The sequence below is a fragment of the Mycena indigotica genome (genome assembly GCF_014461135.1).
Source record: "Mycena indigotica strain 171206Taipei chromosome Unknown Mind.scaff0007, whole genome shotgun sequence".
Classification (NCBI taxonomy): domain Eukaryota; kingdom Fungi; phylum Basidiomycota; class Agaricomycetes; order Agaricales; family Mycenaceae; genus Mycena; species Mycena indigotica.
In genome coordinates this window covers 4,740,953-4,811,147 of record NW_023503006.1, presented here as the reverse complement: position 1 = coordinate 4,811,147, position 70,195 = coordinate 4,740,953, and the positions used below count along the sequence as shown (strand labels likewise).

General features: G+C 52.4%; 6 protein-coding genes across 6 annotated transcripts; 3 read left to right on the top strand and 3 right to left on the bottom strand.

Moving 5' to 3' along the window:
- Nucleotides 1–38,252: 38,252 nt before the first annotated feature.
- On the bottom strand, nt 38,253–38,992 carry MIND_00901900 (Metallo-beta-lactamase superfamily protein; the record flags this gene model as incomplete). Its single annotated transcript, XM_037365662.1, has 3 exons — nt 38,253–38,681; nt 38,728–38,839; nt 38,889–38,992. The coding sequence occupies 3 exons, from the start codon at nt 38,990–38,992 to the stop codon at nt 38,253–38,255; spliced, it is 645 nt and encodes a 214-aa protein (XP_037218904.1).
- A 7,345-nt stretch (nt 38,993–46,337) lies between these two features.
- Nucleotides 46,338–48,356, top strand: MIND_00901800 (uncharacterized protein; the record flags this gene model as incomplete). Its single annotated transcript, XM_037365661.1, has 10 exons — nt 46,338–46,372; nt 46,648–46,761; nt 46,817–46,855; nt 46,904–46,960; nt 47,020–47,053; nt 47,113–47,131; nt 47,337–47,354; nt 47,404–47,717; nt 47,766–47,864; nt 47,915–48,356. 10 exons carry the CDS (start codon nt 46,338–46,340, stop codon nt 47,939–47,941), a joined length of 756 nt encoding a protein of 251 aa, XP_037218903.1. The 3' UTR covers nt 47,942–48,356.
- Nucleotides 48,357–48,934: 578 nt separating this feature from the next.
- On the bottom strand, nt 48,935–49,967 carry MIND_00901700 (Metallo-beta-lactamase superfamily protein; the record flags this gene model as incomplete). The annotated part of the gene is made up of 5 exons (XM_037365660.1): nt 48,935–49,162; nt 49,209–49,320; nt 49,370–49,479; nt 49,529–49,550; nt 49,606–49,967. 5 exons carry the CDS (start codon nt 49,965–49,967, stop codon nt 48,935–48,937), a joined length of 834 nt encoding a protein of 277 aa, XP_037218902.1.
- Nucleotides 49,968–52,154: 2,187 nt separating this feature from the next.
- Nucleotides 52,155–53,602, top strand: MIND_00901600 (EHN domain-containing protein; the record flags this gene model as incomplete). The annotated part of the gene is made up of 6 exons (XM_037365659.1): nt 52,155–52,488; nt 52,531–52,731; nt 52,778–52,874; nt 52,920–53,176; nt 53,224–53,395; nt 53,440–53,602. The coding sequence occupies exons 1-6, from the start codon at nt 52,164–52,166 to the stop codon at nt 53,600–53,602; spliced, it is 1,215 nt and encodes a 404-aa protein (XP_037218901.1). The 5' UTR covers nt 52,155–52,163.
- An 8,052-nt stretch (nt 53,603–61,654) lies between these two features.
- MIND_00901500 (uncharacterized protein) lies at nt 61,655–62,962 on the top strand (the record flags this gene model as incomplete). The annotated part of the gene is made up of 4 exons (XM_037365658.1): nt 61,655–61,947; nt 61,996–62,052; nt 62,112–62,800; nt 62,835–62,962. 4 exons carry the CDS (start codon nt 61,655–61,657, stop codon nt 62,960–62,962), a joined length of 1,167 nt encoding a protein of 388 aa, XP_037218900.1.
- Nucleotides 62,963–67,263: 4,301 nt separating this feature from the next.
- On the bottom strand, nt 67,264–67,919 carry MIND_00901300 (uncharacterized protein; the record flags this gene model as incomplete). The annotated part of the gene is made up of 4 exons (XM_037365657.1): nt 67,264–67,493; nt 67,543–67,639; nt 67,691–67,765; nt 67,813–67,919. The coding sequence occupies 4 exons, from the start codon at nt 67,917–67,919 to the stop codon at nt 67,485–67,487; spliced, it is 288 nt and encodes a 95-aa protein (XP_037218899.1). The 3' UTR covers nt 67,264–67,484.
- Between the last annotated feature and the right edge of the window lie 2,276 nt (nt 67,920–70,195).

The window sequence follows — 70,195 nt, the reverse complement described above, 5'->3', positions numbered from 1 at the left end:
CCTGTGTAGGTAGGTTTTCTGGGTGATAAACCCACCTACGCCATGGGCCGGAAACTGACCTAAATCGGCCACTTCTCACCTCAGGTCTTGTCATCCATGGTGAGCTATAATATTACCTCTCAATTCACTCAAAAGATTCTTTTTGGGCACTGGCAGCTGACACCCAGTGAGAAGTCAGTGTCACCAAATGAGATGGAATGGGACCAAACTTGAAATGTGAAGTGCACGGTTGATCTCAATATGTCGCTTTCCATTACCAAAATGTCCTAAAATCCAGTGATTTAGTGAGATGAAACAGAATGAAACGAGATAAATGTCAAACATTCACTATTGGTCCCATTTGGTGCCGGCGGGTGAAATGTGATATTTGTAATAATGATTTGGTTAAATGGCACACGTTGGGATAGATGAATGGACAGAACATGATTATATTGTGAGCTATGTACTAAGAAAAGCTATATAACACCCATGAACCTCACAACACCTCCACCTCTCTAGCTCTCCGCTACCCTAAGCTTTGAGTCTAACCGTAGTGTTTCATGATGGCAGTGTCAGATGATGGCGATGTTGGTGGAGGAATGGAATGGGGCCAGGGAGCCTGAGTGTCGGTGAAGGGTAGAGGGAAGGGAAGCAGAGCACTGAACCAAAACAAAGTCGGTGAGGAGCGCTCGAGGAGCATTCAAGGACGCTAACAAATCACGCACCTATGGCAGAAGAACTCAGATTCACTAGGGTTCGGAGGCTTCAAGCTGGATGTTCTTGGTCAGCTATGGAATTGTAGGTTAATGTTAGCCTACCTATGCTGGTCAAAGTTGGCATTGGGAGGCTGAAGCGCTGAAGGAAGATGGGAGTGACTCGAGGGAGAGATGGTGGAAAGTGGAAGAGGGAGGGACGGAATGTGACAGCATTATATGGCGCCATTTTGAGGAATGGACAGATTGATGTTACTCAACTCGTCACAGGCATGCGGACTTGTCAAAAAATCTGGGTCAAACGACGCTCACAGTCGTGGGATGGCGCAAGGACAGGGAGTGACAAACTGGGACGAAATGTGAGTGCTGGCAAGTGAGCTGGAATCTGCTGGAATGCATCTCAAATGATCACATTGACTTGACAGGCTATCAAAACTGGGCCCGTTTGGTCCCATTTGGTCCGACCGACTTTTCACTGGGGCTGACAGCCTGACACACATTTTGTTAAAGCAGATGCGCGATGGCTGAAGGATGCGCGCGGATGGGCAGCGCAAAAGCTAATGGATGATTAGCTTCGTTCGACCGTCGAGGGCAGAACGAAGCGTTGCGCTGGCAGTGCAGATGTCCATATCCTCAATGTGGGATCAGACATCGTCATTTCTCCATCTCACCATCTCGCCCCCTTCGTCCCGACTTGCCTGGCTCAATCACACGCTAACACATTTATCATATCTCCTTCCCTCATGCCGTTCTGACACTCAATCTCAACAAGCCTACCACATTTGTCCTCACTGCAATTTGATCCTGCACCATACTGTAGTAATTTATTCAATTCGGCAGGCCAAAAGGGTGTGACATCAGCGCCAAAATCAAAATTTTGGCACCTCCTGTCAATGTGGGTGACTGCAGAAATATTTTAGTGGCCCGGAGGGCCACCAAAACCAAATTTTTCTGATCGTCTGATGGGTGTTTGACGTTCAGCATCCAGGCTGTGGGCATGTGACACGCCGAAATACTTTGGCATTGGAGGGCCGGTGTGACATGTGACCACCGAAATGAATAAATTACTACAGTAGTTCCAGAACCAAAATTGGATAATCTTGGGATTCACCGATATACAGGCTGTGGGGCACTGGACTTTGCAGATTTATCCTGTCTGCAGGGACTGGTTGGCAGGGTAGAGGATGACCATCGGCATTGGTGGATAATCGATCAATCAGGTAGTCTACTACGTAGGGTATGACGGGCCAGGCTGCCTGGTCCCAGCCTGATTTCGGGCCTGGCTTTGTCAGGCCCGAGCCCGAGCCTTTGACAGGCCCAGCCCAAGCCCTCAGGCTTTAAGCCTGGACCCGGCATAGCTACAATGGAAGCCCAAGGTTGGGCCTTGGGATTTCCCAGGCCCGAGCCCAGATCTGGGCTGCTCGACACCGGGCTGGTCCATCATAGGTAGTTCTATTACAAACCCAAAAGCCACCTATATCATAGGTTGAAAAAATTAATGATATAATGTTCATAGAAATAAGGCCTATTGAACTCACCTAATAGCTACCTAGTATAGTTGAAAAAGAGGGAAACCCTCCTAAGGTGGGTGACATTCCCGCCTAAGTTGGCCCTGTAGTGCTTTGTGATGCGGTACAATACAATGCAAAGTGGTGGGAGTCCAGCGTGAATGTCCAACGGTTGCCCGTGTGCATGTGTCGGACAGACAGGCGTCTGCCCCCAGGGCATAGTCTCAGCCCAGGGCAGGGCAGGTGGCCAAATGCAAAAAAAAAAAAAAATGTTGGCTAACAAACTCAATGATCATTCACCCCCAGGACTCAGAAGAAAACTTGAGAATTTTCTGTCAATTTTAACAAGGGTAATAATGGTGGCCTTTATTGATCGCAAGAGAAAGGTTTATAAAATGTCTACTAGATAGCTAAGAAATTTAAACAGACAAATGTTTCTTAGATTGTAGCATAAAAGGGTGCCTCTGTGGGGAAAATGAAGCATAGCCGGGCACACGAGGCTTTTTATATGTCAATGGGATTCCTTTTTCTCTCATAAGATTTTTGCTCTACTTATCATATCTTTATAAACAAAGGTGTCTCTTTTTTTTCTCTCTCTTTTAGCTCACTATTACCTTAATGAAAATTTAAAAAAATATCTTCCCTTTCTTTGTCAGTGGCCTGCCAGGTATTGAACCTGCACACATATCATTTGCCAGTGGGACTGTGTTCTGTTTTTCAAGGCTTTTTGCACTTTTGTGATGCCACACACGTGGCTACCAGTTATATCTGTCCTTTTCTAATGTTATTAATATCATGTCATTCCTCTTTCCTCTGAAGCTGACAACTCTGAGCAGTATGCCTATATATATTGAGTGGAAACCTTGTTGATAATTGTCCTGGGAATCAATTTGCAGCTACTAGTTCAGTGGGTGTCTGACCGGAATTGTCTCCAGGGGCCGAAAGGGATGTTCCCCGACAATTGAAAGGAAACTTCTAGTGTTACCTTGGACCACTATTATAAGTAAATTTACCTTGATAAATGTAATAAAACTATGTAGTGCTTGGCATCATTAGACTGCTTGGCCTGAAGTGTTTATAAAACCTGAAAACCAGTTTATAAACAGGATTTTGTTTTTACAAACTGTTTGTTAATGCCAAAACTTTTATCAAACCAAGCCCTAATATTACTTACAGCAAATATTACTGGAGTATAATCCTCTATATAGTTATAGAAATCACTATGGGGGAATCTAGGTTGGAATTCCAACCAGGCTAGGAGGCTTTATCTATTCTAACCTGTAGGATAGGTTGTTTTTCTTGGATCATATTGAATAGAATTTTTTGTTGACATCTTTAGTGTGAATTAATTGACAAATTCCAATAATGAGAGCAAAGAACCATAAATTTCAAAATTTTTATTACTTATTACCAACTTCAGTCCCCTATCCTATTTACATTGTTTCCAACTTGAAGAAGGGTGTAGCAATAGATATATGGGCCAGATTGGTACAACGCTCAGCCAACTCTGTGTGCAGGACTTGTACATCTGGGAGCAGTGAGAGGCTCTCACTCCATGAGTTCTCAGCATCCTCTGGGGCAATAAGTGCTCCCCATGAGAGAAACTTGACATACTCAACACTGAGATATGTCAGACTAACTGGAACCATGTTTAGGAGCGCAGCAAGGGTCATGCAAACCTAAGGAAAGAGAGAGAGATTAGCACAATGTTATAATATTGTATGATGTAAAACATACTTCATCCCAGGAAGTAACTCCAATCCCTGTAACAAATATAGTGCATTTGAGGATATGCAGAAATGGGAAGTAGGCCAGAATCTCCATCCAGGTGTCCTTGCTGCCATCCAAAAGGTCCAGGGTGAGGGTGATAATTGTAGAGGGGATGAACAGCCCTATGTGTTGCAAGGTTGACAGAAGATCTTCTGCACTGGAGTCATCAATATGCAGATTTGTGATATTGGGAGTGCTTGGCAGTGAAGTGTATCACAGATTGTATGAAGCTTTTTCAGAGTAGGGAAAGCCTGCTCAGATGCTGGCCACTCTGCTCTTCCCTCATCTACTATATTAATTTCGATATGCAGCTGCTCAATACTTGGAAAGATGTTCTGTATAAAGAGGTACTCCTTGCTGGTCAGCCTTGACAGCCTAGGTACCTGCAGTTTCATTGTATGGACCTGTGGAAATAGACCAGGTAGTGGCAATGTTCTGACACTTGGCAATACAAGCATAAGCATGCCAAATTGCCATTGTGTCAGGTCAAGAAGGCTCCAAGAAACTTCCTGCAATACAGCCGGATCTATGGCATGAAGCCAAGCCTCCATGTCATGCTCTGAATTCTGTTGTGTGAGCACTGAGCAAGGCAGAAACTGGGATGTTGAGTTTGTGACCAGCTTTAGGCCTGTCCATCACTTCAGATGGAAGGATGCAGTTGGAGAGCTTCATAATAAGTGGGCCTTGCAGGCCAGCCAATGCAGTGAGTGCAGGGATTGTAAAAGGTATTTGATCAGCTACAAGCTTCTTGAGAAGGCTGAACTTGGGGAGCAGAGAGAAGAGCAGGTTGCAGAGAGCATAATAGGTTCTCAGGTCCTGAGGCTGCACAGCCAGGCCAGAGATGTGGAGCACACGGATGTGGACAGCAATTGCTGGAGAAGTGAGGAACCCCAGCTTCTGCTAATATTGCAATTCATATAGGCTAGATTGAAGGCCACTTTGCGGTAAAGACTAGGATGGGCCAGGACCCGGAGGCGCTGGGAGGCAAGGGCAACAGGCTTGAGATCGGAGGGCGGGAGGAATTGGAGGACCTCCCCGATGAGTACGTTGGCTAACATGGAGATCAAACTCAGCGGATACCGGGGTAGCGGGGCGCGAGTTGTGGTGGGAGGTTGAGAGAGACAGGCGAGTGTGTCTACACGTGTAACCAGCGTCTGTTCCCAGTGTGTGTCATTTTGACGACGTGGAGCAGGGTCTGGGCCCGGGAAACTGTTGTCTGGGTTCGTGCGAGTAACACGTGCGGCACAGCATGGTCTGTGCGCGCTTGTCCACGACTCCACATCAATCGATATCACGCGACAACGGCTTCTTCCTGTCAGGGGATGAGGGTCCAGGTGCCTAGTTGATACCAAAGCCGGGGGAACAGCCCCACAGCCAACTACTTAAGTACAGTGCTATCTGCGCACGGACCGGTCACGTGATAAGTCACAGCTGTCACATCACATGCTCCCCTTACACCAACCCCTCCTCAAGATCCGTCGCCTCGACGGATAGGCGGAGTGTAGGGTTCTGCGAACTCGTATTCGGGATTGCCAGGGAAATAGAGGTTGTCGCCTATGACGCACGATGACTGCGCAGGTACGCCCCCTCGTCGGGCGGTCTGCCGGTTACGCGGCTGGGCGTGAGCTACGTCGATCTGCATAGGAGAGCCGATCGGGGTAGGTGACACGCTGGTCAGCGCCGACGGAGTGGCCATAACCACCGAGGGTGCGAAGGGAGTAGGGTAAGGCTGGGGGGTAGGAAGAGATGGTGCCGCGGCCTGCATAGGTTGGGTAGTGGCGGCAGCAGGTTGGCGGGGTAGGAAAGATGGGAAGAGGGGGGAAGACAGTCGCGAATGCCCAGCTGGCCCACCAGCGGCCGAGGCCCTTGGATGAGTGGCAGGTCGAACCGCAGTAGTGGCGCGGGGGCACCTGAGACTGGGCGTGGATCACGGTGGACGAGCAGTGCGGAGGGGCACGGTCAACATCCATCTTCGTGGCAGGTGGTACAGGCACAGACGCGGCAGGAGGATGGGGGGGGCAGGTCCCTCAGCAGACGGTGGCTGACGTTGCTTCTTCGCACGGACACGCTTGCGCATGAACCGTTTCCCAAGCGCAATAAGCGCTTCACCGATTTGCTGGTCGGTTCCCCGGATAGAGACCCGGCGCTCGCCAAGCGCAGCACGATCAGAGTACGCGCGCAACTGAGCACCGGAAGAGTCGTGAGCTTGGTGGAGACCCTTGCCGCCACGACCCACGATATGCCCGACAGCCGAGTCAGGCACCACAAGCGTACAAGAGAAGCGCGTGACAGTGTCAGGCGCAGTAGTAATACACTTAGAAAATGAGCAGTAGAGTAGATCAATGATCAATCAAACTCTAACTAAATCAAATCCTAACTTTTGTGTGTGTGTGTGTGTTCGGGGGTTCGAGTTGCAGGAAACAACTAACCAAATTCAGAGATGTTCAGGGATTGCACTAGAATTTGACTTAATTAGTGCTTTCAACAGATCAGATGGTTTGTGATTTAGAACACAAAAGAAGGAGCAATACTCTCAAATGTTCTGGATGAACAAGAGAATGTATTTGCACTTGACACAAAACACAAACTCAAACAAGTTATAAAACCTGTTTTTAGTAGCGCAATTCAAATAGCTTCCTTGCTTCCTTGCAACCTGCAATAAACCTGCACCTGCACCTGCAATAAACCTGTGACTTGCTTCCTAGCTGCCTAGTTGTGACACTAGCTGCCTAGCTGCCTTGCTTCCTTGCCAAATAAAGTAAGAGATGGGGTGTAATTTGTTAATTAGCTACTACATTTGAGCTCCTTATATACTGCTCAGACAAATAACTAATGATGTGACAATTAAACTAATGATGTGACCGAGAAGCGCCATTAGCACTGCTTTGAGTCACATTGAGTCATTTGGAGTCAGAGAGGCTGTGCCTTCAGAAGCAAGGTCCTGAGAAGCAAAACCCTATTTAGGTCTAGTACACACAGCCTTGAGAAGCATTCTCAAGCATAGCCCAGGTGTCAAACCAGCACTATGGTAACCTTCCCACACTAGTTCCGATGTTTTGACAGCTTGTCACATGATCAGAAAGCGCTGCAAAGCATTACAAACTTGGTCTTTTACACCAGTAGCAATGCTAAAGGCGGCCAGGGTATGACGGCCGGATGACAGGTTCACCGACAGTTTGGCTGGCAGCCCTTATGGCAGACCCAACGGCGGTTTAGCTGGGAGCTCGTTGAACAAAGAGAAAGTTCTTTGTCCTATGGAAAGCAACATTTCATCTTTCATTTACCTACTCTTAGCGCCGACACGGGCTGGAGAGAATATGCCTCATGTCTGTGGCTGCGGCCCGGGTGCTACCCACACGCCGCCGGAAGCGCCAGTGCACGTGCTTGCGGTGGTACATCCCTGGCAATAGGTACTATAACAAGCCCGCGGACCGACTCAGTGCCTGTGAAATGCCCCGCTGAACGGCCGCATGGCACCCCAGCTCTTTAGATCATTCAATGACGGACATCGCGGTCCAGGAAATTCGGCCGGTCTTCTGCGTGACCGGCGCTCCCGGATCGGCGACTTACGCCGGCCTGTCACACCCTTCCCATTCACCACCTCGAACGATGGCGCGCGCATAGAAGGGCAGTAATGTGGGAAGAAATGTTGGGGAAAGATGTGGGGGAGTGTAGAGGGTCAAAGACAGAGCTGGGGAGGGAAGGTGAGTGGTCAAAACCACCCAGTTTCAGCCAGCTCACCAGATACAGTCCCCGCCCTCTTACAGCCAATTCCTGGCCATTCCCCTCCATCTCTTGAGGAGCCCATGGGATGGACCTCCCCTTCCTACATCCCGAAGACCGAGACTGTTGAACGCGCCGTTGGCGCTCGTCGGCCGACACAGTGTCCGAAGTAGGCTCAAGATTACCTCTGCCACCCCGGGGGCGTTTCTCGGCCGAATCCCTCCAAACGCCGCCCTCATACTCAGTCACCCAGAGGCCTCCACCTCCGCGAAAACAGCCCCGCGCGTTCCCGCCCCGCCGACACTCACCATTTCCGACTTCCCCCGTTAACCTTGCGCTGAATCCTTAGCCGTTTTGCGCCAAACTACACACAGCCTGGCGGCCGGCCCGGCCCCGCCATCCACCGACCTTCGCCCCTGCGGCCAATATCTCGACCTCCCCGCTGACCGGCGGCTCTCCACTGTCCCGGGATTCCCCGCGCGGCATGGTCTCCACGCTTGCGCAGGACCCCGCCCTAGCCCCGGCCCCAGCGAGCATTCTGAGCGTCAACGGCCTACAAGTGCGCCGCGGGGTTCCTATTTGCGCCCGTGACCCTCGTCAAGCGGCTGCCAGGAGCTGTCGCGACTCGCCCTCATAGGGCCGTGGCACGTGCTCACACTGCTTGGCACGTTCATGCATGACCGTGTATCTCGCTACAGCTGTTTAAGCTGCGGAGAAATGGCACATGGGCGCGGGAGATTGCCACAGGCATTTCACATGCCGCTGGGGGATGATGGCGTGTTCCTGGTCCCCAGACCTACCTCCGCTGCGTGTGCACGCGGGAGAGAGGACGATGGCCCATAGGTGGTCGTGGCGGATACCCGGAAATGAACTGGCAGTCTGGCCCGTGGCATGCCATTCTCGGAGCCTAGAGCACGGGGTTGGCAGGACGGCCGATTTGGGCTCCTTACCGCAGAGCTCCCAAACGCGCCGAGAGGGTGTCAGACCCGTTGGACAGGTTCCTCGCGGCCTCCTAGACATGATCAATTAGCTGGGGAGGGCACATGCCCAATCCTGTACTTAGTTTCGTGCTGATCCATGATGCGAGTCGGGACGTGGGAAGCGCCTCAGTGCATTGGGCGGGTAGGTCTAGAGGTACTGAGTTGTCTCACGCTTGTATCGCGTATGTCGCTGTATGTCTATATAGAGTTTCACTGCTGTGTAATCATCTGGATTCGATCTTAGTCTTTGAAACAGTTCAGACAAGGAATTCAACAAAGAATTGAACAAAGAAAACTGGCCGCCATTGCAACTCCCGTTGGGTCTGCCATAATGACTGCCACATAGACTGTCAATCAGCCTGCCATCTGCAGGCTGCCATTGACATTGCGCCCAGTGTTATGCAACTATTTAAATAATAGTGGTTGTGAGTGTCATTGTGTGTTGTACATTGAAAATCAAGAAAATCCATAGATTTGAGACATTTCAGGCATAGTCAATTTCCATGCTTGTCAATAGGAGGGAAGGTTTCAGCGAGTGGTATGGAAGTGTGGGCAGCAGCAATGACAGCAGGGGTAGGGGCCGGGACTGTTGGAAGAACCCAGCAAGTGCCGTCCCAGACGCCATGGAATGTAGGACCAGGGGAAGGGGGAGCAGGGGGTGGAGCAGGCGTACCATACTCAAGGCGGTCTAGACGGTCGGTGAGGCGAGTAATTTCGCTCTGCAGGAGCAGGCAGTACAAATACAGGTCGACAGGGATGCCAGGAGTCGTCATTGGGGAAGAGCAGGCAAGCACAGTAGGGTGAGGACGAATATAGGAGATAGAGAGGATCAACTGGGGCTAGAAGAGTGCCAGAGTCGATATAGAGGCTTTGGTATGCTGTCAGGGGATGAGGGTCCAGGTGCCTAGTTGATACCAAAGCCGGGGGAACAGCCCCACAGCCAACTACTTAAGTACAGTGCTATCTGCGCACGGACCAGTCACGTGATCAGTCACAGCTGTCACATCACATGCTCCCCTTACACTTCCTTCCTATGGGAGACATACTGTAAAAAAAAAAAAATTAGAGACAACTTAGGTAAAATACAACAAAAAATATGGTACAACTTCATATTGACTACAACTACATGTTTGTCAAATATAACATTAGCAATGACATATACAACTTGTCTGAGTACAACTTTCCACCATGAGACGACTCTTTTGAGAGCATGTAGAACTTCAGGGGATGCAACTTTCTTGGAAGCATGTACAACTTTCAGAATCACAACTTTTCCAGAAACAACTTTTCATTTAGCCAAAGACAACTACAACTTCTGATAAGACATCTTTGGCCCTAATTCAGGTACAACGTTTTCCTGGGTGAGGCAACTTGAGTCTGGCTGTGACAACTCCAACTTGGGCAAAGACAACCTGTCATTGCATACAACTTTCCAAAGCACAACTTGTTCTGAGTACAACTTTTTTGGGGTACAACTAGCCAATTGGACAACTCTTTTAGTATACCTTTAATTCTGTATACAGCTTATTTGGATGCAACTTGGACCTTGTTGGCCAGCCATCACTGATATCATCAGCGGATCAGACAAAGATATTAAATATGCTTTACTTCACCACTGCCTTTATGATTGCCTTTAATGGCTGCTGATGGCAAGTCATGGAGTAACTGAAGTTGTACCTTGCCTGAAAAAAGTTGTATCTAGGCCCACAAAAGTTGTACCAGAGGCCTTGACAACATGTATCTTGGAAAGTTGTGATTTACAAAGTTGTTGCATTCTAAGTTGAAGTAGCTCTTAAGAAAGTTGTACCTTAGAAAGAAAGTTGTACTTGAAGAAAGTTGTACTCAAAATGAAAAACCCAGTTGTATCTAAGAAATTTGAAGATGACGAGCCTGCTCGTCACAAGTCACACTTTGTCACCCAGTTTGATTTCCTATTTTAGTTTCCACTTCCTTTTCTAGTTTCCATTTCCTACTTTAGTTTCCATTCCCTATCTTTCCTGACTTTGTTGCTCATTTTCCATTTGTTTTTAGTTTCTATTTCATTTAGCCCTTATTTATCTAGTCTATAAAAAGCCTGTCCATAGTTAGTAGTTATCATCATCCTCCCCAGTGCTTCCCCTCCCAGTCTTTCCCTTCTGAGTTTGAGTTCTCTTTTGAGTTCTTGAGTTCTTGGTGTTGAGTTTCCTGAGGAGTTTGTTAGCTCTGAAGGCACTTGCACACTTAGTCCTTGTTTGTCTTTTGGCAAGCAAGCACGTCATTTTGGAGCCCACTGCGAGGGTCTTCAAAACAGCTTCCGAAACTCCTCACTGTTCACCGCACCAACCAAGCATCCAAACTGTACATTGCGCCGACTACTACAAACTGTCCAAATACTCGTCATGTTCCTCAGCCTCAGCCCGACGTCCGCATTTCCCTCCTTCCTGCCACAATCTCCGTCGCGGCGCCCAGCACGCTCTCACCTGCCCGCGATACCATCCAGCTGCTATTTTGCATTCGTCCCGTGCCTGTCTCTCCGAAGCGACCTCGTTTGCGCTCCTGAGACAAGCCTGGCCCTGGAATAAAGTGCCACTTGATGACGACACACCTTGGTAGCTCCACCACGCCGCGCGCGGCTGTTTCCGATCCCGATCCCCTCCAACGCGGCATCCTCCTCGATTCTGGCACACAATTCCCGCCAGCTGCTGCACCCGCCGCGCAACATGAACCGCACACCCGTTGGAATCCCAGACCTCCACCCTACTTGTCCCGACGCTCTCGTTTCCGCCATAGGGTTTGCTGCACCAACAGCAAGTCAGTACAGCGACTAGCTGCAAAGAGCACTCACCAGTGTTTACCAACTCTCGAGAAACCCCATCCCGCATCCTCTTGCATCGGCCGTGCTTGCCCTTCCTGACTCAGCCGCCTGTTGCCGCTCTGTGGCAACTTTTACGCCGCCCTGCCGTTCTGGATTTATCGGGCTGCCGTTTGTGTCCCAAACTCGCGCCTCCACTCGTTGCGCTCGAGTTGCGTCCCAGCCATCGGCGCAACCACGACACGTGCGACGAGGAGTTGTCTGCGCCGCGCTGAGGCTGTCCAGCCCAGTCCACATTTCCACCCACCCAGAAAGCCGCCGCCACGGTCGCGTTGCCGTCCTAGGCGTCCAGAGAGCTGTCTGCCCTGACAACGAGTTATTTCAGCTGTTACCCGTGCGACGAGCACTCACCGGAGTTGCAAAACCCGCCCATACTTCATCTCCGCCCCTCTGAGCCCGTTCTAGCTCCCCTAGCACGGTTGCTGCCCTCCAGCCCTTGTATTGCTCCCCCACCGGTCGCCACATTCGCGTTTTTGTCCCTGCCACGTCCCAGCCGTCCAAACGAGTTGTCCTTGTTTGTCTTTTGGCAAGCAAGCACGTCAAAGATGCTGCTGGAAAAGTTGTCTGCTCATTATAAGTTGTCAATAGTCAGAAAAGTTGGACTTGGTGAAGTTGAACATGTCTTCGGGGGGGGTTGTCATCAAGTATAAACATCTTACCAGCCAGAGTAAAACATATTGCCAGAAAAGTTGTCTTTGGGGTTGACGTGTACATGTTCACAGGGTGAAAAGTTGTATCTAATTTTCAAAGTTGTATGTGAAAATTGTAAAAAAGGCAAGTTGTATCTCCAAAAAGTTGTATTCATTTCAAAACATGTATGAAATACTTTTTTTACAGTATGTCCCCCATACCTTCCCATCACCATCTGTTTTTTTCTCTACTTTCTGAACTTCCGCTCTCTCTCCTGGGCGTGTGTTCCCCTCGCATTGTCCGTCCTCTTGCACAGCGACTTCCTGGCCTGGGATCACACTGTCGAATTCTCGCCGACCCGAGTCACCCAAGTAAGTACCCGCAGTAAGGCTCCCGAGCAAACATTATTCAAGTACTTACTACTCGGGACGACGCGCAGAATAAGATGCTCATTCGAATAATAATTCGATTGAGCGGTCGCGACTGATGACTCACCGCACTACTATAGTCGGCCACATCCACCGAACTTGAATCCGACTCGGAGTTCCAATTCTAGTTGCGATGTCAAAGCTTCAAAGTGGCAATACTTCGCATGGGCAAGCGAAGAGAACTTTCGCGGGTGTTACGCGCGAGGCGGGGCAGTGGGCACTTGGCAAGACCCAGGCTCCCGTTCACCAAGGCGACTCTGACGACAACAGGCCCTAAGTAGTACTCAATAGCCGCAGACACTTGCGCTTGCAGGGTGGTTTCTGGTGCGTGGCAGTCGCAGCGCCCTGATTGCTTTCTGATAAAGTCAGCCACGTCCGCGGAACTTCGCAATTGGAGGAGATGGATGAGCCTTACGCGCTTCCGGAATTGCGATCTGCTCGCACGAAAGGACGACAGGCCGTAAGAGATGGTCTCGGACACTCGCACTTACATGGATTCATGACCTTTTTGAGCGGACCGTAACGCTACTCGCCACGGCCAATGCCCAGGTTTAGTCAGCCCGGGCGGGAGCGCGGCGACCAGTTGCGCGTCCATTCCCGGGAGCGTGCTGCGAGTGCCTCGTCGTCAGGGTAGTTGCTATCTCCACTTGCCGCGGCGACCTCAGGCTGCACACTCCACTGCTATAAAAGCCGTCTGCACAGTGCACCTCCATACCCGGTCCCCAGACCCGAGTCCAGCCATGCAGCTCACCGCCCTCTTCTCTTCCACGCTTATTGCCCTCGCCGTCTTGCCCAGCCTCACCACGGCTGCGTCGACTCCTATCAACACAACACTCGCAGCGACCGCGTGTCTTCTCTTCTGCCAAGCGAAGTAAGTATGTCCTCCTCTGTGCAGTGTGCTCCTGCTAATGTTGCACGCGACAGTGCCGGCGGCCGCGCGGCCGGCGTCGCGCGCAACTTCTTCAACCGGAAGCAAGAGGGAAACAGCGTCTTGACCTCGGCACCGCGGCACAGGCGACGGAGGTAATCGCGAGCCTGAGGACTCCGACCTTGGTGGGCAGTGCCTAGTGCCATTTCTGGTCAGGCCCGCCGGGTCCGCGCTGAGTTCTGACCCTTCCCAGATACCTGCTTCAAGTTCTCGGACAAGTCACAACAATGGGGCGCTTAGCTGCTAGAGATAGCCCTGGGCGCACAGGTGCTGAAAGTTGAATACAAACCAGAGTGTTGTTGCAATCGATGTTCCTGTGTAAGTATCCCGCGAGCGGCGGGGGCCGGCCCCGGAGCTAGCGCTGCAGGACCAAGAACCGCCTCCCGAGCCGGCCGGAGCCCGTGCCAGAACGGGACCCGCCGCCGGTGCCGGTCGTGGAGTGCCGGAGGTCGCCCTCAAAGAGTGGGAGGCGCGGGGAGGCAGACGAGGAGGCGCGGCAGCGGATCAAGGCGCAGGAGGCGGAGGACGGCGGTCCCGGTGTCGTCCCCGAAGAGGCGCCGGTCGGGCGGACGCCGGTCGGCGCCGAGCTCGGGCCGGAGGTCAGCAGCAACGGGACCAGCGACGGCGATGGCGATGGTGGGGATCCACACCTGTCCCACCCGGCCAAGCCGGCGGCGGCGAAGAGCGCGCTGAACATGGAGGTGTTCGAACTACTCGACTCCACCGCCCCGGCCCGGCGCGATTGCGGCCGTCCGTCATTAGTCCACGGATTCAGAATCCGTGGACTGTCTCTCTGATCCACTGTCGTGCTAGCTATCGATCGTGTCTCGCCTCCAACGTTACTCATTAGTATATCGCTCTTGACTCTCTCGCTGATGTCGTGATAAAATAAGGTCATGATATCTTCTGAGCCTGCCAGCCGATGCATCAAAAAATTATCATTTCACCTTGAATACTAATCATCCGTGGCCGGGTGGGCGTCGAACCCGCGCCAGGGCCGGGGCGGCCGCACTCTCGCTCGAGCGCTCTGATGTTACCAGTGTGGTGCAATTTGTACAAAGTACAAAGTACAAAGTACATTCCAGCGTGCCTCTTTACCGGCACCGCGACCGTGCCCGGACGCCCGGGGGCAGGCGGACAAAAAACAGGTACCGTGGGGGGTACTCCAGAACGTCCCATCGGCGCGCCGTGTGTCGATGGTGCTGCGCCGTCGATCGAACCCGGGCCGGCGCCAGGCGCTGCTGCACTCTCGCTCGAGGTGATGTTGTGGGTTGTGGTGCAATGAGTGCAAAGTACATCGTCATATTCCAGTGCGACCAGGGCAGACAGGCAAAAAACAGGTACCGGTACTACCGTGGAAAAGCCAGATTCCACAATGTCTAATCGGGACTCGGTGCAGCAGGTGTCGAACCCGCAACACGCTGTGTGTCCATGGTGCTGGGCCGAAAGTGCACGTCAAGTAGTCGTGCCTAGGCTCAATATCTGTGGTGTAAAATGATAATTCTGGGGCCCCAACTATGGCGGTCAAAGTGGGGAAGTATTAAATTTCCACACACTTTGTAAAAACTTCACTTTTCCGCAACGTTTTGAGCCAAAAACCATTTTCCGCAACTTTATTCTCTAAACTTGACAAATAGTTGCGGATCACAGCCATTTCTAAAATGCGCGAAACATTTTCAAAGAACTTTTTTTTTCCTGCAACATTTTTCGCTCACAACATTAATCAATTATCTTGAATACCAGTCATTCCGACTAAGTGTCTGCTTCAAGTTCCCGCCACCATACCCGGTGTCGTCAATGTCCTCCAAATTGGGCACTGGTCTGGGGCCCGGATATTACGCGCGAACTGCCTCTGCCGCTGGAAGGTTCACCGTCAAGTCGTCGTCCCTTCAAGAGCCACTACATACCAGGCCCATTCACAGCGTGCCCCACCGACCCCGCACATCGGAGGGGCGCCACCAAACACGATGTTCATGACGGAGCTCGCGCGGCCAGCGAGTCGGCAGGGCCATGGATTTGGACATGGTACCAGTTTCCCGCGAGTCGCCGACCCTACGCGGCACGAGGGCAACCATGACACAAAGTTTGTTGGCGGCTCTGGCCGAGTGCCAGCTTATACGTCAGAGGCCGAGACTGCAAATGTGGTCAGCTTCAAGGCAACACATGCACACACGATATCTTCTTGAATGCTTCCATGATGGTCGCTGCCTATGCGACCGTCACATGGGCATCCCAAATCTCCAGCTCTGCAAGGCTCGGGACGACCGCCGTTGGACCGCCGTTGCAGTGGAGGGAGCAGTGCCAAATAGTTGTTGAAGAGACTGCTCTTGTGGTCAGTGATTGCATTTGGCAAGATTAACACAAGCTTAATTCAGATGTTTATTATGTCGACTCAGAGCAGCTGGGGTAGTTGGCTGAGTTGGCACAAAGCCACCATTCATTGCCAGCGGGTCGGAGCTGACCAGACAGCGCCACCCAAGTCGCCGGCGGAGTTCCCGGAGGAAAATGTTGTGTCGAGGTAAAGTCGCAAAAAGTGTTGCAAGAAATAAATGTTGCAGAAAATATGTACTTTAGAAAATGTTTCGCAGATTTTGGGAATGGGTGTGATTCGCAACTTCCTGACAGTTTTGGGAAATAAAGCTGGTAAAAAACAGTTTTTTGTTCAAAATGTTGTGGAAAACTAAAATTTTCCCAAAGTGTGTTTAAAATTAATACTTTGACCGCCATACCCCAACTATTAAAATAGAAACAGAAACATAAACAGTAGTAAATGTTTAAAAATATCTATAAACAATTCTGGTAATCAGACACAAATCTGTTGTCAAGCTGTTCCACGACCTAGTTGTCAGGGGAACCTCCTCCGATTCCGGTTCCGGTTCCGGTTCCGGTTCCGACTCTGGTCTGGGCCTGCGACGCCGCCCAGGCCTTCTGTGCCTGACAGTGGCAGCTACGGACAAGTAGTATATAGTCAGCTCCCTAGCAGGCGGACCCTTACAGTTTCTTCTCTTTGGATCCTCCCCTGCTAGGACCTTGATCTCAGGCCTCCGGGGTTGCCTTTCCAGGAAACATTATCATTTGAGACTCTAATAGGCTTTTCAATCCAATACCAACATCAAAATAAAAAAAATTCTGTTGATTATCTTACTAAATCAGGAAAAATAATTTTGTCAAATTGTAAGAAGATATAATTTGAACTTTGGAGACATAAAATATGACTTTCAAACTTTCAATATAGTGTCACAGTGTTTATAAAGCTCAGCAATACACTGTTAATATTGATTTCAATCTGGTACAAGTAGAAACCATTTGACCTGTTTATTCTTACAAATAGAAAAGGTTGGAGCCCAAGGTGCATCCTTTGTCTACGTGGTTTGGCCATACCTGTTGGTAGTTGAACAGCCCTGCTAGGTTGAGCACAGCAGTGCAATGGAGTCCCGGCGTTGGCGTCAATGCCGCAACTGGGGGATTGACAAAAAGGTTTTTCAATTCTATCTCGCCAAATCAGCCGCGCCAGCATTGGGTACCGGTGTCGGTCAGGGTTGTGGTTGCAGTTGGAATCAAACTCACTGCTGGGGCCACAGCCATACACTCTTAGGCTGAGCATTCCAGGTCATGGGGGTCAGACCAGAATTGTCTCCAGGGGGTTGAACGGGAGGTTCCCCAGACAATTGAAGGGCAACTTCTGGGTGTTACCTGGGACCACTATTATAAGTAATTCACTTGAATAAATATAATAAAACCATGTGGCACTCGGCACCATTAGACTGCTTGGCCTGAAGTGTTTATAAAACCTAAAAACTGGTTTATAAACAGGGTTTTAGGGAGATTTTTTGCTTTACAAGATGTTTGTTCATGCCAAAATCTTTATCAAACCAAGCCCTAATATTACTCACAGCAAATATTACTGTAGTATAATCCTCTATATTGTCATGGAAATCACTATGGGGTAATCTAGGTTGGAATTCCAATCAGGCTAGGAGGCTTTATCTATTCTAACCTACCATAGGTCGCTATTAGGTGCCTTTAGTATGCCCTATCTTTGTGAAGATTATATGGTCATTTTTTTCAACCTTTCGAATAGGTTGCTTTTCTTCGATAAGTTGAACCTTTATTAACTCCATTTTATTCACTGTCCTTGAACACCTTAGGGAGAAATGTCATTATATCCAAAGCTGGAAGATCTTTAGACTTGAGTTTTTCATATCTGATTTCCAACATCTTATAGAATTCATAAGGGATTCCATCTAAACCGGATGTCTTATTATTATTGGAAAGTTTGAGAGCTTGTTGTATATCAACTTTATTAAATTCTATATTCATTTTGCTATACTCATCCTTAGAAAGATGAACCTTGCAATCTTCCAAAGCTATATCTGTGTTCATAAGCTTGCCATAACCTCTATCATCTAGGTCAATGTCTTTAGTTTGGATAGAATCATGGTAATCTCTTGCCATTTCACTCATAAGTTTAAGATCAGTTGAATTTCCTTGAGTATTTAATTCTCTGAACTCATATATCTCATCTATCTGCTGGTATCCTTTTAAGCACTTAGTCCAGCTGGAATTTAGTATGTAGCCTCTCTCTGTGATTTCTTTATTTCTGCTTCCTCTAGTAAATAAAGTTTGTTGGAGGACCACAGCTAATAAAGATTTGTCCTCTTGGCTTAGGGATTCATCAAGTAATATTGAATCAATTTGAACTTGTAAGTGTCTCATTTTTTTTTTTCTGTTGCATTTATTCCCACCACCATAACAGACGGACGTGTGACACTGCATGCCAGACAGATTTTCCAAAAGCCCCCAGTGGGAGTACCTCCCTGAGCAACCCGGGCGGAATATCAAGCATAAACGCGCAGCCTGCAAGGCATGTGTCAAGCACTACATGGAGAACCCGCTGCCAGATTGGGAGGACATATTGACGCCACTTGATGAGCTGGATATGGCTGCAAGGAATGCATGGTTTGAATTAGGTGTGTTATACGCAGTCCTTGCAAGGCACCATCTTACCAGAAACAGCATGTGCCATTCCGCAAGGTAACGTGAATGGTGCCCCACCATCCTTGGCTACCCCCATCTTTGGGTATAACAGGGTGCCCACATGCCCACATATACTGGCAGATGCAATTTGGCTCGCGGAGGAGTATCGCGAGGGACGTAATGTGACCAAGGAGGCGCGTGGACAGAAGGAAGGCCCCGGTGATGAGGGTGGATGACGGGTGGGGAGGCCGGAGATGAGACCGACACTACACAACTAAAACCCAACAACAAAACAACAAATAGTCGTTCTGTCTGAGCAATAACCGTATAACACCGTTCCAAACGTCCAACAACCACCAATGACCGTCTCCTAATACGCGTGCAGAACCCTAGGAACAGAGCCTGTACACGGGTGTGCAAGGTTGTAGGGTAGATCGAATGAAATCTTGTTAAAGATTCGTTTTGTGGTCGTCCTTAAGCGTACTATCGACGAAATCCCGCAATAGGAAAGCGCCAATACGATGCCCAGAACCGTTTATACTCGTTTGGATCAGGAACTAACTGCCTTAAACCCAAGGAGTCGTTCAAGTCAGGAACTAACTGCCTTAAACTCTCGACCGCCAACCGAAACCAAGTGTACGCCAACCGAAACTCTTTTATACAGCAACCGGAACCCTCAACTCTTGGATCACAACGCCTTTTTACTTGAATGAAAGAGCTAGCAGGATGATATTGACAAGCTAGATCCCCAGATGCACCTAGTAACGCAGGGCAATCCGTGAATCGCTCAAATACAGGACAGAGATATAAATACTAAAACAGAAAATGATAAGATCAGGTAAATCGCCATAACAGAATGATGGTCCATGTGCATAATTTGTAAGGTATCGTTTCGCTATAAGGCCCAGAGTCGAAAATCCAGGTCTAGATGACCGGTAGCGCGCGTGTTTGGTGTCAATGACCTTTGTAAATCCTCCTTTATTGCGACCGTCTATGCGTTTTTGTGAACGGTCTGCTAACCGTTGTTGTTATCGTCGTGTTGCTCCACTTCATAGCTCTCCATCGATACCCATAACTTGAGGCTAACCGCCAGACACCGTTAGGCAATTCTCTTAACGAGATAATCACAATCTATTGTCGAGTTGTTCGGTTGGACGGTTGCGGGTTAAGGTCGCTGCGATTTGCAGCCAAGCCCTCGTTTCCACTGAGTCATGTTTCCCGTTTAACCGCACCTCCACATGTCCTTGTCCTTGCGTAAGTTCCGAAACCGTGTTCCAATACTGTCAGGGACTGATCCGTTCGAAGCCTGGTTGAACCTTCATCGGAGCTTTCTGAGTTCGAGTCCCAGCGCGTGCCAGACCGAATATGCCTTTTAGTTTACACTCCCTTTTGGTATATATAAAGGATTGGATGGATCCTCTATGTTGGTTGGGCTCTGCTGTTGTTTTTGGTTGTTGTAAGAGTCGTTCTGAACGGCCAGTTGCTATCAACAACGGTCGAGTCGAAACGCCTCCTCGCAGATATCTCCCTAACTGGCCATTCGGGACTCATGCCAGTTCCTAGACGTGCGCTGTACCCATGAAACGAACAAAAACAGTGGTTTTCTATATGTGTTCCAAAATGCGGCTTATCACCGGGACAGGCATGGGTAGATGGCCGACCAAGCGGCCGGCAACTGCAGAACCTGCAACCCACTCCCATTCATCCACAACTACCCTACCCAGCAAGAAGCTGAGAGTGGAGTCTGCACAAGCAAAGCAGGGCATATTCCAGGTTGTGTCAGTGAAGGAATCATGCTTTTTGATAGCGGAGATCTATGTGATTGCACGCCAGGCACTGTGTGCTATTGTTTCGAGTGGGAGCACGTTTGAGCTGTTCCAGAACGAGGAATTGAAGAAGCTCTTTCAGCTAATTTGGCCTGGGACGGCAGGAATACTTCCGATGGGCAAGGTTGTTGGCGAGCAGTTGCTCAAGACTGCAGCAGAGGAGGTTGAGGAGGAGACAAAGAAGGCTTTCGATAGGAAAGAGGTCGGGCTTTAGTATGTGCTTGTATTTCTTTCCCTCCACCTTTTACTAACATATTTCCGCAGTGTGGACCGGTGGAAGTCACATAAGGGCGAGTCGGTGAATGGGCTGTGTGGGAATGTTAGCGGAAAGGCATACCTGCTAGACCTCATTGAAGCGACTGCATTGGCAAAGGACGGCCCTGGTCTTTGCGTGCAGTTTGTTAATATCATCGACTGCATTGAGAAGATATGCGGTGCATCGTCACCCACGTCATCACCAATGCTGATGGTGGCAGCCTCAAAGCCCGCAAGCTGCTGGCCAAATTACGGCCATATCTCTTCACAGTCTTCTGTACTGCTCATCAGGTGTGTTATCATCCTCTCCACTACTCCCTTGTCACATATTAGAGTTCCAGCTCATCCTTGGTGATTACTTCAAGTCGTGGGAGCTGGCGCAATCGACAGCAGAGCGAGTAACATCACTTATTAGCTGGATTCACAACCACAGCAAAGTGTGCATCATTTTTGATCATTCACAGCGTGCGCTGGGCAAGGAGGGCAAGGGTGTCGTGTTGGCATACCTGGTTGGGTGCATCACCTGCTGGACGACACACTTCACTGCATTTGTGCAGTTGCTGAAGCTTAAGAAGCCGCTGAAGAGGGCCATAGGCTGGGAATGGGAGGAGATTGTAGCAGCGGAGTTTAGGGGCGGCAAAACCATGGATCATTAACCTGCAGTTCTGGAATGCATTGGAGCAGCTTGTCAGGGACATCGAGCCTATTGTGTGCGCGACAAATCTTGCGCAAGCTGTCAGGGGAACCTCCCTTTCGGCCCGGAGATGCGTCCGATTCCGGTTCCGACTCCGGTCCGGCCCTCCATCTTGCCCGCACAATCACCGATCCATCAACGCCCTTCCAACGGTCGCCCTGGGACCTTGCCTGCGACGCCGCCCAAGCCTTCTGTGCCCGACAGCGGCAGCTACAGACAAGCAGCAGTATATAGTCAGCTCCCTAGCAGGCGGACCCTTAGAGTTTCTTCTCTTTGGATCCTCCCCTGCTAGGTCAGCTTCATTTGTATTCGCTTACCAATGTTCACGCTTTGGATCCTCCCCTGCTAGGACCTTGATATCAGGCCTCCGGGGTTGCCCTTACACAAGCAGACTCAACACATGTAGACCAGGTTCTTCGCTGCCTTGCTGCTATTGTGACACGTTTCTCAGAGCATCCAGAGGAGGAGGAGGAGGAGGTGCAACGTGAAATGCTGCGCTGGCTGGAAAAGTGCTGGAGCGAGTGGGACCAGCTTCTCTTCCTCGTTGCACTGATTCTTCATCCATGGGACAGCCTGTCCTTCTTCGGTCACGACACAAACCTCGACCACTTCAAGATTATTGATATGGTCATGCAGCTCTATTGGTGCCTTGCACTACACCCTGGCTCAAAAATTAAAGTGAGCATTGCAATTGAGAACAGCATCGTCACTGCCACGGGTGACTTTCTGGCAGGCATTGGGTGTTTTGCCACCTGGGAGGAGCACTGCCAGAGTGGCGAACAGTACAAGATTGATGAGGACCGTAATCCAACGCCCTGGTGGCAAGGGTATCTCAATACTGTTGCCCGTGAGCTTGCCTGACTGGCCCTTACTGTGTTCTCCATTGTGGTGAACCAGGCTTCAGTTGAGCACGTTTCTTGTTCATTAAGGAAACAACCAAGGATACAAAGACCAAGTGTCTTCTTTTGGTGAACTCCAAAATACATGCTGCCCATCGCCATGCCGGCCTCATTAAGGAGTGGAAGCCACACAACAACCATAAGAGTGTCGAAAAACTCATACAATTGCCCAATACGGCAACCTTCTGCAGGACCAGAACCACGAGGACTTGTCGGAACGCGGCTGCGCACTCACCTCAGGCTACCCCTACCTGGTACCTCTTAGGCTTAATCGAACCCACGGAACCCTGGGCCTAAGAGGTACCAAATCCATGGTATCACCCATGGGGGTGGTACTATCCACAAATTGTGGATGGTACCATGGGTGTCACACAACCCATGACCATGGTGCCATCCATGCAGCCTTGGGTGCATCCATGGCCGTGTGGATGGTACCATGGTGCTTTGCCTGATTTGGGTGGCGGGGTGAATGGCTTGTAGCTCACTCAAAACTGGCTCAAAAAATAAGCGCTTTGGTGCAGCCGGTAGGTCTCCTCCTGGGCTCTTTGATCCAATCACCTAGTGACGGGGAAGTTGCTGGTTTGACTGGAGGATGGCTTTTGCATATTTTGGGAAAAATACCCTTGCAATAATTTTTGCCTTGGCTTTTGGGTTGTCGGCTTAGCACTAGAAAAATGAGATGTTTTTGCTCTTCAAAACAGGCCAAGTCTCATGAGATTTGCTGGGCAGACTATGGAGTTTTGAATATTTTTTTTCATTTTTCTGGCTTTTGATTAGTTGGCAGTTCAGGCATGATAGATGGGCAGTGGGCAGCCTAAAGTACATGGAAAGTGATGTACAGTATGTGTGGAGTATGGACTACATGCCCCCCCCACCCAGTTGGCCATGCTCCTACCCCTTGGACTTTGCAGGGTATTGGGCACTGGGAGCCGATCGGCTATTACTGATGGCATCAAGCCGACCGGCATGTTTGATTTGGATGCATCCATGGTGCCAGGCAGATGGGGCCATGGATGCATCCATCGCTAGGCTTGATACCATATGGGCCTTGGATAGTACAGAAAGCAGCAGCAGAGGCAGAGACGGAAGCGGAGGTGGTAGAGCCAGACCTGCCTGCAGGGGAGTCCGACCCATCGAACATGGATGCCAACACTGCCAACATTCCTGATACTCACCCACGCTGCCAGCCTCACAGGTGGAAGCTACTGACCCTTGTGAGCCTTTACAGGTCCACACTGAGGAAGGAGTCGCTTCAGATGTGAATATCAAAACGGGCAGCAGCAGCAGAGGTGCGCTACATGCAGGTCATAGCCCAGCTAGATGCTGATGATGATACTGTTGATGATGAAGCCATAGATATAGACGATGAAGAAGAGTTCCAGCCGTAGTTTAATATATTCTGGCAATTTAATTATTTTTACAAGTGATTTCCTTTTTGGGACCTAAGGCCCACCCTAGGCTTTAGGCTGCCTAAGGCCTAACCCTTAGCCTAAGCCCTCAGGCCTTAGGCAAACCAGAGGGTTGGTTCTAAGGCCTTAGGGCAAACACTGATATATTTAGAACTGGACAGGCTGGGGCTACGGCCCAGCTTCAAATGTTGTTTCACAATTTTTTGCAGACTGAATGTGCCAATTTTATTCATGAGTGTATGAAATATCAAGGTCTGCATGCCCTCTATACTGATATTGCAGCCAAGAACAACATCACAAATAGCCTTAGATTGGACTTGTTTATGGTACTTGATATAAACTCTTGATTTTACAGCTTTGTGTCCCAATTAGACTTTACAGCTTTTCTTACCAAATTAGGGTTTCAACATACAAGAGGGTAGTCCTCATGCCAGTGTATTATCAGAAGTAAAGCACACCCAGCAATCAGTTCATGTTTGATGACATTTTCAGTATCAATATATTTCTTGTTTAAGAAGAATGCTATTCCTGCAGTTGTAGATGGTTTATTTGGATGATGTTAAGTGCCATGTCGACCAAAGGACCGGAGTCAGAGTCGGAGTCAGAGCGGAGTCGGAGTCGGAGTTGGAGTTGGAGTTGGAGTTGGAGTTGGAGTTGGAGTTGGAGTTGGAGTTGGAGTTGGAGTTGGAGTTGGAAACAGAATTGAAGTCGGAGAGCACTTGGGGGGCGGAACACCACAGAAGGATGTTTGGGTGACCGGTGATAAGCTGCAGTCTGGGACAGACCAGGAAACGACTATTTTTGAGACCAGGAATGACTATTTTTGTCGATTTTGTTGCTCAGCGCACGTCTCGGAGTTGACATGAGTCCAAATGGTCAACTAGGGAGTTACCTGCACAAGGACCAGTCAAAATTGAGTCAAAATCTATCAAATCGCTCTCAGTGATACCAAAGTCTTGACTAGGAAAAGTTCGCAGAGCCCGTTTCTCGCTAGAATCTATCCAATTCTATACAAAATACCCAAAGGGAGTGTACATTAAAAGGCATATTCAGTTTGGCGTGCAGTGGAGACTCGAGATCAACTTCTCCTAGATAAGAAACACCCCTATCTCTGTTGGTATCGACGAGTGACATCATTGGAACGTGGTTTCGGATCATGCTGGAGGATCGAGAGTGCCAAGGGATGGTTAAACGGCGAAAACCTACTCAATTGATTGGGGCCTGGACCTACGATCAACGGCGACTCTAAAACACTGTTGAGGAACTGATCATCTGAACATTGGAAATGCGCCAGGAGAGTTGGGACAACCACCGCTGAGGCCATACGCACAAGATATGAGTCATGGGTATCAATCGAAAGCTGGGAAGCAGAGCTATCAACTTTTCCTACTCAAGATCGAGGGATACTTCACAAGAAAAACTAGATGGTCGCGAACACGGAAGATTTACACAGGTCATTGACACCAATACACGCGATACCAGTCATCTGGACCTGGATTTTCGACTCTGGGCCGTATGGCAAAATGATACCTATACAATTATGCACATGGACTACTTTTCTTACTCATGATTTTCCCTGATTCTATCAATTTCTGTTTAGTATTTATATCTCTGTTTTGTATTTGGCAGGTTCACGGATTGCCCCGCTTTACTAGGTGCATCTGGGGATCTAGCTCGTCAATCTATCTTGCTAGCTCTTTCGAAATAGTATCATCGCATCGGAAGGATTACTGGTTGAGGGTTTCGGTTGCTGAATACAAGAGTTTCGGTTGCTGTTTATTGGGTTTCGGTTGCTGGTCAAGAGTTTAAGGCAGTTAGTTCCTGACTCGAGACAACTCAGAGGGTTTAAGGCAGTTAGTCCTGATCCAACAAGTATAAACTCTCCGGGCATCGTATTGGCGCTTCTCTATTGCTGAGTTTCGTCGATAAGTACGCTTTCGGGTACACAAAATCAATGTTTTTCGCAAGAAACTTGTATCTACCCTACAACCTTACACATCTGTGCCAAGGCTCTGTTCACAGGGGCCTGTACTCGCACAAGGAGTTGACGATTTTTGAGATTTGTGACTTTTCCTACTTGACATTATACATCTTTCTCTCTACGAAAAGTGGAGTTTGGTTGTTTTTGTTGGTTAGGTTGGTTAGAGAGCTCATTTGCTGTCCGCACTCCGCACTTATCACCGGGGCTTCCAGTTGACCAAGACAAGACAAGAAGAGAAGAGCGGAGTTAAGACGACGCTGGGAGATAAAAACCAGCAACATTAATTTACAAACTGAAGTACGTAGTAGTAGTAATACATCAAAGTATTTATAGTACGAGAAGTAACAGAAACGGAATAAGGGATAAAAAGTAAGTAACAAGATTAGAACAAAGTCAAGTAAAGTAGAAGAGGAGTTGCATACGAGGAACAAGGCATAGATGATTGCATAGAGCATAAGTCGGGGTAATTGGAAATGCTCCGTAAATCTTCATTGGAGACGGATGCCGGAGTCGGCACGCATATAACAGATGACTAGAAGCAAATATTTTAAATCATCTTTGGTATATACCTTAGAGTTCATTTTCTGCACCACTGTCCATATAACTTTCTTGTATAGCTAAGATTGCTATGGTTTCCTCATCTATAAGATGCTTCACATGACGAACCTTATGATTATGATGACTCATTGATTTAGATGCATCATGCCCATCAATATTTAAAGTTCCAATAGTTATTGCAGAGTGAGTGAATTTGTTTGTTTTTAACTCCCGACACACTCCAAGATACTTCTGGAGTCTCAGAACCATCTGCAAGATAATTTCACTGATCTGGTAACACTATTGTTTCTTGGCTTATGCTTGGTGTCAACTGATCAGGCAAGTTAATTGCACGCCACATTTGCACGAGGGTGGTACCACACCCTGGTGGCTGTCCCCCCGAACTTAGTTCATCAGGACAGCTTACTGCAAGATTCTGTGGGGGTGAAACATAACGGGTAACGGATGATGTGTTTCGTTGCACATTCACATAATAGGTAACAAGTAACGGAGGGAGTGTTTCAGGTTTCAAGTCAAAAAAAATAAATCAGGTTTTTTGTTCAAAGAATAGCATAAAAATGGCAAAAATAATCTAATTTGTCTCCATACTAAGGTAATTCATATCCTCCAGCTCTCCGATTGACTCCAGTCCATCGTCGTTCTCTCCGGTGAGCACTGCATTCACTACATCTTCTAGTGGTACCTCAGCATCATCGAAGGCCGAACCATCAAACAGCGCCTCATCTCGGTTGTCGTCTTCCTGCTCAGCCAGGGTTAGGATGCGCTGAAGGTGGGCCGCTCCACAACGATTGCGAATCTCTGTGGCGAGTGTCGGATCAGAACCCAGATATTCAAGAAGCGCAAGTTCGCTAGCCGTTCCATAACACCGGGGGCAATGGCAATGGCGGCTGGGAGATGGGAGCCCGATGACCGGCCGAATGACAGCATGACTGACAGTCCTTATGGCAGACCCAACGGCGGTTTGGCTGGGAGCCAGCTGAACAAAAAGACCTTCTTTGTCTCTTGTAAAGCAAAAATTGTTGCCGCTCTGCATGCGAGAATCACACACTTGGCCTGATTTCCACGGTGTTCGCAAGTCGGACCGTGCGTGAGCTCTGGTCACGCGGATCGGAGCTCCGGATGTGACTCACGGCTGCCTCTCACGCCAACCACTCACCACTTCGGACAAGCTCGGACAACGGCGTGTGCGTAGAAGGACTGCGATGTGGGGAGGGATTTGGGGGGAATGTAGAGGGTCGAATGGAGAGCTAGGGAGGGAAGGTGTGTCGTTAAAACCCCCTGGCTTCAGCCGGCTCACCAAATACTGTGCCTGCCCTCCCTACAGTCAATTCTGGGCCATTCCCCCCCATCTTCGGAGGAGCATCTGGGACACCACTCCCCTTCCCAAATCTCAACGACCGAGACCGCTGAACGCGCCATGGGCTCAAAATTCCCTCGGCCACCCCGGGCGCGTTTCCCAGGCGAGTCCCGCCAAACAGCGCCATATGAATTGGCCCCCTAGGCACTTAAATCACCGCGCAAACGGCGGCGATCGTCTCACGTGTTCCCGCTCGCCGACACTTGCAGTCTCTGACTTCCCCGGCTTCCCCCGCGCCTAATCCTGTTCCGTTTCGTGCCAAACTGCGGCGTTTGGCGCTTACGGGGCGTCTCTCCAAACGCTGAAAATTTCAGCACGAACGGGCCAGCGGTTGTCTCCCGCCGCTCACCTCTCGCAGCTAGTGCAATGTGCAGCATCTGGGTTATAGCCCAAAAGTGCAATGCACAACATGTGGGCTATTCTTATATCTCGATATATTATATTAAGGGAAGATGATATGACTAATATAGGGTCATATATAAGAAGGTAAATCACCTTTTCTTCAGGCCGATGATTCGATATGTAATATTATGGACTTAATAGAGCAGAAAGAGAATATCAATATTAAATTGAGTGGGAGTGATGCAAGATCATACAGTCATCAAAATCAGTGATCTCTTGCAAAAATGGTTCCACACACAATAGATTACACAAGGACCATTGATCCCATCACTATATACATGATATAAGACACCAAAACAGTCAAAAAAGATAAAAATAAAATAAAGTAATTTTTGCGTTGAAGGAGACTGGGTTAGATCCCATATGTTGTGCATTGCACTTTTGGGTTATAACCAAGATGTTGCGCATTGCACCAGGTGTTCCAGCTGCGCCGCTCGCTCGCCTCATTCTCTCCCACTCGCGTCCCGAGCTTGGGCCAAACTCGCCCGTTTCGCCTCGAATAGGCCCCGGGAGACAATCAGCCACGCTTGGGATGACTTGCGGGACCTTTCCAATATATTCTATGTGTCTCAGCGCGCTTGTCGCGACCTGAATGCTCAGCCCCACCCAATTCTGTCCTCCTCCCAGAATGGTGCGCCACGGTCTTAGTCCTTGGCCGATTTCGCTGAAAGTCCTGCAGGCCCGGAGTTTCCCAACTGCACCAGGGCGGCCTACTGTCGTTAAATCGCATTCTTAAATCGCATTCCCGTCGCCGCGCGTGCTGCCGAGGTCCAGCATGATCATCGAAGATCCAGCCTTTAATAACCAGCCCCCGCTGCACTTCCCGCACCCCAGCAGCTGTGCGCGTCGTCTGCGCAGACGCCTGCGCATCTTGTGTGCTGGTCGTCAGCCTCAGATTTACCTTGGGGTAGAACCGGACCCGGGCCCAGCGTGTTGGGATAGCGGGAGTCGGGAACGGATGTCAACAGCAGACGGCCGCCCTGCCCCTCAGTGTCTCGGTCTCCCGCTATCCCAGCTTTTTGGTGCTCGGTGGTTATTAGTCCGCCAAATATTTCTAGCGAGGAGACCAATATATACAAAGTAGAGACTTCTGGCCCTGAAGGCATAGCACAAGATTCGGGGGTCTCGGGGGAGGAACCGGGCCCACATGTGTTGTGATGGTGTCAGTCAGGACCAGGTTTATCAGGTTGGCGTTGCTCAGTGCTCGAGCGCTCGCTGCCCAGCTTCAGCAACCCGTATCGACGTGCTCGGACGGCATCATCCTCAGTTGGTGGCCACCAACCACGACGAGCCGCAGGCGCAGGCGCCACAGATAATGATGATAGCAAAATGTCGCCTGTGAATCAGAGTGCCTAGCCCTGTAGTGCTGTCACACTGCTATAACTTGTTGCGGCGCTGAATTATTATTGAATGATATGTAAACAAAGAAAGAACAAAGAAAACTTGGCTCCCATTGGGACCGCCGTTGGGTCTGCTATGTGGTCCGTCTTACAAACTGTCATTGAGACTGTCATCTGCCAGCCGCCGGTGTCATTGCACCCTGTGTAAAGACAATCTTCGGATAAGCACCAAGGTAAGTCAGGGATTTTGCATTTTGTGAAACTCTACACAGGCAAATAAGCAAACCTAACAATGGAATGACAGAATAACAAGCTTACCTGCCGAATTAGACGGCTGCCCTTAGCAGATAGGAAGAACTCATAGAGCTCGACAATGGGTTGGATTGTCGTGTCCTGAAGCGGACCAACATCCTTCGGGAAGCGAACGTCAGGGGGAGCGATGCCATTGGCAATCTGTGTGCGTGCAAGGCTAGCAAGCCACTGCTGGGACTTTTGCTTGAGGAAGTGCTTGATGACGCGATTGAGCCCAACGTCGCAAGGCTGTGCAATGCCTGTACAACATCAGCAAAAAATGGAGATTCTTTCAAGCCCTTAACGCGCCTTGCAGACGTCAAAATGGACACAATTGACCACAATATCTCACCAGCGTGTCAACAGATCAAACTGTCTTAGAAACGACCATTGAATGACAAGGTTCCAGGAAATACCAGCAGATGAACAGCCTGGCAAGGACTGGCCAGACCCTGCCAACAGATATTTTGTTTCCTGTATATTGATAGATAATAACATTCTATTGAAAATGTCTATTGATCTGTTTACTTAAACAAATACAGGTTTGTTATCGAGACGTCGTGAAGAGCTAAGTACATGAAGGCTGTCCTGGAGGTAGCATTGAGAGTGGATCGATATCCGAATAGACCAGAACACTCACCGGAAGATTGGCTAAGGCCAAGGCCCTGCCTCTTTTCCTCTACATTGATATCGACCTCAGACCTGTCGAGACAGTTGAAGTGCGTAACGCCGGCTTGGAAGCAGCGTCGGAGAGGTGTCCTTCATGGTAGTTGCTCGTCCCTGTTTGAGTGATTTGAGGCTCAGCCTTGAATACGACGCTCAAAAAGTGCTTGAGAGAAGTTTTGAGGACAAGAGGGCTTGAGAGAGGAGGCTTGAAGCTTGAAGGGTTCCAAGTGTTGAACTTCTTGCAGTCTTGAAGTGCGGAAGCGGGAAGGGAGAGGGCCGGAGGAGGGAGATGGGGGCAAGAAACAACCAAGAGGGAGTGACAGCCTACATCAAATCGTCAACAAACTCGTAATGATCACGCTATTGACTGATGCCCGATGGCTCGGACTGATCGGCAAATCTGTCACGAAGTCTTAGAACAAACTTGGAGGTAGTTGCACTCGATCTACCAGGCTTTCAGAGTCATTACAAAATCCAGGCAGACTGTTATATTGAATACAGACTTCACAACAGATTGTTGCAAACCAACCTTTCGGGCAACTGAATTGCAAGTCCTTTTGAGAGATTTTCAAGTGCTCACAAATGTCACAAGGCTGCCGGCCATCAACGGGTCTCACCGGAAATCCCACTTTTTGCTGATGAACCACCAGGCACGTAGATAAGAATGACACATAGTGCCTCATCGAAGACGAATGTGCGGAAGGGTTGGGATGTGTGGACAGGATAGATATTGATATAGGCAATCATTTTTTGGTTTGCGTCAAGTCCCTCGTCTTCAATGACACTCTGCTGCCAGACCTTGAGAACGTTGAGAACCCAGAGCTTCATGGTGTAAAGGGTCGAAAAGTGGCTGGTGCTCTTGTTGCTCTTGGCGGAGTTAATGAGAAAGCCATAGTTGACAGCTTGCTCCATGCCCAGGGTGTCGTGCTTTGGAAGGGAGGCATTTGTTTTGCTGTTGTAAATGCACTGGAAAGGAAGAATGTCACCTGACAGTGCCACTGTGACCATCAAAGTGTACGCGCGTTTCTCGTCCTTTCCCGCCAAGTCGACTTGTTTGGAGCCACTGGTGTGGAAAGTATGCTCATCAAGGCTGGTGTTACCTTGTCAACCTTCTCCTGAGCCGCCGCCTTCTTTTCTGCCTTGCGCTTGCGGAACTCGCGCACCCGGTTTGCCGTCAAAATTCTCTGGTGTTCTTTCCTTGCCTCCTCTGCGGCAGCCGCTTCAGCAATCCGGGTGTCGCGCTTCTCAGCCCATCGTTCACACTGTGTGGCCTCGTAATGAGCCTTTGCTTCGGCTGAGTCCCAGCCCTTCTTAAATCCAAGATCAAAGAGTGAAGCTTGACCAGGCCGAATTGTCTTTGGCATAGGCCTTTGAGCATGGGCTGGCTCCAGAGCAGTTTTATCGATAATCACAGCAGTCGGGCCCGGGGATGTGATTGGCCTCTCGTCATCCGAAAGGTCAACAACGATGCGTGCTCTCTTGCGCGGATGGACGAGCTCAATGTCGGAGTCACTCTCGTCAGGGAGCTCTGGTACGACGGTTAGAGACTTGGCTGGTTGGACTAGAGGCTGTGCTGGGGAGTGGGCTGGCGGCAGCAGGCCACACGCGTTCGATGGCAGCTTAGCACCAGCTTCTTTCGCAGTGTTGATAAGGCAATTCAGCCAAGCTGCTGCCCATGGGCCACGCTCTGATTTCGTTAACTTGGCAAGCACTGTAAGGGCAACCCTAGAGACTCCGACGAAAGCCGAGCAGGGGAGGATCCAAAGCGTGAATAAAAGCTACGGGAAATACACGGAGGGACCGACCTAGCAGGGGAGGATCCAAAGAGAAGAAACTCTAAGGGTCCGCCTGCTAGGGCGCCAACTATATACTGGTCGTCCGTAACTGCCGACGTAGAGCGCAGAAGGCCTGAGCGGCGTCGCAGGCTCTGTCCCAAGGTGATCGTTGGGAGGGTCTTGATGGATCGGTGATTGTGCGGGCGAAGGAGGCCGTGGACGATGGTCGGGGTGGGTCGGAGCGTCCGAGGGGGCGCTGGTCGGATGCGCCTCGGATGCGTTTGGAGGGTCCGAAGGAGGCCGAAGCGGAGGTTCCCCTGACATCACCCCCCCCTTTAAATGTGGCGTCCCGACGCATAGTTCGAAAGGGCAAGGAGTCGAAGGTCGCTGAGGCGATGTGCCGTGGTTTACCCGGGTACCTCCGATAGAAGTCCGCAATCTTGTCTGGTGCAAAGACACGGTCGAAGCGAACCCACGAGTCGTGTGAAGCGTCGTAGCCTTTCCACCTGACGAAATAGTTAAGACGCTTATACCTTATCCTGGCATCCAAGATTTCCTCGACTTCCCATTCGGGGACTCCGTCCTCTAGTTCGGGGGGCGGTTCGTCGTAGCCGGGTCGTCCATTGAAGGGGTCGTCCTGAGCGAGCTCGAGTTTAACAACGGGGAAGACGGGGTGGAGCTTGGAGTAACGCGGGGGGAGGTCGAGCTTGTAGGCACCTTTACTAACCTCTGCGAGCACCTTAAACGGTCCGAGGCGCTTGTGGGAGAACTTCTCGGAGGGCCGAGTTGTTCTGATGTCAGAGGCATCTAACCAAACCTTATCACCAACTTGAATATTCGGAGCGTCCGATCGTCTCCGGTCGTAGTACCGTTTATACTCGTCTTTGGCTTTGACGAGCGCGGCCTTTGCCTCGGAGACGCCGTTAGCTATCTGATCGCGAAACTTGTTCACCGACTCCAACTCTGAGCGGGCGCCTGGCTCGAAACCCATTCGGGGGAGCCGACCAGTGTCCGTCATAAAGGGTACCTGTTGAGTGGAGGAGTGAACGTGGTTGTTATAGGCGAACTCAGCGACAGGGATAAGCTCGTCCCAGTTGTCTTGTTGGTAGTTGGTGAAGATCCGGATGTACTGCTCGAGCTCTTGGTTAACGCGTTCGGTTTGTCCGTCGGTTTGCGGGTGGTAAGCCGTAGAGGTGGCCGGTTTGACGCCAATTAAGCGCCAGAGTTCGCGCGTGAAGTCAGCGATGAACTGCGAACCACGGTCCGAAATGTACTTCTCGGGGGTTCCGTAGTGCCTCCAGACATTCCGATAGTACAACCGGGCAGCTCCGACCGTGTCTATTGTCGTATGGCACTCAGTGAAGTGAGCGCATTTGCCAAGAGCGTCGACGACTACCATGACCGCGTCGTACCCATGAGCCTCGGGGAGCTCGACGATGAAGTCCACCGTGACGGTGTGCCAGCGTTCGGGGGGGACTTCGGTCGGGTGTAGCTCTCCGTGCGGGAGCCTTCGGAGGGCCTTCGTGCCAGGATGTGCACTCAGTTTTACTAATAAAACTGTGGCTACTGGTGAAGGGCTGTACTCATAAAACCTGGGGGAGCTCATGCCAGCCATGGCTGGAGTACTGTGACAAAAATGTGACATTCAATCAATTGTGAATATCTCAATGAGTTTGACAGCTATGACTAAGATATTACCAGATATGGAAAGGCAAATCACCATTTTTTCAGGCCGAAGACCCGGATAAACATCTAGGTAGGCCTGTGATCTAGGGCAAAGGTATACACCCTAATTAGGCTAAAATTGATGTATCCTGACATAGCCATCAATGATACTGATGTCCATCAAAAATCGTTCCACATTGATCACTTTATCTTGATGCTATCAATCCCATCATCAATACTATGATCTAACACCCAAAAATGAATAAAATGGTTTTTTAAAAAGTGTGACATTTGTGACCCTTGAGCCCTTCCCCAGGTTTTATGAGTACAGCCCTTCACCAGTAGCCACGTTTTTATTAGTATTCCTGAGTGAATGAGCTGTTCGTGCGGCAGCACAAGTCGCAGGTCGCGACGTAGCGTCCGATATGGCGGGACATCTGTGGCCACCAGTAGTTGCGCGAAACCAGCTCTAGGGTTTTGAACCGACCGGCGTGTCCGGCGACTCGCGTGTCGTGGCAGAGCTCGATGATGCGCCTCCTTAGGTCCTTGTCTTTGGGGACTACAACCTTGCCGCGGAAGTACAAGAGATCGCCCGAGACGGCCCACTCGTCCGAACGTGATGAGCGGGGGCCCCGAACTTGACCTCGGACCTTCAAGAGTTGCCGGGCCGCAAGCGCGACGGGCTCCTCTAGGTCAGGCTCACCGGATAGCGCTTCCTTGATGTCGCGGACAAGTTCGGACCCAGGCCCAGAGACAGTGACGGCCTCAAGCACACGAACGTGGAAGAGCTCAGGGCGCAAGAGGGTGACGTCCGAGTTGTCTTCGGAGATGCCGTGGTCAGGCCGACGGGAGAGAGCGTCGGGGCGGCCCATCTGGCGACCTGGGATGTGGTGCAGCGTGAAGTCAAACCTAGAAAGGTACAACGACCATCGGGCTTGCCGACGGTTAAGGTGCTGTGCCTTTCGGAAATACTCCAAATTCTTATGGTCAGTCCAGATCTTGACCGGATGCGCGGCGCCCTCGAGGAAATGCCGATACTCCTCGAGTGCGCCGGATGATCGTGAGCATCTCCTTGTCGTGAATCTCGTAGTTGCGCTGGACATCATTTAAGCTTTTGGAATAGAACGCTACAGGGTGCCACTTCCCGTCCGGGGCAGATTGTTGTGAAAGAACCGCCCCTGTCGCATAATCTGAGCTGTCTGCTTCAAGTCGGAAAGGCCGAGAGTCGTCCGGGATCGCTAAGACGGGCTCTGAGACGACCGCGTCCTTGATGGCTTGAAAGGCGGCGGCTTCGGCGTCTCCCCAGGTCCATTTCTGGTCTTTCTTGGTGAGCGCAAAGAGAGGCTGCGCGAGGGCCGAGAAATCCCGAATGAACCTGCGGTAGAAATTAGCAAACCCCAGAAACTGCTGGACGTCCTTCTTGTTTTCGGGCGGAGGCCATGCGGAGACTCCGGCGACCTTAACGTGATCCATTTCGACGTGGTTGTGAGAGATGATAACCCCCAGGTACTCGATCGACGATTTCTCGAAGTCGCACTTCTCCTTGCGAAGGTACAGCTTGTGCATTTGGAGTCTCCGAAGGACTTCGCGGACGATCTCGCGGTGCTTACGGAGGTCCGAATGTGCGATAAGGATATCGTCGAGGTAGATCATAACGTCTCCTGAAAGAATGAGATCCTGGAAAATGTCATTCATCATTGTCTGGAAAGTCGCGGGGGAGTTTGTCAGGCCAAAATACATCACCAAAGGTTCGAACAACCCTCGGTTAGTCCGAAAGGCCGCCTTCCACTCGTCTCCTTCTTTAATCCGGACGTTATTGAAGCCCCAATGAACATCGAGTTTAGTGAAATAACGGGCACCCTTGAGCCTGTTGATAAGGTCATTAATCAACGGGAGGGGGTACCGGTTCTTAATCGTCATTGCGTTGAGGGCGCGGTAGTCCTGGACAAACCGAAGTCCTCTGTCCTTTTTCTTAACGAAGAAGACGGGGGAAGCCATCGGAGATTTCGAAGGGGCGGACACGGCCGGTAGCAAGTCCCTCCTTGATGAACTCGTCAAGTTCGCGCTGTTCAAGGGGGGAGATCGGATACACCTTGCAATTAGCGGGCTTTGCGTCGGGAACGAGTTCGATAGCATGGTCCCAAGCCCTGCGCTCTGGTAACGTGTCGAAGGCCGCCTAGGGCTTGGTTTGTAAAGATTTTGGAGGTTATCAAACAGTTTGATAAAAGTAGCCTCTGAAACTCTGTTTATAAACCGGTTTTCCCTCCTTGATGAACTCGTCAAGTTCGCGCTGTTCAAGGGGGGAGATCGGATACACCTTGCAATTAGCGGGCTTTGCGTCGGGGAACGAGTTCGATAGCATGGTCCCAAGCCCTGCGCTCTGGTAACGTGTCGAAGGCCGCCTAGGGCTTGGTTTGTAAAGATTTTGGAGGTTATCAAACAGTTTGATAAAAGTAGCCTCTGAAACTCTGTTTATAAACCGGTTTTTAGGTTTTATAAACCAACTGAGTCAATATGACCGGAGAGATCAAAATTGCCTTTTTAGGAAATTTTGTGCAGCAAATTTTAGTGTTTTAACTTCATGACTTTGAGATTCATAGACATTAGGGGTTGAAACAGCAAGGTTATATCAACTATCACTTGTAAGTTTGCATAACATGAATTAGTTATATATAAGTAACATGTACAATTTACTTATCAGCAGATTTTAGATCCCCTGTCATGAATCCTTTAGAACACTTAAAAATCATGATAACCTTGATAATAATTAATCTGTATGGTTAGTATAGTCTAGTCACATAGCCAAGCTCCCAATACTTACTAGGATTAATCATGATCAATATGGCAATATTAGCCCAAAGTGGGTTGAGATCCTACTTGATAAGAAACAATATATTATAATAGACCTATAAGATATAATCAAACCTACTAGCAGTATATAGCAGCAATATTGGTCTGGTTTGCTAGCTTCTTTCATTTTTGGGTGCTTACTAATATAAAACCATAAAACACGGGGTTTCCAACCAGGCTGTTTATAAACATATAAAACAGGGGTGTTTATAAACCGGTTTACCAACACCCCTGTATAAACCAAGCCCAATGCCGCCACAGTTACTTCCACCACGCCCACGGACTCCATAATCAGCTCGGCCACCATAACCCATTCCACTTTCAATTCGTGCTATGCTGCTTCGTCCGCTGACCTTGAATCATAATCACAGGCATTTATTATTTAGTTTTGCTCGCCGCTGTGACTTTCATAATGTCACATCACACAGCCACTCCGACTCCTCTTTTCAGACCGCCATGCGGTCCATGCCTGCCATGCGGTCCATGCTTGCCTTGGTTTGCGACTCACAGGGATGGCAGATCGTCAACCTCGACAAACTCAGCTTTCATCGTCCTCCGTCTTCCCTCAGCTCCCTGCTTTTCAGCTCCCGCGACTTCGAACTCGCTGAATATCTTGTCAACGCCGGCGAGTCTCTGGTGCTTCCGTATTGTCCTGGCAAGAGCATTTCCGTCGCCGGGCGGCTGAAAAAAATGCGCGCGTCACTCGCCCAGTGGTAATATGCTCAGTAACGGAGACATGAGCGCCGCTGATCTTGTCGTTCCAGTGCCTCACCCCTTCTTGACCTGCCGGAGGAACTTGTCTTTGAAATCTTCAAGCGGATCGACGAGTTTGTGGAGCTTTTTGTCTTCGGGTCTACCTGCCAGGCGATGTGGTATGTTGCGCGCCACATCATCAACAACTGGCTGCGGGACGAGCGCGGCAAAGTCTGCTGGACAGGCAACCGTCTTGGCTGTCTCCAACTTGCTGAAGGCTGGCAAAGGGCAGATTCCCCACTATGCACAATACAACCCAACAACCTCCCCATGACTCAATTCAAATTCTCGTTAAAGCCAGACCCGTCACTCTTCTGGAACCTCTGGCGCGACTCGGAAAGTGCGCTCCGCCATGCCTACCCCTCGTCTGTGTACCGCAAGTGCTTGTCTGACACTGAGAACATCTGCGGGGCATTTACTGCAGGCCATTCTGTGCGCGCACCCGCCCCGCTGCCTCCGGGACAAACCGTCCCCCTTAGCCGGTGTCCTGCGAAATCTCTCGAAGCAAGAATATATTCGTGGCAAGGCACTAACCGACCTGAAGGCAAAGTATCGCAATCTTGGCGAGCTGCACATATGCATCACATACGAAACTGCCCTTATCACACGTCTCTGTCTGTCTGGCTTGCCCGTGGAGTTGCAAGATAGTATCGGTATGCCTCAACTTGAACGCGAGTTCTGGGCGGGCGACAGCTTCGATTTGCTTCTTGACACCAAAACATGGGGGAATTCCGAGCGAGAAATGTGGAGAGATGCGACGGATGATACTGTGGAATTGATTGAGAAGATTTTAGCGGCGATACAGGAAGACAAGCATCATGGGGAGGGCGTCTAGGACTTCAACCTCTACTAGTTGATAACATTACTATCTACTGCCACTTGTCATATAGGGAGCTACTTAGTGTCCTGCGAGCCACTTCGGTAACCCCACTGGCACTCTCACAGAGGGTTTCGCAACAAGCGGGCTGAAAACCCACGCAGGATTTCGGAAATCGACAAAGTTCCAGATCGTATCTGGCTTCCATCCCGCCGTTTTCCAGCCATTTAGTTTCTGTGGGTGATACGGCAGTCCACCAGAAGGACCGGTGTGGTTGGCAACAACGCTCCGGTCATGGGCGATAAGGACGAGCACGTTGTCCGCCGCATCCCAGCGCGCGCGACTTTCTCAAGCGAGACCTCGGCCACCACAGGGTCCTCGTAGAACGAGTCTGGGGTGTCGGAGACCCGGAGGAGAGACTCAGATCGGGACAGAATGTCAAAAGCGCCGTCCCGCGAGCCGGGGGAGAAGAAGTAGTCGGTGGAGACATGTCCGCGGCTTGACTCTACGATGTGGGCGGGGCATGGGAAATTCGCCTGTAGTGCCGGGCGGGGGCGGGCTTCGCCGACGTGGTGGAAAGTGTCTCCAGCAAGCAGGATGAAAGTAGACGGGTTGGCTGTGACGCGGGCTAGGCCAGTTAGATGCCCCGCGATATGCTGGTATGACGTTAGTCAACGAGGAGAAGATGCTGGGGCCACATACACCCGGAGTGTCCAGCAAATAGAAGCTGCCGTCGCCAAAATAATCGACTGCTCGCAGGTCATTGATTTCCAGTGAAGACTTGGAAAAATCGATTGGAGTGATGTTCCGACCGCTGCTGGATATCAGTGTTTGAATCTGTTGAGACAAAGACTTAGGCTGACGCAAAATCGGACTCTTGCAGCGTAGCATTCGGATTGGTGGGATAAGTAGAAACGTCGGTCTCGGAGCCAATGACGAGCGATGTGGTATTTGGAAACTTCGACATGTCGCCCTAAAACACTGTTTCGTGCCGGGTAAGAGGGAAAAAGGGAAAGATCCGCGATCACCGCCCGAAATTCGGCTGGTCCGACGCGGCACTCAAATTTTCACATGTCAAACTATACTGGTCCTTGCACGTCTTGCTCCAACGCTAAGTCGCGCTCGCTCGCCAAGTCGCGCGAGGCCAAGGCCATTCTAATATACTGCTGGGAGCCGTGCACGGACCTATAAACATGGTCATGTGAGTAATTTTGTGCGTCGAGTAGCGGGAGAAAAATTTGGGTTTTGAAGCTGAGTGGGGTGGATTTTCCGAGGGTCTCGGGCATGAGTTGAGGGGAGGGTGATTCGGGCAGGTGTAAAGTTGTATATTCAGTATTTCTACGAGACACGCTAATTAAGAGACGTGTCGCGACGCGTTTGATGGCATTTCTGCACAAGTCCGTCATCCACGAACGCCGACCCAGGATTCTATCCCGTGCACAAGTCCATCGGACCTAAACCGCCAGAGCATGCTGGCCATCCGTCCCTCAGCACGAACGCGACGCGGCATGCCCCAACGCGACGCGCAAGTCCGCCTTCCGCTCCTCCTCGTCCTGCGCATTGTGTGGGCTACACACAGCCGACAGCTCGCAGGCCAGCCGTAGTGTTCGCCTCCGGCGGCCCGGACCTATGCAAAAATGAGCCTTGAATCGCGCAAAGAAGGTCAAAAAGTGCACCCAAAAATACCATCAATTTCTGATGATGCGGATGATCCGAGCGTCGGCACGTGTCGGGAGAGAGCGAAATGTGGCTTCGAGGCATACACTCGGCCACAGGACGGCAGTGCCGCCCCAGGGAACAAGTCTGCAATGCAAGTCAGCGAGGGGAGGCAAGTGCGCGCGTGTAAACGGGCAAGTCATAACGGCAACGCGTCAGTGAAGGTTGAGGGGAGATAGATGACAACGGTGACGACCAGAAGCAGCGCCAGGGCAGCAGCAGCCCTGATCGTGGCCACGACATCGCCATCAGTGCATCACGATAGCGGTCGGTGAGCACTGCACCGTGCTGGGACAGCAACGGCAGGAAGTGGGGCAGCCATAACGGTGCCGCAGCTGGGCAATAGTGGCGAGAACCGTCTTTGACGTTGGCGGGAGACAAGGCGGAGCCGTGAAGACAGAGCGGCAGCGGTGCAGCCACAACGATGGCGGAATCTTTCTCCTATCCGCAAGGCGTCGCCAGATAAAGTGGTGCGGGTTGCCTCCGCCTCCGACAGGCCGGATCCTGGGGACAGCCGAAGAAGCTTGATGCGCCGCATCGGAGGTGGCGCAGCCGCACAGACAATAGAGCCAATGTCCGCAAGGCATTGCCAGCCAGAGTAACGATAGTGGCGGAGTGATGCACCTGGCGCAATTGATGCGATGCAGGGTGGCGATGGGGATAGTGGGGGCAATGATAGAGGCAGCAACGGGAGCGGCAGCAGCAGTGAAGCCACCTTGACCGGGACGTCCACTGGCTGTGGCTCATGGGAGGCCGGTGGGAGCGCCGATTTCGGCGGGTTGATGCGGCGTATGTGTCGGGGGTGGCGCAACTTGGCCGGGAGACGGCCCGGAGGTGGCGGTGGCTAGAGCTCCACCAGGGACAGAGCTGGCCCTCCGACGGCGATGCAGTCCGGCAAAGCTGACAGCAGCAGGGCAGTGTACAGGCCCCAGCAGGGACATTTTGTCCAGTGGCCCCACATGCACATGGCCCGCCTTAAGTGGCGGGTTGATGTGCCAGAGGTGTCGGCCTTGGGTCAGGAAGTGGCGGCGGCTTGAGGTCAGCCAGGGACAGAGCCCTGTCTCAGACTGCCCTGCAGTCAATAACAATGTTAGGCCTCCGGCCATCAAAATCCTGGGCGAAAAGTGAGTCTTTGAAGGCCAAAAAGAGGACATCAAATGTGCTTACGTAAGCATCAATTGATCCGTGATTCCGGGTCACTTCCATCCAAATGGCCCATTTCTTGACAAACAAGTCAGTCTAGACGATGGGAGAAATGATAGGGACATACCAATATTCCGCCGTCTGGGCCAATCTTACAGCAAGCTTTGTTCTGCCATCAACGCTGACGCAGCGCACGCGCCAGCCGACAGCGGCAACAGCCAGTAAAATCCTACAAAAATGGTCAATAAGAAGCAAAGAGCAAAATCAGATGAGCGCACCATGAATCAGCGACCATCCGTCATCCGAGCAGAGGTTCTCCCTCCATTTCAACCAGAGCTTCAAGTCAGAGAAGCAGAAACTGTAGCGGGCCGGAGCGGATCTCCGCCGCCGCTCCAGTATAACAATCTGATAAATGTCTTACCTGTGATATTCAGCGCGCTGCCGCTGATCTTTGCACTCCACTATGATGTCATCTTTTTTGTAGTATATAAAGCTTGTAGTAGTTAGAGTTTCGGGGAGAATATCTTTTACGCCTGTTTTTGCGCCCTTGTGATCCGTGTGGCGGCACCTTAGTCAGCTTCCGTCACATATTTTGAACAGCTCGCTCATCTATCTACGCTCTGTCTGGCTACCTCGGTCGACACCACCATTGCTGCCGCTCTGCGCTGATAACCAACTCTCTCCACAACCCAACGATGACTTCCTCTGGCTACCCGACCCGTGCCGCGACACGCGCTGGGCGCTTTCCCGCGCCGAAGATCCCCCGCGACACCCCTTCGACCTCGCGCTCCTCCACTCCGACCTCCCGTCCCGTCAGTCCCGTGCTGTCTTACAGCCGCGTGGTCGCTGGTGGTGATACCCCCCGCTTTCGAGCGGCGCGCTTCTAGCGCACAGCTCTCTGAGCTGCCGTCTCTTCGAGACGCGGACTTCGGTCCGGCCTTCGGGCACTCCGGCTCTGCCGCACACGATGTCCCAGATTGGACTCGTGTTACTTCTCGTAATGCACGGTCACACCGTTCGCGGTCGTCGTCGCCACGTAGCGTTCATCGTGTCGATAGCCATCGTACCAGTAGTAAAGCGGAATTTGAGTCCGAGTCTACCGTGAGACGCGCGATGCGCGGAATGAGTCGAGATGAGCTGCGAAGACTAGCTCGTCGACACCAGGCGATTGCACATGAAGCGCTGAGTGCCGCCTCGTTGCCGTCTGAGGACGAGCCGATCCCTGAGCCAGATGGTAGTCATCTGAATGACGAAGACTCAGATAGAAACACTGAAAAGCAGTCAGAGATTGAATATGGTGAAGCAGCAAGAAGCTCACCAGATGAATTGATTGATTTCCGCGTGAGTCCCGCCATTCCGACTGGCGAAGGCCCTTCCCGCAACAAGGGGAAAGGTGCTGACCCCAGGAACTGGGGCGCTGTCGAGTCCTTACTGGACTTTGACGATGATGAGCTGGAGAAGCAGAAGGCCGCGTTCTTGAGCTATCAAGACGGTCGGCATGCAATCAAGCTCGAGCGAGTGTCCCCAGCTCGCAACCAGACCCCCGACTATCGGCGCTCGAAGCCGATGATGCCTCGTAACGAGGACGAACCCCTGCGACGTGCAGCGGTTGCTTCGGAACGGCTGTCGAAAGACCGCCGCCCCCGAGATCCAGAAATGCCTGGCCAGGCGCGAACTGAAGAGATTGCTCAGCTGGAAGCACAGCTGAGACGATTGAAGCAATCTGAAGACGAACTGCACTTACCGCGACAGCCGTCGAGCAAAGCGAAGCTCGCGGTTGAGAAGAACCTCCACGATATGATTCGTGGTGCAGCCACGGCCAAGTCGCGCTCTCGAGCGAGAGAGGCGACTCCCCGAATCGCCGCGGGAAGCTTCGTTCACAAAGCCATCCATGGCGCGCCACGTACTCGGCGCCGCCATGACCCTCCGTCGTCCGACCCATCCGACTCCAGCTCTTCGAGTTCTGCTGATCATGGTCAGCACAATTTGTCAAGCGGATCGGACTCGGAAGCGGACGAGGGACGGACCTTGGTTCCCCACTCTCGTGTGCCGGCTGGCGCCAGCACTGGTCCCCGCTCGCGGCACCGGATGCTCTTGAAGCCGATACCACCTACGAAATATAATGGTGAGCCAAGCGCAACTGCGTTCCATCGCTTCGTTCGTGAAGGAACGGCATATGTCAAAATGGGACGCGTACCTCGAGAAAACCGTGTTTTCATCCTTTCATACTTCCTGGAGGGGAAAGCAAGAGACTTTTACAATCAGATAGTCGTGCAGAACGAAGATTCGTACAGACTGACCGTGTTCTTTGTGGCCATGTTCGAGTTCTGCTTCCCGATTGACTTCCGGAGTAAGCAGCGGAAGCGGTTGAACCGCTGCACGCAAGGCAAAGCCACGGTTGCCTCCCATATTGCAACGTTTGCCCAGTTGTACAATACGATTGGCCTTGTTGACGACCAAGAAAAAGTCGTGAAGCTGTGGAACAGCTTTCGCGCCGATATCCGCCAAGAAATGTATCGAAAGGACCTCGATCCTGAGGTCTCGATGTGGGACGAAGTCGTTCGTGCCGCGGAACGAGCAGAAATGCTACTGAGCCTTAGCTCAGACGATTCCGACTCGGGATCTGACGATTCGTCGTCCTCTGGAGATGAGAAACCGTCCCGACACGGTTCCGGAGGGCGTGAGCCCGATTCCAAGTCGAAAGACGATTCCCGCCGCAGTGGCAAGCGCGCGAAAGCGCATACGCGTCGGGAGACGATGCGGGCAGCTTCTGCTGAGATCCCCACCGCCAAAGACCAGCCAAAGCGACCCAGGATGTCGTTGAAGCGTCGGAACGAGATGCTGGCCAAGGGCTTGTGTTTTACTTGCGGAGAGCAAGGCCACCTGGCTAGAAACTGCCCGGAAACGACGACAATGAAGTCGAACGTCAACGGAAAGCCTCCAGGCTTTGGCGCGCATGGCGTTGACTTTGACGAGCACGCCTCGGCGCTGTATGAAAGCACCGAGGTGCTGGAGACGCTCCCAGTCGGAGCCATCGATTTTGGCGTCGTCCAGCCGATAACTCGTGAAATATCGCGCAGCTACCTTCGGAATGCGACTCAAAGCGCTCGAATGAAAGTCGAGGAGGGCGGGGAGTCCACCAAGCTCTTGAACGATAAGATTTTCGACTTTTTCGGCGCAAATCACGCACCTAGATACCCAATTGGCGATTTACTCGCCGCGAACGCCTCCCGAGCGTTGAACCGTGCCCAGCCGTACCCAGGCGATGAGGAACAGCTGAAAAACGAAGTTAGATTCGTTGTCCAACGAGTTTCAGACCAGACATACCTTGTGCGCGACGACGCGACGCGAGGCTTTGCATTTGTCGCCTCAGATTGTCTGGAAGACCCAGACTTTAGACTGGCGCTTTGGTACGCAGAGATACGCGCCGAATCGCTCGGTTTGTCGACTAAGAAGCTTGCAGAAGAACCCCGATTTGCTGAGCCACTGGGTGACGCGCTTCTTGCCGGCGCTCAGCTTCAGCTTGACACGGCATTTGGCACCGTGCTGGAGGGCGGAACACGCCGGAGTCAGTTCCTCATTCAACGATATGAGGAATCACTCACTGTTGTCCACTACGAGCACGATTTACAAGTCGAAGTGCCGACGAGATGGATGTTAGAAGCAAGATTTGATCTCATCACGTGGATCTCACGTCAGATGAAGATCACGCTCACACATGGTTCGAACGCCAACATGAAATGTTCAAATGATTTTTCAACTTCTGAGATAGTCTCTAAAGACTATCTGGAGGGCGCATGTAGCGGGCCGGAGCGGATCTCCGCCGCCGCTCCAGTATAACAATCTGATAAATGTCTTACCTGTGATATTCAGCGCGCTGCCGCTGATCTTTGCACTCCACTATGATGTCATCTTTTTTGTAGTATATAAAGCTTGTAGTAGTTAGAGTTTCGGGGAGAATATCTTTTACGCCTGTTCTTGCGCCCTTGTGATCCGTGTGGCGGCACCTTAGTCAGCTTCCGTCACAGAAACCGATGCCTTCGGCGTTAAAGAACCTGGAAGCAGTCAGCATCGTGTTGCGGGAGGTCAGGGAGGATGACATACTGGTATCGAAGGCCGGGCCGTTGACGACAGATCCATCGCCGTCTGGAGTCTCTGGCGGCCGTCTCGCCCGAAAACCAGCTGTTTGCGGTGGGGAAGCCTACGTTAACATATCAGGAACCGACCTACGCGCCACTTGGAGGTAACTCACCAGCAGAATAACATCCAAGCAGAGGTTCCCCCTCTCGTACCAGCGCCGTCGACACCATCATCATCGCGGAGGAAGCTGCAAGGGTGTTTGAAGGTGCAATAAGGCAAGAAAACTCCACGCACAATAGTGGCCCAAGCATGTTGGCGGCATAAGCAGGGGTCTTGGCAGCGAGTACTGGTGTCAGGGCCGTCGTGCTTGCGGAAGAGAGAGTGTTGGTGGACAGAGACATTTGGGGTCGAGAATGAGGGCAACGGAGCACTACAAGGCCATTAGTCCGCGCAGTGCAGGAGAAGGGGGAGAAACGGTGCTTACCGAGGACGATGGTGGTGGTTGAGAGTCAAGAAGCGATTGGACGCGTGACTTCGTTGATACTTTGATGAAGCGTCACTTGTACACAATCGGCGTGGATGTCGGAGTCAGGGCCCTTCGCGAAGCAAGGCGCCACTGCACGTGTGCCTAGGAAAGCGAATAGGTGTGGCTCGAGGCTGCTCGCCGTTGGGTGAGCAAAACAGCAGTGCGGTGGAAAACAGGCGTACTGACAGTGAAAGGGACGGCAAGGACCCTGAAGACACGACGGGCGGAGAGAGCGTGGAGGGAGCTGGCGCGTAGCGATGGCGACTTGAACTTGAAGGTGATGGTATGAGAAAGAGTTGGGGGAAAGGTTGGGTAAGTTACCTAGGGGAGGTGCCTGGGCTATCGGCAGAAGGGCGAACTGTCAGGCTGTAGGGCATGGGTGTCGAGGGCAGCGAGGACGTGGACGCGTTTGCGACGAGGATGATGGGCAAAGGAAAAGAAGGTTGACAGGCGTTGTAACGCCGGGGTGATGATCAGCCGCCGCCGATGCCATCGGTGATAAGGGCTAAAAATGATGAACACGTGTAGCAAAATTCGGAAGAAGCTGGCGGATGGTGGTGAGGTGTCGGAGAAGGTTTGAGGGTACCTGGCACATGTCCGGGAAGTGTTGCGGTACTTGGGCGGTGAAATGGAGCGAAGCAGCACTCATTGACGGGACGTGGAGCGGTGCGCTGAAGGAACCCTGCTCAATGCCGCCGTTATTGGTTTCTTCGTCTAGTTGTGTGTTCCTCTTTCCTTCTTGTATCTTGCCCAGTTCAGTTTGCCCGGCATTTTTCCCTCTCACGATGTCTTTTTCAAGTTTTTGGTTGATTTTTGTCCCAAGGAACCCCCGCAGAACCTCCATTGCATGCTGGAGCACTTGCAATTTGGTCCTTTGGTCAGGTCTGTGTTGTTTGTTGGCGACTGCACTTGCTCGACGCCGCGGAATTCCAAGAGGATAATTCCATCAATCGCGGAAAATGTGAATCCACAGCGGCGCAAGCGCGGCAATCGGCATACTTCTTATTGCGGCCCAGTTTCTTGCTCGCTTCCACGCCAACTCCGCACTTACAGCGCTGACATCGCGCTGAGAATGCCGCGACTCTCAAATTCTGGCTTCTCAATAACCTTCCCTCATGCTCTCGACCGCGCTCCACAGCCCATCAGTCACCCCTCAGAAGCCTATATAAGACCCTCATTCTGTCTCTCCCACCCATTTCCCTCTTTCCCTCCTCCCTTCATCTTCGCTTGCCCACTTCCCGATTTGGACGTCTTGGCAAAGTCAACCCCACGTGATCGCTCCTCGCTTATCCTCGGCTTCTTTCCGCCGCTCATCTCACCCTCCAGACTTCGCCCGTCGTCGAGGCCGTCGTCTGCGCGCATGCTGTCAGTAAGAGTCCTGCTTATACCTTCTCATTACTTACCCTTTTGCAGCTCACACTTGCGCTTGAAGACTAGGTTTGCGCTCCCTTTGGTTGTGCCCGACATCTGGTGCGTGCCTTCCTGGCCGTCTGCTCACGTTGTCATAGTGACAATATCGCCCGTTTCAGGTGGGAACTGTCCATGGCGGGGCACGGGCTGCTGGTGCGTCATCATACTGACTTTGTCTATCTTTCGCTGACGGTCTATGTCGTCACTGTCAGCTGGCGCGAAGCTCCATTGGTGCGTGGGCTTCCATTTACATCCACTTTCCGCGCTGCGCCGTGTCTTTGCTCTCCAACTCCACATGTCCTGTCGCTTCCACATACTTACCCTACACGAACACTTTGCTATACGATACCTCTTTCAAGTTCCCTCATGCTTCACTGCCATCCCGAGTCCTTCATCTTATCCATCTGCCTCTGACCTGTGGACTAACGACGACCAGATTCAAATCTACAGCACGGTCAGTCTCTTGCGTGCGCTCGGTATATGCGAACGCTTACCCTCTCCAGTTGACCCTTCCTCCGCCGTCGGTCCTCCTGCGAATGAACACGAATACTCACATTGTTTTCTCAGACTTGCTGTCATCAAGTATTCGCGTGCGCTGTCCCCCCTGGGTTATTTGCGGAAGACGGGGAGCTCGGCGTGGCCCGAAATGCGCGGACGCGGCGCATCGACAGCAAAGCTGCTGACAGCAAGTGCAAACTCCACATACTTGTCTTCAAACCGCGACTTACCCTGCGTCAGATCTGTTTGGTCGTTCCCCTCGTACTCGCTGTCCGCATTACTGACCAAGGCTTGCAGATGGATAGCGAAGACACTTTCCGTGAGTGCAAACATCATGTCTCTGCAAACCATAGCTTACCCGCTGCAGCCCCGTCTTCCCGCTGTTATACTGCTGCCTCTCGGCGTCCTTGCTGTCCATTACCGCCCAGAACGAGCCGCTGCGACCACAGCTGTCGACACAGCATCAGTTTGCGCGATATGCATCTCAGTTTGAGCATTACTGAGCGAGTTCTTCAGGTTCCTGCCCTGGATTCTCCCGGGTGACGCGTTCACGGACAACGTCCGGCGTGGCGCGTTTGGGGCCGCGTTGGACGGCGCATGCGCAGCCTGTTGGTCGCCAGATTGCTGGGGTAAGTCCCGCTCTTGAAATCGTCGCTTACAACGTCTAGAACGACCCAGAACGCTGCTAATCAAGGATCGATCTTGATTCCGCCATTGCTGACCCGGGCCGAGCTTTGCAGGTTTCTGGCTGTAATTCGGCCCGGCGGTGCGCGCGCGATGGGTGCTGACGACTGCGCGCTTGGGGGCGCGGTCGTGCCAGATTATCGACCAGGCTCGCTCGGTACCCAGCTTGTCTTGTATCCGTCGTTGCTGACTGGATTTTGCAGGTTTATCGCTGGAGCTCGGCCAGGCGACGTGTTTTCAATGGAGGTCGAACGGCGCGTTCCCGGCCTGTTAACGGCAAGAGTGCTGTTGTTAGTCCGGCATCGCGTGCTTACTGCCTTGCAGATGCCCTTCCTTGGGAGTCCAACGCGCCGCGTTGCCTATGTCGTCAGTATCGTTCGCTGCCAACCGGCGCCTACTCGTTGGCAGCGTCGTTCGTTGCCCAGCGCCGCCCGGGACAAGTCGATCTGGCCGACTCTGGTCATCGCGGAGCCGGGTCGGTGTCAGACGCAAGGCTGCCGTCTTTAATGATAGAGTCGCCGTGCTGGCCGTGCTGAGTTGATTTTAGGCTAGCGGGACGTTTCGGGGAGGCCCCGGGAGCATACGGGGTGTGTTGGTTGCGTGAGTGAAGTGGTAGAGTGTCTCGAGACTTTGTTAGTGGTGTGGTGGGATGAGGGCCGGGCCGGCGTGCTGCTGCGGTGGCGGCTCTGTCAAGCGCGGGGTGCATGGTGTACATATATTGATCGACGATGAGCGATCGAAAACGCGGCCGCAGGCCATTCCACACGCCCGCTGCCTCCGGGACAAACCGTCACCCCCTTAGCCGGTGTCCTGCGGAATCTCTCGAAGCAAGAATATATTCGTGGCGGGGCACTAACCGGACCGGACCTGGCCATCACTAGAGCCGGGGGAGAAGAAGTAGTCGGTGGAAACATGTCCGCGGCTTGACTCTACGATGTGGGCGGGGCATGGGAAATTCGCCTGTAGTGCCGGGCGGGGCCGGGCTTCGCCGACGTGGTGGAAAGTGTCTCCAGCAAGCAGGATGAAAGTAGACGGGTTGGCTGTGACGCGGGCTAGGCCAGTTAGATGCCCCGCGATATGCTGGGATGACATTAGTCAACGAGGAGAAGATGCTGGGGCCACATACACCCGGAGTGTCCAGCAAATAGAAGCTGCCGTCGCCAAAATAATCGACTGCTCGCAGGTCATTGATTTCCAGTGAAGACTTGGAAAAATCGATTGGAGTGATGTTCCGACCGCTGCTGGATATCAGTGTTTGAATCCGTTGAGACAAAGACTTAAGCTGACGCAAAATCGGACTCTTGCAGCGTAGCATTCGGATTGGTGGGATAAGTAGAAACGTCGGTCTCGGAGCCAATGACGAGCGATGTGGTATTTGGAAACTTCGACATGTCGCCCTAAAACACCGTTAAATTGCAATTGCTTCAGTATCAGCGTCCGGCTCACGATATGGTCAAAATGCGCATGACTGAGAATGACTGTTAGTAACGAGTAATAGACTAAGCACTGGCAAGGCCACGCACCTCCAAATAACGCTCTCTATGCTGCTTGGCGCAATGCCTGCCTGTCCGAGGAGGTCGAAAATGTCCGTGTCAAAGTGAGACGGCGCGAATTGGCCACTCGCGAACGGCGCAGCCAGGCTGGGCACAAAGTTGAGGGGGTCTTTGCGGATGCCGAGGTCAAACATGACCTTTCGCTGCCCGTGTTGCACGAGAAAAGCGTACATCGGCAGCTCCATCATGTCGCGGCCAGGAATGACGGGGAAGATGAGGGTGTGGAACTGGTTTTGGGCGGTGATGTTGCCGATATTGAAGCGTGAGATGGAGACAGTCGCATTGGAGGAGGGGATGTCAAAGGTCGTGGAGTACTTATTGTGAGGCAGCATGGACAGAGGACAGCCCTGCAACAAGCGCCAGTGCTGCGAAAGCTTGTGGAACTTGAAGGGAGAGCATCGTTTTCAAATTCGCTTGGTGGAGAAGCCACTGGCATTTGCTGAGACTTTTATACTCAAAAGGTCGGCGGCAGGTGGGGCTGACGTGATGGGGATCCGTTGGTCAGCCTATGCTTGCAAATCCTGGAACGTAAGTCGGTCCCGACAAGCTAAAGGAGTCAATACTCAGCTTGACATAGCTGGCGGCTTCCGGGATTCGTTAGAGGCTCATTATGCGTTGCATTGGTGTTCGTGAATTATATTGCCCCGTTCTTTGCCTAGGTATCGATTGGGGACCGTCGAAGACCTAGAGCTATCCCTTCGAAATCGTCGTGCCAGGTAAGAGAGAAAAAGGGAAAGATCCGCGATCACCGCCCGAATTCGGCTGGTCACACCATCTAAGCGAAGTTTATGCAGCCGGAAAGCTTCCCGAAACAATGTACTGCACCTTACTGTCACTACAGGCGGCAGGACTCGGATGTTTAGGGCGCAGATAAAGCCAAGATGGACCCCACTGGGACGCAACGGACCGGGCTTGCTTCACTCGGGTCCCGCCGGAAACGAGAAGAGTGATCCAATATTAATGTCAATGCTGAATGAATGGGGCCGATGGAACATTTCTGCGGTCACTAGCTGAGATATATGTATCTATCAGTAACACCATGAAGTGACCATTTCCTCCTCTTATGCACTCGTTGGGGGTGAAGTGTTGCACGAATCGAAATAATCACTCAACTCTGCTTCAATATCCCAGGGAGTTGCGTGTGGTGCGCTTTGCGCTGGAGACTGGGCCTGCCTCCCAGACATTTGGCGGGACGATATCCAGTTGCGGGACGCCGTCACCCATCCACAAGCCCGGTCGCTGGCCAAGGGCAATGGCGCGGTTATGGTACTCCACCACCGCCGCTATATTTCGCATCAGCAAGACAGCCGAACAAGCTTAAAAAGAATGCAAGCTTGCCAGCGTGTTCGTGCGGGGGCGTGCCCGCCTCGGTTTCGGTGCATTTAGCCTCGAATTCGCGGCAGACAATGCAGCGCAGATTGGGGGTATTTGCATTGGGCTCGGCGATGTCGATGAAGAGGCATGGCAGTTGAAACTTGAAGCACCGAGTGCAGGGTGTCTGCGACAAGTGATGAGTGCAAGACAGCGCGGATGATTCATATAAGAATTACCGCGGCAAGGAGTACTTTCCCGTAAGAGCCAATCTATGTCACAACGGAGTCATCCTTTTGAATGACCGGAGAAGGGTAGCTTACGGGTGCTCGTTTGCGCGCTCTTGGATCGACACCGCCTTTGATTCGCGCCTCTGCCCGCGCAAGGTCGAAGAAGTCCGCTAGGTAGTAAAACTCGGCCCAGTCATTCCCCAGTGGCGGGCGTGGAAGGGAGTAAGTATCCCAGTCGATGACAACGGGCGGGGCCGGTGGAGCAGCCAACATGTCGGTGATGGTAGCGAGAGGTGGTAGCGGACTAGGCTCTCGTTTCACAACACCGACTTCGCGTGGTAGCGGGGAGGATTTCGTTGGGCTTGGTTTCACTAGTTGGGCTGCTTTCTGTTGTAAACATTAGTAGAAGCTACGAATGAACGTAGGCACGAACTACCGTGACAGGCTTCTTCTTCTTCTTCTCCGGTGTCTTGAATGCAAGAGACTCGCAGCGAGTCATCAACTATATCAGTCAAGGTTCTATAAGCAGCGGAATAGCTGAACGCGCACCTGTCGTATCTCCTCCAACTGGGCCGGTGTAGCGGCAGCGCTTGTCTTCGAGACTATGTCCAGTTTCATCTCAACGAGTTTCTGTACTTGGTTGTCATTTCAGGGCCGTGCGGCCACAGAGACGTGCCTCGCTCATTTCCAGCCGACCCTTCAGCATTCCAATGGCAGGCTCGTTAGGCTCCTTTGCATTGGCTTTCTCGAGTTCCTAGAGCCACTCTCAGCCACTCATAATCCGAGCAATGATGGAAACTCACCGCTAGTAAGGCTGCCTTGTGCTTCTCGGAAGCCTCCAGTTTCTCCTTCATATGCGCCAGTAACTCGCTCAGCGACGTTTCGTCGCCGGTCCGCATGGTGGTCAACCACAAAAAATTGACAGGTGACAGCCTGAGATAGTTTATGGCCCGAAAAGCCGAAGGAGATTTCTCACCTGCAACCTCCATGTCGCGATTGGAGGTCCCCTTCAAAATCGACGTTCCGGACGCGGCTCTTGAGGAACTTTCCAAGAAACTCGCTCTCGCGCGGCTTCCAGATGAGTTGGACGAAGCTGGCTGGGATTATGGTGTCCCACTCGACGACATCCGGCGTCTGCTAGTTAAATGGCGGAACGACTACGACTGGCGGGTGCACGAGCGGCAGCTCAACGCCGAGCTCCCGCAGTTCACGATGGACATTGCGGTCGAGGGCCATGGCTCGCTCAGCATCCACTACGTCCACCAGAAAAGCGAGCGGGTGGATGCGATTCCGCTGTTGTTCGTTCACGGCTGTAAGTGTTTTCCTCTGTGTTTCTGCCGCTAACTGGTGCCAGGGCCCGGCAACTTCCTCGAAGTCCGCAAAATCCTGCCTCTGCTTGTCGCTGCATCGCCAGAACATCCCTCTTTTCATGTGGTCGCGCTTGGTTTACCCGGTTATGGCTTTTCCGAGGCACCCAGGAAGAAGGGCTTCCGTCTAGACCAGTACGCGGAGGTGGGGAACAAGCTCATGCTGGCGCTCGGCTACGATGAGTATGGTGTGTCGTCTCGCGCAGACTCTCCTTGAGCTCATGCATGCATTAGTAACCCAAGGAGGCGACCTCGGCTTCCAAATAACGCGGCGAATCGCACGCAACTATGGCCCCAAACACAGCAAGGCATGGCATACAAATTTTCCAATGTGCGTCATTGTCTACGGTCTCATTCTCTTACCCCGCCCGAACAGTGCCCAACATCCATCTCTCTTCGCATCCCCGCTGTCGTACCTCCAGGCGCTGGCGACGCCCTACACCGACTTTGAGAAAGTAGGCCTCGCGCGCTCCCGTTGGTTCGAAAAGAGTGGGCGAGGCTACTTCTATGAGCATTCGACCAAACCACAAACCCTGGGATACTCTCTTGCGGACTCGCCGGTCGGGCTGCTCGCCTGGCTTTACGAGAAGCTGGTTGCGTGGACGGACAACTACGCGTGGGAAGACGACGAAGGTACATATCACTCTTTCTTCCGGTCCACTTGGATTGATCCCCCCTAGTTCTGACCTGGGTATCCAGCTATTATTTCTCGCGCGCGGGCCCTGCGGCATCAATACGCATATACTACGAGCTGGCCAACGGCGACAAGCGCTTCCCGCCCCGGTCAGAGGCGCCGACGATTCCATTCGGGACTTCGCATTTCCCAAAGGAAGTCCTCATCGCGCCCCGAATGTGTGTCTCTTTTATATCTCATTGCTTTACTCAAACTACGCTAGATGGACGCGCCTGTTGGGAAACCATGTCTTCGAATCCGAGCATGCAAATGGTGGGCATTTTGCCGCTCACGAGGTACCTGAGCTGCTGGTGGCCGATGTGAGAAAGATGTTTGGCAAGGGCGGGCCCGCGTATGGCGTCGTCCCTGGTAGAACTGGGTATTGAAGCAAGCAAATAGCAAACAATGTAACCAGTGTGAAAGCGTGTTCCAAAGCGACAAGTATGCAAAATCTTCTCGAAGAGGAAACTTTGAGATATACTAGACAGGCTGGGGCTACGCCCCAGCTTCAAATATTGTTTCACAATTTTTTGCAGACTGAATATGCCAATTTTATTCATGAGTTTATGAAATATCAAGGTCTACATGCCCTCTATACTGATATTACAGCCAAGAACAACATCACAAATAGCCTTAGATTGGACTTGTTTATGGTACTTGATGTTAAAATTGGTGATTGATTTGAGGACGCGATCAAAAGGAGCGAGGATTTGTTTGCAATCGCAAACTGGTTAGAGTTCGATGCGTTAGGGCAAACGATGCCCAACGCTGTACTTTATTTTATCTTATATACTGTTTTAGATCCTTCTAGTAAGTTCTATATGAATCAGCAACATTTGAGTCAGCGCAGGAAAGGAAATTGCTGGAATATTCGCGGCGAGTCACAACTGTGACCATCATAATTTCAACACTCCCCCATGACGAGCCGCTCCCCCATGCCGTGCTCCCCCATCAGTCGCCGTCCATCGATACCTCCGGCCACACACAGTACACCATGTGACATAGCTATTGGCAGTCCGTCGCCAGCTCATGCGCCCCATCCGCAAGTGTCGCACACTTCGGATTGCCGAGGCCTGTGTGCCCGGATCTTCACGGGCGGTTCGGGTTCTACTAGCCATGGGCGCCGTCGGGAGTATTCGGAAGGAAGAAAAAGGTGGGAATGGAATGGATTTGTCGATTAAAGTGTGGTGTAGCGTAGGAATGGATTTGCATAGGTGAAGGTGAATTTGGAATTAGAAGCAAATATATTCTTCATCGTCTTCTCCGTACTCATCTCCTTCGTTGTCGTCGAGTGCGAAGTTGGCAATGTCTGTGCCAGCGGGTGACAGGCATTGGCGCGCGACGTGGCCTTTGCCGCCACAACGGAAGCAGGTGGGGTTGGCCTTGCCGGTATCAGGGCCGGGGGTGGAGTTGGAGGTTGGGGCGGGTGGGAAACGCTTGGCGGATTTGCCGCGGGCAACCATCGCGGATGGCGTGTTGCTGGATGGCTCGGCGTCAGGTGGGTTACGACGGCGTGCTTCCATCAAGATAGCCGCGTGGACTTTGGTGGGCTTCTTGAGCATTTCCGCATCAAGAGCGGCTGACGAGACCCAAGAGTCCCAGTCGTCCGGCATAGAAGTGAGTAGAGCCAGTGAGAGAACCGGGTCGGCAAGCGGGTAACCGAAGGTGCGGAGTTCCTCGGCATTAGTCTTCATAATGCGCAGATGGTCTTGGATATTGCCATCAGAGGTAGCGCGGGTAGAGAATAGCTGTCGTATGGCCAGGATAATACCAATGCCTCCGTCAGTCTGGTAGTTTTCCTTGAGGGTCTGCCAGGCTTCCAATGCCGTTTTGGCATTCCGGACATCAACAATGATGTGCGGCGCTACGCGAAGACGAATCTGGGTGAGAGCTTTCCGGTCCGCTTTGATCCAGGTGGCTTCTGTGCCTGATGCACCATCAGCGATATGATCGTCAAGTCCCATGTCGTTCAGGACATCCTCAGTCTGAACAGCCCAACTGGCATAATTCTCTACACCGGTGAGCCGCTCGGTGTTGAGTTTATATGATGAGGTTGACATGGTAGAGGAAGGGGTGAGGGAAGAAGGTGGTGATGCGGTAAGCCGGGGTTAGCGGTTGCGCAGGTTGTCGGGTGATCGGCGACAGTACCGAGATCGTTTGTGTTAAAATTGGTGATTGATTTGAGGACGCGATCAAAAGGAGCGAGGATTTGTTTGCAATCGCAAACTGGTTAGAGTTCGATGCGTTAGGGCAAACGATGCCCAACGCTGTACTTTATTTTATCTTATATACTGTTTTACATCCTTCTAGTAAGTTCTATATGAATCAGCAACATTTGAGTCAGCGCAGGAAAGGAAATTGCTGGAATATTCGCGGCGAGTCACAACTGTGACCATCATAATTTCAACACTTGATGTAAAATCTTGATTTTACAGCTTTATGTCCCAATTAGACTTTACAGCTTTTCTTACCAAATTAGGGTTTCAACAGCAGTGGTCCCAAAAGTGGAAATGTGGAGTAAATAAATTGCTAAAACTGATGCCAAACATGTGCATACATTCACACGACATCTGCTTAATATAAGAGTAATAATCACACAGTAATCGGGATGATTTTCACCAGCCCAGCCTGAGTCCCGCCAAACAGCCATCTGGATAGTTGACACCACGAGATAAGGGATGATTTTATGACTGTCGCTTACTGCAAAAGCCGAAAAAAGAAGTACCCGCCGAAAGGGCGCAGCATAACGGTACATTTGAAGAGCGATAACAAAGCAATGGAATGGAAGGTGATGTAGTTAGGTAGTGCAAAATTTAACTACCGTATTGAAAACCTCTATTTGACCGCGAAATCCGGACTAGCTTCCGAGTTCAGATCAAGACGACAAGTAGAAGAGAGCGGCTTACCATCTTCCGAAGTATCTCAAAGAAAGCCTGATTTGTATATGCCTTCCCCCCCTTATCGCCACCGACAGTCCTTGCTGCACGAAGAATACACCGTTGAAGTCGTCTAAAACGATGGACAGGGTATTTTCGGATGTTGTGCGGATGTTGTGTGGAAGACACATGACGGCATGGGCGAAGTTTGGAATGCGTATGTGGGGAGAAGAAACAGAAGAGGTCGCAGATGAGAACCCAACCGCAGGACACGGCTATCGCGGCGAGAGGCGTGGGACAGTCCGCGAGCAGTAATTCAGTGAGCAAAACAACACCAGCGGCTGTCAATGCTGAGTAGAAACCGCCGAGGCCCCAACTTCATGTCTCCGGAGAAAACGGCTTCAAAAACTGGCTTCCTGCCTATATTCCTAGTCAAAATCAATTGTACATGTTGAAATTATGCCAACGCACCTCGAAATGCACGCGAAAGAGCCATGCAACATGCGTGTCGGAAGATGTAAAAGACCCGTTGTGACATGGGATAAAAGCTGGGTGAAAGTCTTCTTGCGGTCGGAAAACGCTTTGCATTTCAACGGGAGTGCCGCGCAGTAGCGATAAAGAGGGCTATGCCGCTGTCGATAGATGCGTAAACCTCGAGTTGGGTGTGTGCATTGTGGTTACGAATTGTTGGAGACGGGATACGTGGAGAAGGTCGACCCCAGGGGCTGGGAGGAAGGAACGATAGGGAGACGATGGTTTTCATTGACTTGGACTTCTCTGGGGGGATATGTCGATAGTCGCATGATATGAGAGCTGTCGATATACGAGGCTGTTGCAGATTTCGACGAGTGTAGAAAGCCAGCGGGCGGGGTAATGGACAGGCTCTGGCGAGGATTCACGCTTAGCTTGCAGCGACACTCTACTTCCGAAGAGAACGGGTCGGGAGAAAGCACAGTAAGTATTGCACGGCATTTGCCACTAGCTAGAATACGACCGAAGTAAGTCGCAATACACCAGGGTAAGGCAAGTGAACGCACTTATGCAGCCAGCAGTTCCTGGGCTAGGAGTGGGCCGTCCACTGTAAAGAGAGGCGCACAGCGTATTCTTAGTCTTCGACTCTGCGAAAGGCTAGCGGCCGTTCGGCGTTAGTTGGCCTGCTGGGCGACGTCAGTGCTGCATACACAAGGGAGGAGCAGGCAAACGCACCGTCCAGCATATCCCCCTCAGCATATCCTTCGCAGAAATGGAATCTCTATTGAGGAGATGCCTCGATGGGGAGCCAGGGAGGAAAAGGCAGTTCCGCAAAGCGTGTGTAGCATCCCGGGCCCCAAAAAGGCTTGTCGAAACTCATAAAAGCAGACTGCTTCATCGGCCGCGGCAGCTGAAGGCGTGTGTTGTGGAGAGAGAGAATGTAGTCAGTCTTGGGAATTGGAAGAGTTGGCGCCTCCGAGATGATATTCCTGAAGAAGGCGGTGTCACAAACGACGATCAACACAGTCACTTTCCACCACTCCCAACTTCATCATACTACACCGCCAGTGCCATAGCCTGGGGCGAGGCTCGTTGTCAACCATCTTTCAATGCCAAGGACTGGAAATCAGGCCAGCTCCAACTGCAAACTACAATACTCTACAATATCGGTAAGTACTAGTAGTATTTGGAATTTTGGATCTATTTCAAGTTAGATTTATAAGAAGTAGTCGCCGTGTCTGAAAAGGACCTCTCGTTTCAAACTGTCTACAACCTCATCCGAACCCGTCCACATGCTCGACGCGGCACTCAAATTTTCACATGTCAAACTATACTGGTCCTTGCACGTCTTGCTCCAACGCCAAGTCGCGCTCGCTCGCCAAGTCGCGCGAGGCCAAGGCCATTCTAATATACTGCTGGGAGCCGTGCACGGACCTATAAACATGGTCATGTGAGTAATTTTGTGCGTCGAGTAGCGGGAGAAAAATTTGGGTTTTGAAGCTGAGTGGGGTGGATTTTCCGAGGGTCTCGGGCATGAGTTGAGGGGAGGGTGATTCGGGCAGGTGTAAAGTTGTATATTCAGTATTTCTACGAGACACGCTAATTAAGAGACGCGTCGCGACGCGTTTGATGGCATTTCTGCACAAGTCCGTCATCCACGAACGCCGACCCAGGATTCTATCCCGTGCACAAGTCCATCGGACCTAAACCGCCAGAGCATGCTGGCCATCCGTCCCTCAGCACGAACGCGACGCGGCATGCCCCAACGCGACGCGCAAGTCCGCCTTCCGCTCCTCCTCGTCCTGCGCATTGTGTGGGCTACACACAGCCGACAGCTTCGCAGGCCAGCCGTAGCGTTCGCCTCCGGCGGCCCGGACCTATGCAAAAATGAGCCTTGAATCGCGCAAAGAAGGTCAAAAAGTGCACCCAAAAATACCATCAATTTCTGATGATGCGGATGATCCGAGCGTCGGCACGCGTCGGGAGAGAGCGAAATGTGGCTTCGAGGCATACACTCGGCCACAGGACGGCAGTGCCGCCCCAGGGAACAAGTCTGCAATGCAAGTCAGCGAGGGGAGGCAAGTGCGCGCGTGTAAACGGGCAAGTTATAACGGCAACGCGTCAGTGAAGGTTGAGGGGAGATAGATGACAACGGTGACGACCAGAAGCAGCGCCAGGGCAGCAGCACGACATCGCCATCAGTGCATCACGATAGCGGTCGGTGAGCACTGCACCGTGCTGGGACAGCAACGGCAGGAAGTGGGGCAGCCATAACGGCGCCGCAGCTGGGCAATAGTGGCGAGAACCGTCTTCGACGTTGGCGGGAGACAAGGCGGAGCCGTGAAGACAGAGCGGCAGCGGCGCAGCCACAACGATGGCGGAATCTTTCTCCTATCCGCAAGGCGTCGCCAGATAAAGTGGTGCGGGTTGCCTCCGCCTCCGACAGGCCGGATCCTGGGGACAGCCGAAGAAGCTTGATGCGCCGCATCGGAGGTGGCGCAGCCGCACAGACAATAGAGCCAATGTCCGCAAGGCATTGCCAGCCAGAGTAACGATAGTGGCGGAGTGATGCACCTGGCGCAATTGATGCGATGCAGGGTGGCGATGGGGATAGTGGGGGCAATGATAGAGGCGGCAACGGGAGCGGCAGCAGCAGTGAAGCCACCTTGACCGGGACGTCCACTGGCTGTGGCTCATGGGAGGCCGGTGGGAGCGCCGATTTCGGCGGGTTGATGCGGCGTATGTGTCGGGGTGGCGCAACTTGGCCGGGAGACGGCCCGGAGGTGGCGGTGGCTAGAGCTCCACCAGGGACAGAGCTGGCCCTCCGACGGCGATGCAGTCCGGCAAAGCTGACAGCAGCAGGGCAGTGTACAGGCCCCAGCAGGGACATTTTGTCCAGTGGCCCCACATGCACATGGCCCGCCTTAAGTGGCGGGTTGATGTGCCAGAGGTGTCGGCCTTGGGTCAGGAAGTGGCGGCGGCTTGAGGTCAGCCAGGGACAGAGCCCTGTCTCAGACTGCCCTGCAGTCAATAACAATGCTAGGCCTCCGGCCATCAAAATCCTGGGCAAAAAGTGAGTCTTTGAAGGCCAAAAAGAGGACATCAAATGTGCTTACGTAAGCATCAATTGATCCGTGATTCCGGGTCACTTCCATCCAAATGGCCCATTTCTTGACAAACAAGTCAGTCTAGACGATGGGAGAAATGATAGGGACATACCAATATTCCGCCGTCTGGGCCAATCTTACAGCAAGCTTTGTTCTGCCATCAACGCTGACGCAGCGCACGCGCCAGCCGACAGCGGCGACAGCCAGTAAAATCCTACAAAAATGGTCAATAAGAAGCAAAGAGCAAAATCAGATGAGCGCACCATGAATCAGCGACCATCCGTCATCCGAGCAGAGGTTCTCCCTCCATTTCAACCAGAGCTTCAAGTCAGAGAAGCAGAAACCGATGCCTTCGGCGTTAAAGAACCTGGAAGCAGTCAGCATCGTGTTGCGGGAGGTCAGGGAGGATGACATACTGGTATCGAAGGCCGGGCCGTTGACGACAGATCCATCGCCGTCTGGAGTCTCTGGCGGCCGTCTCGCCCGAAAACCAGCTGTTTGCGGTGGGGAAGCCTACGTTAACATATCAGGAACCGACCTACGCGCCACTTGGAGGTAACTCACCAGCAGAATAACATCCAAGCAGAGGTTCCCCCTCTCGTACCAGCGCCGTCGACACCATCATCATCGCAGAGGAAGCTGCAAGGGTGTTTGAAGGTGCAATAAGGCAAGAAAACTCCACGCACAATAGTGGCCCAAGCATGTTGGCGGCATAAGCAGGGGTCTTGGCAGCGAGTACTGGTGTCAGGGCCGTCGTGCTTGCGGAAGAGAGAGTGTTGGTGGACAGAGACATTTGGGGTCGAGAATGAGGGCAACGGAGCACTACAAGGCCATTAGTCCGCGCAGTGCAGGAGAAGGGGGAGAAACGGTGCTTACCGAGGACGATGGTGGTGGTTGAGAGTCAAGAAGCGATTGGACGCGTGACTTCGTTGATACTTTGATGAAGCGTCACTTGTACACAATCGGCGTGGATGTCGGAGTCAGGGCCCTTCGCGAAGCAAGGCGCCACTGCACGTGTGCCTAGGAAAGCGAATAGGTGTGGCTCGAGGCTGCTCGCCGTTGGGTGAGCAAAACAGCAGTGCGGTGGAAAACAGGCGTACTGACAGTGAAAGGGACGGCAAGGACCCTGAAGACACGACGGGCGGAGAGAGCGTGGAGGGAGCTGGCGCGTAGCGATGGCGACTTGAAGGTGATGGTATGAGAAAGAGTTGGGGGAAAGGTTGGGTAATTTACCTAGGGGAGGTGCCTGGGCTATCGGCAGAAGGGCGAACTGTCAGGCTGTAGGGCATGGGTGTCGAGGGCAGCGAGGACGTGGACGCGTTTGCGACGAGGATGATAGGCAAAGGAAAAGAAGGTTGACAGGCGTTGTAACGCCGGGGTGATGATCAGCCGCCGCCGATGCCATCGGTGATAAGGGCTAAAAATGATGAACACGTGTAGCAAAATTCGGAAGAAGCTGGCGGATGGTGGTGAGGTGTCGGAGAAGGTTTGAGGGTACCTGGCACATGTCCGGGAAGTGTTGCGGTACTTGGGCGGTGAAATGGAGCGAAGCAGCACTAATTGACGGGACGTGGAGCGGTGCGCTGAAGGAACCCTGCTCAATGCCGCCGTTATTGGTTTCTTCGTCTAGTTGTGTGTTCCTCTTTCCTTCTTGTATCTTGCCCAGTTCAGTTTGCCCGGCATTTTTCCCTCTCACGATGTCTTTTTCAAGTTTTTGGTTGATTTTTGTCCCAAGGAACCCCCGCAGAACCTCCATTGCATGCTGGAGCACTTGCAATTTGGTCCTTTGGTCAGGTCTGTGTTGTTTGTTGGCGACTGCACTTGCTCGACGCCGCGGAATTCCAAGAGGATAATTCCATCAATCGCGGAAAATGTGAATCCTCAGCGGCGCAAGCGCGGCAATCGGCATACTTCTTATTGCGGCCCAGTTTCTTGCTCGCTTCCACGCCAACTCCGCACTTACAGCGCTGACATCGCGCTGAGAATGCCGCGACTCTCAAATTCTGGCTTCTCAATAACCTTCCCTCATGCTCTCGACCGCGCTCCACAGCCCATCAGTCACCCCTCAGAAGCCTATATAAGACCCTCATTCTGTCTCTCCCACCCATTTCCCTCTTTCCCTCCTCCCTTCATCTTCGCTTGCCCACTTCCCGATTTGGACGTCTTGGCAAAGTCAACCCCACGTGATCGCTCCTCGCTTATCCTCGGCTTCTTTCCGCCGCTCATCTCACCCTCCAGACTTCGCCCGTCGTCGAGGCCGTCGTCTGCGCGCATGCTGTCAGTAAGAGTCCTGCTTATACCTTCTCATTACTTACCCTTTTGCAGCTCACACTTGCGCTTGAAGACTAGGTTTGCGCTCCCTTTGGTTGTGCCCGACATCTGGTGCGTGCCTTCCTGGCCGTCTGCTCACGTTGTCATAGTGACAATATCGCCCGTTTCAGGTGGGAACTGTCCATGGCGGGGCACGGGCTGCTGGTGCGTCATCATACTGACTTTGTCTATGTTTCGCTGACGGTCTATGTCGTCACTGTCAGCTGGCGCGAAGCTCCATTGGTGCGTGGGCTTCCATTTACATCCACTTTCCGCGCTGCGCCGTGTCTTTGCTCTCCAACTCCACATGTCCTGTCGCTTCCACATACTTACCCTACACGAACACGATACCTCTTTCAAGTTCCCTCATGCTTCACTGCCATCCCGAGTCCTTCATCTTATCCATCTGCCTCTGACCTGTGGACTAACGACGACCAGATTCAAATCTACAGCACGGTCAGTCTCTTGCGTGCGCTCGGTATATGCGAACGCTTACCCTCTCCAGTTGACCCTTCCTCCGCCGTCGGTCCTCCTGCGAATGAACACGAATACTCACATTGTTTTCTCAGACTTGCTGTCATCAAGTATTCGCGTGCGCTGTCCCCCCCTGGGTTATTTGCGGAAGACGGGGAGCTCGGCGTGGCCCGAAATGCGCGGACGCGGCGCATCGACAGCAAAGCTGCTGACAGCAAGTGCAAACTCCACATACTTGTCTTCAAACCGCGACTTACCCTGCGTCAGATCTGTTTGGTCGTTCCCCTCGTACTCGCTGTCCGCATTACTGACCAAGGCTTGCAGATGGATAGCGAAGACACTTTCCGTGAGTGCAAACATCATGTCTCTGCAAACCATAGCTTACCCGCTGCAGCCCCGTCTTCCCGCTGTTATACTGCTGCCTCTCGGCGTCCTTGCTGTCCATTACCGCCCAGAACGAGCCGCTGCGACCACAGCTGTCGAAACAGCAATATTCATCTCAGTTTGAGCATTACTGAGCGAGTTCTTCAGGTTCCTGCCCTGGATTCTCCCGGGTGACGCGTTCACGGACAACGTCCGGCGTGGCGCGTTTGGGGCCGCGTTGGACGGCGCATGCGCAGCCTGTTGGTCGCCAGATTGCTGGGGTAAGTCCCGCTCTTGAAATCGTCGCTTACAACGTCTAGAACGACCCAGAACGCTGCTAATCAAGGATCGATCTTGATTCCGCCATTGCTGACCCGGGCCGAGCTTTGCAGGTTTCTGGCTGCAATTCGGCCCGGCGGTGCGCGCGCGATGGGTGCTGACGACTGCGCGCTTGGGGGCGCGGTCGTGCCAGATTATCGACCAGGCTCGCTCGGTACCCAGCTTGTCTTGTATCCGTCGTTGCTGACTGGATTTTGCAGGTTTATCGCTGGAGCTCGGCCAGGCGACGTGTTTTCAATGGAGGTCGAAGACGGCCCGCCTAAGGATGGCGCGTTCCCGGCCTGTTATCGGCTGGGAGTCCAACGCGCCGCGTTGCCTATGTCGTCAGTATCGTTCGCTGCCAACCGGCGCCTGGGACATGTCGATCGGCCGTTGTGGCCGGCGCATTCCCGGCCTGTTGTGGGCAAGACGGTTGTTGTCAGTCCCAGCGTCGCGCGCTCAATTAAGTTACTTACCGCCTTGCAGATGCGTCCTCGTCGAGTCCAACGCGGCCCAACTCGTTGGCAGCGTCGTTCGTTGCCCAGCGCCGCCCGGGACAAGTCGATCTGGCCGACTCTGGTCATCGCGGAGCAGGGTCGGTGTCAGACGCAAGGCTGCCGTCTTTAATGATAGAGTCGCCGTGCTGGCCGTGCTGAGTTGATTTTAGGCTAGCGGGACGTTTCGGGGAGGCCCCGGGAGCATACGGGGGTGTGTTGGTTGCGTGAGTGAAGTGGTAGAGTGTCTCGAGACTTTGTTAGTGGTGTGGTGGGATGAGGGCCGGGCCGGCGTGCTGCTGCGGTGGCGGCTCTGTCAAGCGCGGGTGTGCATGGTGTATATTGATCGACGATGAGCGATCGAAAACGCGGCCGCAGGCCATTCTGTGCGCGCACACGCCCGCTGCCTCCGGGACAAACCGTCACCCCCTTAGCCGGTGTCACACGTCTCTGTCTGTCTGGCTTGCCCGTGGAGTTGCAAGATAGTATCGGTATGTCTCAACTTGAACGCGAGTCCTGGGCGGGCGACAGCTTCGATTTGCTTCTTGACACCAAAACATGGGGGAATTCCCAGCGAGAAATGTGGAGAGATGCGACGGATGATACTGTGGAATTGATTGAGAAGATTTTAGCAGCGGCACAGGAAGACAGGCATCATGGGGAGGGCGTCTAGGACTTCAACCTCTAGATAACATTACTATCTACTGCCACTTGTCATATAGGGAGCTACTTAGTGTCCTGCGAGCCACTTCGGTAACCCCACTCTCACAGAGGGTTGCGCAACAAGCGGGCTGAAAACCCACGCAGGATTTCGGAAATCGACAAAGTTCCAGATCGTATCTGGCTTCCATCCCGCCGTTTTCCAGCCATTTAGTTTCTGTGGGTGATACGGCAGTCCACCAGAAGGACCGATGTGGTTGGCAACAACGCTCCGGTCATGGGCGATAAGGACGAGCACGTTGTCCGCCGCATCCCAGCGCGCGACTTTCTCAAGCGAGACCCCGGCCACCACAGGGTCCTCGTAGAACGAGTCTGGGGTGTCGGAGACCCGGAGGAGAGACTCAGATCGGGACAGAATGTCAAAAGCGCCGTCCCGCGAGCCGGGGGAGAAGAAGTAGTCGGTGGAAACATGTCCGCGGCTTGACTCTACGATGTGGGCGGGGCATGGGAAATTCGCCTGTAGTGCCGGGCGGGGGCGGGCTTCGCCGACGTGGTGGAAAGTGTCTCCAGCAAGCAGGATGAAAGTAAACGGGTTGGCTGTGACGCGGGCTAGGCCAGTTAGATGCCCCGCGATATGCTGGTATGACGTTAGAGAAGATGCTGGGGCCACATACACCCGGAGTGTCCAGCAAATAGAAGCTGCCGTCGCCAAAATAATCGACTGCTCGCAGGTCATTGATTTCCAGTGAAGACTTGGAAAAATCGATTGGAGTGATGTTCCGACCGCTGCTGGATATCAGTGTTTGAATCCGTTGAGACAAAGACTTAGGCTGACGCAAAATCGGACTCTTGCAGCGTAGCATTCGGATTGGTGGGATAAGTAGAAGCGTCGGTTTCGGAGCCAATGACGAGCGATGTGGTATTTGGAAACTTCGACATGTCGCCCTAAAACACTGTTTCGTGCCGGGTAAGAGGGAAAAAGGGAAAGATCCGCGATCACCGCCCGAATTCGGCTGGTCCGACGCGGCACTCAAATTTTCACATGTCAAACTATACTGGTCCTTGCACGTCTTGCTCCAACGCTAAGTCGCGCTCGCTCGCCAAGTCGCGCGAGGCCAAGGCCATTCTAATATACTGCTGGGAGCCGTGCACGGACCTATAAACATGGTCATGTGAGTAATTTTGTGCGTCGAGTAGCGGGAGAAAAATTTGGGTTTTGAAGCTGAGTGGGGTGGATTTTTCGAGGGTCTCGGGCATGAGTTGAGGGGAGGGTGATTCGGGCAGGTGTAAAGTTGTATATTCAGTATTTCTACGAGACACGCTAATTAAGAGACGCGTCGCGACGCGTTTGATGGCATTTCTGCACAAGTCCGTCATCCACGAACGCCGACCCAGGATTCTATCCCGTGCACAAGTCCATCGGACCTAAACCGCCAGAGCATGCTGGCCATCCGTCCCTCAGCACGAACGCGACGCGGCATGCCCCAACGCGACGCGCAAGTCCGCCTTCCGCTCCTCCTCGTCCTGCGCATTGTGTGGGCTACACACAGCCGACAGCTTCGCAGGCCAGCCGTAGCGTTCGCCTCCGGCGGCCCGGACCTATGCAAAAATGAGCCTTGAATCGCGCAAAGAAGGTCAAAAAGTGCACCCAAAAATACCATCAATTTCTGATGATGCGGATGATCCGAGCGTCGGCACGCGTCGGGAGAGAGCGAAATGTGGCTTCGAGGCATACGCTTGGCCACAGGACGGCAGTGCCGCCCCAGGGAACAAGTCTGCAATGCAAGTCAGCGAGGGGAGGCAAGTGCGCGCGTGTAAACGGGCAAGTCATAACGGCAACGCGTCAGTGAAGGTTGAGGGGAGATAGATGACAACGGTGACGACCAGAAGCAGCGCCAGGGCAGCAGCAGCCCTGATCGTGGCCACGACATCGCCATCAGTGCATCACGATAGCGGTCGGTGAGCACTGCACCGTGCTGGGACAGCAACGGCAGGAAGTGGGGCAGCCATAACGGCGCCGCAGCTGGGCAATAGTGGCGAGAACCGTCTTCGACGTTGGCAGGAGACAAGGCGGAGCCGTGAAGACAGAGCGGCAGCGGCGCAGCCACAACGATGGCGGAATCTTTCTCCTATCCGCAAGGCGTCGCCAGATAAAGTGGTGCGGGTTGCCTCCGCCTCCGACAGGCCGGATCCTGGGGACAGCCGAAGAAGCTTGATGCGCCGCATCGGAGGTGGCGCAGCCGCACAGACAATAGAGCCAATGTCCGCAAGGCATTGCCAGCCAGAGTAACGATAGTGGCGGAGTGATGCACCTGGCGCAATTGATGCGATGCAGGGTGGCGATGGGGATAGTGGGGGCAATGATAGAGGCGGCAACGGGAGCGGCAGCAGCAGTGAAGCCACCTTGACCGGGACGTCCACTGGCTGTGGCTCATGGGAGGCCGGTGGGAGCGCCGATTTCGGCGGGTTGATGCGGCGTATGTGTCGGGGTGGCGCAACTTGGCCGGGAGACGGCCCGGAGGTGGCGGTGGCACCAGGGACAGAGCTGGCCCTCCGACGGCGATGCAGTCCGGCAAAGCTGACAGCAGCAGGGCAGTGTACAGGCCCCAGCAGGGACATTTTGTCCAGTGGCCCCCACATGCACATGGCCCGCCTTAAGTGGCGGGTTGATGTGCCAGAGGTGTCGGCCGTGGGTCAGCAAGTGGCGGCGGCTTGAGGTCAGCCAGGGACAGAGCCCTGTCTCAGACTGCCCTGCAGTCAATAACAATGCTAGGCCTCCGGCCATCAAAATCCTGGGCGAAAAGTGAGTCTTTGAAGGCCAAAAAGAGGACATCAAATGTGCTTACGTAAGCATCAATTGATCCGTGATTCCGGGTCACTTCCATCCAAATGGCCCATTTCTTGACAAACAAGTCAGTCTAGACGATGGGAGAAATGATAGGGACATACCAATATTCCGCCGTCTGGGCCAATCTTACAGCAAGCTTTGTTCTGCCATCAACGCTGACGCAGCGCACGCGCCAGCCGACAGCGGCGACAGCCAGTAAAATCCTACAAAAATGGTCAATAAGAAGCAAAGAGCAAAATCAGATGAGCGCACCATGAATCAGCGACCATCCGTCATCCGAGCAGAGGTTCTCCCTCCATTTCAACCAGAGCTTCAAGTCAGAGAAGCAGAAACCGATGCCTTCGGCGTTAAAGAACCTGGAAGCAGTCAGCATCGTGTTGCGGGAGGTCAGGGAGGATGACATACTGGTATCGAAGGCCGGGCCGTTGACGACAGATCCATCGCCGTCTGGAGTCTCTGGCGGCCGTCTCGCCCGAAAACCAGCTGTTTGCGGTGGGGAAGCCTACGTTAACATATCAGGAACCGACCTACGCGCCACTTGGAGGTAACTCACCAGCAGAATAACATCCAAGCAGAGGTTCCCCCTCTCGTACCAGCGCCGTCGACACCATCATCATCGCAGAGGAAGCTGCAAGGGTGTTTGAAGGTGCAATAAGGCAAGAAAACTCCACGCACAATAGTGGCCCAAGCATGTTGGCGGCATAAGCAGGGGTCTTGGCAGCGAGTACTGGTGTCAGGGCCGTCGTGCTTGCGGAAGAGAGAGTGTTGGTGGACAGAGACATTTGGGGTCGAGAATGAGGGCAACGGAGCACTACAAGGCCATTAGTCCGCGCAGTGCAGGAGAAGGGGGAGAAACGGTGCTTACCGAGGACGATGGTGGTGGTTGAGAGTCAAGAAGCGATTGGACGCGTGACTTCGTTGATACTTTGATGAAGCGTCACTTGTACACAATTGGCGTGGATGTCGGAGTCAGGGCCCTTCGCGAAGCAAGGCGCCACTGCACGTGTGCCTAGGGAAGCGAATAGGTGTGGCTCGAGGCTGCTCGCCGTTGGGTGAGCAAAACAGCAGTGCGGTGGAAAACAGGCGTACTGACAGTGAAAGGGACGGCAAGGACCCTGAAGACACGACGGGCGGAGAGAGCGTGGAGGGAGCTGGCGCGTAGCGATGGCGACTTGAACTTGAAGGTGATGGTATGAGAAAGAGTTGGGGGAAAGGTTGGGTAAGTTACCTAGGGGAGGTGCCTGGGCTATCGGCAGAAGGGCGAACTGTCAGGCTGTAGGGCATGGGTGTCGAGGGCAGCGAGGACGTGGACGCGTTTGCGACGAGGATGATGGGCAAAGGAAAAGAAGGTTGACAGGCGTTGTAACGCCGGGGTGATGATCAGCCGCCGATGCCATCGGTGATAAGGGCTAAAAATGATGAACACGTGTAGCAAAATTCGGAAGAAGCTGGCGGATGGTGGTGAGGTGTCGGAGAAGGTTTGAGGGTACCTGGCACATGTCCGGGAAGTGTTGCGGTACTTGGGCGGTGAAATGGAGCGAAGCAGCACTAATTGACGGGACGTGGAGCGGTGCGCTGAAGGAACCCTGTTCAAGGCCGCCGTTATTGGTTTCTTCGTCTAGTTGTGTGTTCCTCTTTCCTTCTTGTATCTTGCCCAGTTCAGTTTGCCCGGCATTTTTCCCTCTCACGATGTCTTTTTCAAGTTTTTGGTTGATTTTTGTCCCAAGGAACCCCCGCAGAACCTCCATTGCATGCTGGAGCACTTGCAATTTGGTCCTTTGGTCAGGTCTGTGTTGTTTGTTGGCGACTGCACTTGCTCGACGCCGCGGAATTCCAAGAGGATAATTCCATCAATCGCGGAAAATGTGAATCCACAGCGGCGCAAGCGCGGCAATCGGCATACTTCTTATTGCGGCCCAGTTTCTTGCTCGCTTCCACGCCAACTCCGCACTTACAGCGCTGACATTGCGCTGAGAATGCCGCGACTCTCAAATTCTGGCTTCTCAATAACCTTCCCTCATGCTCTCGACCGCGCTCCACAGCCCATCAGTCACCCCTCAGAAGCCTATATAAGACCCTCATTCTGTCTCTCCCACCCATTTCCCTCTTTCCCTCCTCCCTTCATCTTCGCTTGCCCACTTCCCGATTTGGACGTCTTGGCAAAGTCAACCCCACGTGATCGCTCCTCGCTTATCCTCGGCTTCTTTCCGCCGCTCATCTCACCCTCCAGACTTCGCCCGTCGTCGAGGCCGTCGTCTGCGCGCATGCTGTCAGTAAGAGTCCTGCTTATACCTTCTCATTACTTACCCTTTTGCAGCTCACACTTGCGCTTGAAGACTAGGTTTGCGCTCCCTTTGGTTGTGCCCGACATCTGGTGCGTGCCTTCCTGGCCGTCTGCTCACGTTGTCATAGTGACAATATCGCCCGTTTCAGGTGGGGACTGTCCATGGCGGGGCACGGGCTGCTGGTGCGTCATCAGTCTATGTTTCGCTGACGGTCTATGTCGTCACTGTCAGCTGGCGCGAAGCTCCATTGGTGCGTGGGCTTCCATTTACATCCACTTTCCGCGCTGCGCCGTGTCTTTGCTCTCCAACTCCACATGTCCTGTCGCTTCCACATACTTACCCTACACGAACACTTTGCTATACGATACCTCTTTCAAGTTCCCTCATGCTTCACTGCCATCCCGAGTCCTTCATCTTATCCATCTGCCTCTGACCTGTGGACTAACGACGCCCAGATTCAAATCTACAGCACGGTCAGTCTCTTGCGTGCGCTCGGTATATGCAAACGCTTACCCTCTCCAGTTGACCCTTCCTCCGCGGTCGGTCCTCCTGCGAATGAACACGAATACTCACATTGTTTTCTCAGACTTGCTGTCATCAAGTATTCGCGTGCGCTGTCCCCCCCTGGGTTATTTGCGGAAGACGGGGAGCTCGGCGTGGCCCGAAATGCGCGGACGCGGCGCATCGACAGCAAAGCTGCTGACAGCAAGTGCAAACTCCACATATCTCCAAACCGCGACTTACCCTGCGTCAGATCTGTTTGGTCGTTCCCC